We start from the raw sequence: 56,655 nt of genomic DNA, 5'->3' as shown, positions 1-56,655 counted from the left end.
CCTTCAGTGCTGGGCTGTTTGAGGGATATGCAAACTTCTTATAACAGCTTTCTGATAAGGTGCTAAGAGCAAAAATCCATCAGTTCTAGCAAATGCTAGATATGCTCTGGATCTGCTTGCTAGAAGACAGCTTTAGCCAGATGTAGTAGGGCACAGTTCCCCTTGTGCCCCCTGGGTGGGTCACTGTTCAGTGAGCGGTGGCTGCTGCCACCCCCTCACAAATGGCTGTGCTCGACTGGTCCTGGTGAGTATGACGCAGACAGTGACCACAGATCCTCTGGAAGGAAAGATATTTAATCTGGCCCTTCATGCTGCCAGTCATTGATCCAAATGTCCTCTGTTTGAAGTACTGCTGAAGGGGGAAGTTCTTTTTACTCCCATCTGGTTATAATTAATCTTCTCAGCCAAGCTCCCTTTGCCCAAGGAGGAGCCTAAGACAAGAACAGTCTCTCTCCCTCCTAATTATCCTGGTTTAACAGGGAAACACTGGTAATTAGAGCACAGAGATGCCAGTAGATATGGTGTCATTTCACAAGGTGATATGCTAAAGCTGATTCAAGCCTGTACACAATCTCTTTCTCATGCCAGAGGTGTAATTAATCACTTTGTCTCATTAACACACTCTTGGATTAAACAGTCATTTTAACCTTCCTCCCTATCTTGGAATCTACTCTCACACAACAGAAGCCAATTTCCTTTGGAAAATATGATCAAGCTTTTGTACCTGTGTGGACGTGGCTCTGTAGAATTAAGTTAATTGTAGCTTTTTTTTATTCATCTGATATTGGATGACATATTAAAGTCTGGAGACAGACTACCCCTAGTCCAGACATGTCATTGGCTAAACTGAGGAACTTGATTGGCCGAGTCCAAGCTGGGCTCTTTTACTGATAAAGGGCTTTGGTGAAGAGAGCGAAAGGTGAGACACTGCCCCTCCTCTCCCTTGGGAGCGAGCCCATTTTCAGCAGAGGTTTTATGTAGAATTACAAAAGCAACATTTCTCTGTGCAAAATCATGCTCCAGCAGACTTAAAAGGTTTATGAACCTTTGAGATTAATTTTGCTCCCTTTAATAAAGCTAGTATCTTGAGAAAGCCAAGGGGAGGTTTACAGACATGTTTAATAAATATAAAATTGCAAGGACTTTGCTAGGAAAAAGCTGGTGGTCTGGTTCTGTCTCCCTGTCTGCTGGTTTTTTCCCAGAGATAACGATTCACTAGGGCCGTGCAGGACTTTGCAGCTTGCCTTAACTTGAAGAGATGTCTGGAGAGACTCTTAACCGGGCAGAAGGGAGGCTGGCACTTCAGTGAATCCTTTTATGCCCTTGTCTTGGTTTGAAAGACAGGTGTTTGCCAATGAAGGCAGGGACCCCCCCTTGGAGTGGTGGATATGACCCCCCTTCCCTCTGAATTATTACAGCTTTGAAAATCACGGGCTTTCAGGCAAGAATAAGGGTAAAAGGGAATAACAGTTTTTACTAATATGTATAACAAGGTGAAACAAGTAACAATAACAATAGCAACAACCAGCCCAGTCCCCAACCCGGTGACAGCCTCACAGAGACACAGCCTCCCCTTTGGTGCAGTTACAGTCTCAGCCGGCAGGGGCGCTGTTGGCTCCCGGCCGGGCAGGGCGGGTGCGATGATCCCCCGGCGGCTGCAGGGGGCGCTGTGCTGCGGGTCCCGGCTGGCTCAGMTCTCCCGCGTCGACAATGATGGACACAGAACGGCAGGGATGGATGGAGAAAAGAGTTCCTCTGCAAACTCACAGCGGAAACGCCGATCTCGGTGCTCCTCTGGACAGCAAGAAACCCCAGGATGGCAAAGAGATGAGCAGAATYCCGCTGCTGCGAGTCAGGTTGGAGCAGAACTCACCCCTGAAGCTGAAATCACAGGGGGTCCCGGCAAAGCACAGGGGAGAAGATTACAGTGCAGCAAACTGGAATCCAGTGAGCAGAGATCTGGGCTCTGCAGAAAGGAGCAAGCAAGCTCTCCCCCTGCAGGCAGCAGGCCAATCTCCCCTCTGAGCCAAGCAGGGTGGGAAGTGAAGTTACCCCCCAGCACACACACACACACACACACATACATACAACCCCCTGAGCCCAAAAGTCCAGCGAGAACTTCCCTCTCTCCAAAGAGAAGGTTAAAAAAAAAAAACCGAAAAACCCTGCCAGGCAGGAGTGCTCAGGGAGATCCCAGGGTGGGTCGGGTGGGGCATAGGTTCTTTTTCCCCAATTGCCCAGCCATCAAAAGAATGACTTGGCAATCAGTGTATCGAAGCAACAAAATGGAAAGAAAAATTCCCCAAGAAAAGCAACAAAAGGAGAAACCTTAACCCACAACACCACTGCAGAGGCTCCTGGAGCTTAGCCGTAGCTACTCTGGCAGGGCATTGCATAGTTATCTGATTATACCAAAATATGGTCCCTAAAATATTTTTTCCTCTTTAATTGTGTATGCTGGGAAGACTGAAAGAGCTTTTGTTTTCTCAGCYTCTTAAAATACTCTTTTATCTGATGCATTTGAAATGTTTTGAAAATGTCTTGCAAACGTTGTGATTTCTGCCTCACACTGATGGACTCTTACATTAAAAATCAGTGTTCTGGCAGCAAGGAAAGGTCGCTCCAAGACCATCAGGCTTGTGCTGCAGGAGCACAAGGGCAGGTTTTCATGCTGTCCCAAGCCATTAGGCTCTGACATATCCAAATAATGGGAAGACCCAAACAAGGCTGATCAGAAAATCCCTAAATTATTTTCAAAATTATTTTCAATTCAGTGAGTGTATTGGCTGTTTCTTAACACCTGCTCAACGGGGCTGGCCCCTGCCCTCTTTCCATGTCTGCCACATCCACAAGCCAGATCCTCAGCTCTTGTGAGGCCAGATGATATTCCTGGGGGTTTGACCTTTCTCTGGATTGAGAGAAGTCAAAGACTGCTTTTTTCAGTGTCATGCAGTAGGTGATGGGTAGAATTAAGAAGTCCAGAACCAGGAGACTGACCCTCCTCCCCTTCAAACCAATGTAATCAAGGATGAGTTCACAGGAGCCACTGGCATTGTGTCACTATAAAGGCAGAGAAGAACACAAGTGTTCGAGTGTTTGCCACTTAGGCCTAGAGTGTCTGTAGAGAAATTTTTTACCAACATTTCCAAACATGCAAGTTTCAGTGCATTAAGGATGAAAACCCTAACATAGGTGAGGTGCCAGTGGATAATCTTGTCATTACTCGGGGCAAGCCTTAGAGCAGACTCCAGTCAACTCCTCCCTAACATCTTCTACTTATGTTGATTTAATTCCTGGTGCATTTCAGGTGCAGAACTAATTATTACCAGTTAATCAAGATTTTGAAGCGGTTTAGGATGATTAAATCACATGTTGGCTGGTTATCAGTGTGAAGCAGAGACTCCGAAGAGGCAAAGTATTTTTCTTTATTCTTAGCATTGAAGAATTGTCTGCCTGAATAAGATGTGTTTGCTTCTGGAATTTATTGTGAATTATGAAAWGTTTATATCTATTTATTGTGAAATGTTTATATCTACTTGTTATTTCCTAGGCTTTAAATTGTTTCCCTTTTCTTCCCAAAAGATTAAAGCTAGTCCAAATTGGTCAATTTCAGCTGCTGTTACAGGCATTTACCAAGATGCAGTATTTTACATCTATCGATGGTTTGTTTGGTCTCATTGCAGTGCATTTGCTATCACACCATGCTTTGGGGGTAGGAGTGTAAACTGCTGGTTCACAGCTGTCAGTTTTGAAACAAGAAAGCAGCTGTTGGAAAAAAACCCAAGTTTCATGTTCCCCTCCCACTCAGATTTGGAATATCTATGAAATTACAATGTTGTCACATCTAAGGTGAGAAATACCCAGCCAGAGGCAGGGGAAAGGTGTAAAATCTGGCATCCCAAGTTCAGGGCCAAAATGAGAATTTATTTATTTATTTGGAAAATGCAGTAAAATGGAGGAGCTTCAACTGAGGCAGAAGGTTTTGTCTCCTAGGTCCCATGATATCAGACTTGGAGGTCACAGCATTTTGCAAAGAGCCAATGCAGCCTTTTGCCACCCACGAAGTTACTGTGGCCTGCAAGGGGAATGGGGTAAGGCTTCATGCTCTCTGATCTTAAGCTGGTGCTGACCTACATCACTAGAATCCATTTCATTGCTCTAGTAGCCCTTGGAGAAAGTGTTGAAAAAATATCCTAAATTCTCATTGCAGCATTTCTGGTGCAATAAATGYATCTGGAAAGAATCTGGACAGTAATGCTTAATGCACACATGGACCTTCTCAGGCCGTCACAGTCAGCACAGCTTAAATTTGCCTCAGTTGTGTGCAAAGCCTTTCTTTTCACGATTTTACATTCCAAATTATTAAATTTTCAGTTATTAAGCAGGCCACGGAGCCTTGCTCAGGAACTCTGAGCCGGGAGGAAAAAGCATTGCCATGACCCAAGCACCTCTCAGGATACCCTCCTTGTTGGCAAGACAGCTGATGAACGCCTGCTTCTCTGGACATGGTGGGAGCAGGTTTCGCTTCCCTGGACATTGTGGGAGCAGGTTTTGCTTCGCTGCCCACTGGGGGATTCCCTTCTGCTTGCCTCTGGCTGGGTTTGCTGGCAGTGGAAGGTGACATTTATCTCCCTGTGGGCCCTGGGCTGCCCAGCCCAGGCTGGGAAGCATTAAGACATTSATCCACAGTGGTACTGCTTGTGAATTTCCCCTTTCATATATAGAGAACTGAATCAGATTCAGTGATCCCCCAACTACTTTTTGCTTCAAAAAAGGGAGTTTTAAGTGCACCAGTAAGGACAAGAACTGTTGGAAGCTACAGCCCTGCTCCTCAAGGAAACAATGGCCACGGTCCCATGGGTGGATCTGGAGCAGCATTAGGGCTTGTTAGTTCTCCTCACAGTATATTTAATCTTATTAAACCTCTTATTTTTCCTATATCAGTCAAAAGACAAAGGTATTATTGCTATGTCAGAGAAAGCACAAAAATAATACTGAGTGAGCTGCTGAGTTTTGAGGCTCTCCAACACTTACAACCCAGTTATTTTGCAGTGATTGTTAGTGACATGGGACATTAACTCACATCTTTTTAATCCCAGGAGGGGTAAGGTGGCAATACTGGACTTGCTGAAATCAATAATGACCTTGCTGCTGATTTTAATGGGAGCAAACTCAGGTTTGGGGTGAGCTGTGTCCCACGCATGCATGGGTAGGGAAGGGGAGGAGAAAGGGAAGCGGGYCTGTGGCTGTCCTCTCCACGTGTTCTGTCCAAGCACCGGGTGGTTGTAAAGACAAAGCAAACTCCAGCTCCTCGGGTAAATGTGGCTGGTGGTCAGGCAGGCATTGCTGCCATCCTGTGGAGAGCAGGACCAAGGGACGGCTGCAGGGACACGAGGGGTCCAGGGAGTGTCAGGACAGGCCCTGTGGCAGTGCTGGGATGGGCTCCCATGGTGAACAGCCAGGAATCACCTCACATGGCCTTAGGCCAGGGCCACCCAGTCTTGCCCTGGCCTGCTTCAAGATTTTAAGAGCCAGTTTACATTGCACTGGTGCTTGTGCCTGCAACAGCTGGTGGAAATCATGCCCATGCTGCAAGAAATAAGTGGATGTTTGGAGCCACTGGGGTGAGCTGGGGCATTTTCCCCTGCTAGTCCTGCAGTGCTCATCAAACAGGGACTGCATATCTGGACATGTGGTGCAGGAGTATTTCTTTTCAAGGGTGTTCTTGAAAGTYTGCCATGCTGAAATCACAGCCTCAGGTTTAATTTCATTTTTTATTCTGTAAAAGTTTAATATTTTGCTAAAAGATAGTATAAAAATATTCAACCCAACAGTGTGATTGGAGTAAAGCTATATGCAGACAAGTAAATAGATAGCTAGAGAGCAGGAAAAGCAGAACATCTAATCACTGAAGAACAGTTATAAACAGCAATAAAATTAATATCTATATTAAACTAGCAGTGCAAAAAAACAAACTGGAAGCAGCTTTACATTAAAAATACAGCTTTTTAAATACAGAAATAGCACCAATTTACAGAAGACAATCAGAAATGTAAACGTGGCAGACAGATTCAAGTATAAGTTATATGCTCAGCCTCCTCAACAAGTGTCTTGGGACAGAAAGGTTTCACAAACTCTGCAGAACTTCCTGGGTATGCACTTTGCCTCAGTGCAAATATAGATTCTGCTTTTCCAAAGCTACTTTGCTGATGAGTTGTTCCTTGTTTATTTAAATTCTTAGCTTTCAATGAAGGTAAAGATAGGAAAGGTAAACCCATTCCCCCTTGACAACCAACTGCTCCCTCTCACCAGTCTAGTTCAGCAGCTTGGGTACATAAAGTAGCTGCCCAACTGCTTCAGCAGTCCCACTCTATTTCAGTGAGAATTTTGCATTGACAAAAACAAGACAGTATATCAACACCCTTCTTCCCCAAGGCCCCAAAACTGCTTTCCCAACCATGACCCAGGGAAGAGGGAGTCAATCCTTATTTCYAGATCTGTTGTATTTACAGAAACTCAAAACTAGAAGCAGAAATTGGAAACTGAAAATCCATTTTCACTCCCTGCATTTTCAAGTATAGTTAAGTTAGTTATGGCACACAATAACATTACTGACAAAGAAAGGCAATTTTGGTGATGATGCTTCAACTGGAGCAAAGACCCAATATGAGCTCTAATCCTCCTCTCTGCTCACAGCTGCCATTTCACTAAAGGCTGCACTGTACTAGTGGGAGAGAGAAAAGACAAGGCTTGGAGAATCAGCACCGACCGTGTTCCCTGGAACCCCAGCAGCCTGTTTCTGCCCCAGCAGCAACATATGCATGCCAGCAGAAGTGCAGGGACAGCACTGTGCTGTGCTAGTTACACATTGCTTTTCAAAGCAAAATCAATCTAAGCAGGTATATAAGAAATCAGAAGGAAAAACTGTAAACTTTCATAACTGTAGTGTCATTAAAATATTAAAAAAATAGCAGTCTGCAGAAGTCTCTTTACCATCCCTGAAATTGCCTATGATAATTCTGCTACAGAATTTCTTTCAACGAGGGCTAACCAAGCCCTTCTCAAAAAATGTTATTGGTCTATTCTAAGAGAAGGCCACATTACTCAAACTCTCAGCTTCACTATAATTCTTCCTTAAATTCCATTTTCATAATACATTTCGTTATAAAAATAAAACCTCCACATCAAATCCCCAACCCTCAAAGTCCTAGCTTCCCTTGACCAACCAACCAGCATATCCAAGAGTGCATCTACCCTTGGAAAATCAATACCAGTACCAAAGAGAGAGCTGATCATGCCGGCCTTATATATCCTAAAAGTCCAGAGTAACGTGATGTCAACAGCAACAATTTCCTTTGAACAGGAGACTGCACAAATTTAACTGTAGCTTGCTACACGAGTGAAAACATACCCTAACATAAGAGCATTAGCCCTTAAAATTATGTCCTATATTGATAATAGCACCATCAATTACTTGAGGACTCTGAATGTTAACTGTTCAGACTTTTCTTCCTCATTATCTTCTCCTAGGGTATACTGATATTTTTTTATTAATGTTTTATTTATTTTAACATTCAAGGCTCCTGCTCTTTTTAATTCATTTTTTTCTGGTTTAGATAGATAAAATCTCCCTTGTCTTCCCAACATGCTCAAATGCACTATTAACTAGTTACAAAATTCCTGTAAGTGAAGAGTTAGGCACTTAAGTACATACCCCTTAAGTACACTACAGTAAACAGCTAAGTAGGCACTTAGTAGACTCAGGTTAGACTGAATCTAATAATGAGTGAGGTTAATGACCTATCAGTATTCCTTGGCCATAAAGTCTAGACTGGATATTTAAAATGGAGATGAAACTTCGCACAGTCCTCTCAGTGGCTTGTCACTCTCAAATCACTTTGTCAAACCTATTTACAGATTCAGTTTTTGTATTCTTTACACCTAACTTGCATATTTTGCTCAAAGTTAAAAAAAAAAACCCAAACCAACCAACCCAAGGACTAATACAGTTCATTAACACAACTATAGAAATGTTAACATTCACAGTTATTTTGGTCTTAATATTTTTCACATGTATACATTCAACCATACTGTGTTATTACTAGGTTTTTCTAACCACAAGTGCTGGGCAAATTGTACAACCAACTGACATTYAAGTAATCCTACCCTGAGAAAACCTGTTATTCTGAAACTGCAAAAATTCTTTTTTGCACTAATCCCACTCCAACATACAAAATAAAAAGCAAGAGGCTGCACTGCAGAGGCAGGATTTGACAGATTGGAACCAAGGAAGCAGTTGCTTTCACAACTGCAGAAGTTTATCATTTTCACCACAGATTTACTCAGGGTAAGTAGAGTACATGCAAATAAAATGCTTACCCCAGATAAGTGCTAGATATCTCACTTACAACCATGAATAAAGAACCCCTAGGGACTCCAAAAGAATCTGTTTGCATTTCCTCAAAGAAATAGATTTTTCCAAATTATAATCACAATTACAATTTGATGCCCACAAGGCTTTGTGAAGCACAGAATCTGAATTCAAATACTGAAGGAACAATTCAGTAAAAGGATTTCAGTACAAAGGATGATTTTGAAGAAGATGGCTAACAGAACTGGTGGGTGAAGGGATAGTGGGATAGCATGCCAAAAGGGGTGACATTTTAACGTGCTCCTCTTGCCAGGTAAGAGCTTGCTCTCTTGTAATCAATACAGGGTCCGAGGACAATCTGCCCACCCCTTGTTAAGAGCAGAATTAGTCAGGGCTGGTACTAGAGATTTCCAGTCTCCTCTGCACAGAGCTGGCAYTTCTGGTCTGGTTGCCTTCATTTTTCTTCCATGCCACGGGGTCTCCAAGACTTCCAGGAGTTTTGAAAAATGCCTCGTGATRTGCAGGACGAATATTCTTGGGAGTGAGGGGAGCTGACGAAGGCTATTTGTGAAACAAAAGCAAAGTGATTCAGCAGGCTTTTCTCAAAGCCCACACACAAGCATGCAAACAGAGGACAGCTGGGAGACATTAATCCCTGTACCCTGCTAGTAGAGGTCACAMATCCTTTCAGAAGCTCCATGTGAAAAGCTATGGGCTTTGCCCCTGCTTTTTTCTCTGGAACTCTATGCCAGTACATCATTGCTGGAAGATGAAAGCCTTTATCTCATTTCCAACTTAAATCTTCCCATGATTAGTTCATACTCATTTGTTCTTGTGCCAATCTTGTCCTTTAGCTTAAATGGCTCTTTCTCTTCCTTGATGTTTTACTCATTTTTGTTATTTGTAACCATAAAAAGGAATCAAAAATTAGTCTTCTAAACGCTGACCACTTCTCTTTTAAGTGCCACTCTACTGTAACCTCCAATGTTAGTATCTGTAATCAGATTGACTGCCAACCAGTCTCTTATTACAGCCTTTTTCTAAGCTTGAAGATAAACATGAAGTAATGCTTAACACTCCCAAATGTTTGATGTACTTGTCACTGCATTAGACAATAGGAAAATAAATTACAGATTTACAAATGTAAACTGAATTAGTGAAATGATGTCACTGCTAATAGTTGTAAAGACGCAGGTTACACAGTGTGACATATCTGTTTTATGTCACTCATTTTATTTCAGATGAGTCCTCCCTCATTTTTGAATTTCTGATGTTTTTACCCAAAAGGCTGTTTYTATGGTAGATTCTCTGATGCTGCTATTATGTTTCCAATATGTAGTGAATAGAGATCAGAACAGGGCTGAGCAGGCAACCCAGGACATTGCTACCTGAAAAAGTGCTGSAGCCACCTGACTCAGCTGACTCCTGAATTTTGACACACGATTCTCCTGTCCTCCTAATGTTTTTCTGTAGCCACTGCATAACACACACCTGACACTGTCAGATGGGGAAAGAATAATGACTTAGATTGCTGGGAGATTTTAGAATTCCTGTAAGAGTTATAAAACTAACCACTTCATTGTTCAGGGCTAAATGTGCTRTGCTGGACTGTTGTCTTCAACAGTGTCCCATGCCCTGTGCCACTGCTAAGACGGACACACAGGGGCTCAGTGGAAGACACCAGCTCTCAGCATGCCAACTCTGCACTGACACAGCAGCACCAGCCCGCAGCACACGCTGCCGTCAGGCACCTGGCACAGCTCTTTCATCACCACTCCTTTGCACCTTTCCCCCTTACCTGCTGCAGCTTCAGAAGGGTCACTGGGTGTCCCATACACACGGGGGAGTCCACTTTAACAGCACTGCAAGATCTTGTAAGCACAGGACTCAGGTGTAGAGTGGGGTGAGCTGGTTGCTGTGGATCCACGGATGGGGTGGGTGACACCTTGGGRGTGACAACGGCTGGGGTGCTTATGAAAACAGGGGTGGTTGATGCCAGGCTGGACATACTAAAATTTGTGGAGGCAGCAGCTGAGGCATCAGGAACTGGGGAGAGAGGATTGGTGAATGAAGGAGCACATACAAGAGGGAAGGAAGCCAATGCTGCTGACGGTACCATGACACAGGGTACATTTAGAGAGGGCAACTGGTTTGCAGCCAGGTTGATGGCACCAGGGGCTTGGTTTGTAGAGAACAGGAAATTAAAACTGCTTAATCCTAAACCAAAGACAGAAAAAACAAAGCATTAATAAACTTGAAAAAGGGAATTAAACTACTATAATTTCATTTAGAATAGGAAAAAGGTGTGACAATAAAGAAAAGTCTGACTAGGAAGTAAACTATGACAAAAATAAAGAAAACTGTCACAAACTCTGAGTATTCTGTCCAGCTCCCTTTCCTTACCTTTGTTCACTTTCCCCCCTACTGGTCTATTCACGKTACCCACATCCATTTACTTTGGTCATATGAAGTAACGATCACACCCCTTGCTATTTCCTGCTTCTAGCTTCAATTACAAGCAACATCCTGGCTAAACAAACTTTTCACTAACTGGAATCATCCTCTGCTGTATGAAAACATACATTGCTTTTAACGATGGAAAAAACCCCAGATAAACCAAATCCAATAAATGGGAGACACCCACAAAGATATAACACAAAGGCATTGATTATTCATACACTCAGAGGGATGCTGTTGTTCTATACTGGCCACCTTACTCCCAAATCTAGACTTCCATCTCCTTTGAGTTTTGAATGCTGGATAAGTGCACATAATTCAGGCATGCAAAGCCCACACTGTTCAATGCTAATAATGCTTGGGAACCTMAGAAAAATGCCTTTTTAGAGGAGCAACAGCTCACATTAAAGAAATTTCAGAGTTATCAGACTACTACAGAGAACTGCTGTCAGGTTTTTTTGTGCCAAATAGCCTTATTCACCTATATGTAGGAAGAAGTATTTGCTCAGAATTTGAACAGAAAAAGAGCTTTGGGTGCCTCTAGATCTCATGGCTGTCCTTACCAGCAGTAGGCTGAACATAAAGATACTGTGGTTGGAAAGGTTGATTGGCATTTTCTTTACAGATGTGTTCATTTACTGCAGGGGGCTCATCAATGTCTTTGTTCTGAGATTGTTTTTCTTGCTCCTGACAAACTAAAGGCTTAGTAGACTCCTTGTTTGCAGCCTCTGGAGCAGCAGGACTTGTGAGGTCAAGCTGATAAGTTTCTAGATGTACAGCAGATGAACAGCCACTTCCTGGGGAAGATTCTGTTTTAGGTGACTCAGAAGGCATCTAAGCAAAAACAAAAGTGGAAATGAAGAGTCCAAACTGAAATAAAACAGTGCAATACCGCTCATGCACATTCCTCACACATCTGTGCAAAGGAGCAGCACAAACCTGATTAGCAAATTACCAAGTTCAAAATTTTGTTTGAGAGTTTGAAGTATTAGTGATGCCTCAACCTCRTGCTCTTGGCTGTAGTTCACTTTCACTTGGAGACACTACATAAGAAATACCTGACCTCTGGGATTACTTTTCTGTTGATAAAGAAAAAMCACTTGTTTCAAATGGTTTATATTCAATATTCAAATGAATTCTATGATATGGCCTTGAGCCTGACCTCTATTTTCAGTATTTAAGAGACTTCTGAGATAGCTACACCTCACCTTCATTATCTTTCTCTCACCAGCCTGCTGTGGGCAACACTGGGTTTGCGAGAGGGACTCAGACTGGAATGCAGGGGGAAGGTACAAATCATATTTGCTATAGCTCAGTGGAGTAAGCAATGCTGCTGCTGGCTGGGAAAGAGCAAGCTAACAGGGGAAGATTAAGAGTAGTAATTACATTGACTTCTTCCCCTCTGACCCATTGTTTTGCTAAAGACARTGATCAGGACACTAATTCCAAAGAACAGCTGAGCATCACATCACTATGCAAAGCAATCAAAGTCCATTTTCCCCTGCTAATGAGAAAACATCTCCCAGTTAATGCTTATACTTCCTAACACAACCCACTGACAATTTTATTAACATGTGGGAGGCAGCATTTGTATCTCTCAAGAGCAATGTACTGAATTTTCACTTCTGAAAATACTATCTTAGGCAAAAGTCTTTCCTCACTATGCGAAAGCCTAAGTTATAATGAAAATCACTTTACCTTGGGTACTACAAGTGAGAGGGGCAGATCACTCTGCTCCAGTGATTGCTTTTTAGCAGCTGGCTCTTCATCATCTACAGGTGCAGAGGGCAATGAGCACTTGTGGGAGCTGCGTTTCTGGTAGGCAGCAGGAGGTACGGCAGCCTGAGCTTCTGCACTCCTGTTTGCCATRTCTCCTGCAGCAGGCGGGGTCTCGCTCAAGTTTTTTTCCTGAAGACCTCCGCACAACATAAAAAGGGATGAAGATGGAAAGCACAGGAAGGGTTGGCTGGGGACCAGGGTAGGTTTTCCATTTTCTGTTTTGGAGGATGCTGTTGTGGAAGGGTGTGAAGCTTGGCTGCTGATGCCAATTGGTAGTGAGAAGCCTGGCATATCTGCCTGAACCACAGGGAAAACTGCCTGAGGCAAAGGGTTAACACAAAAATCAGAGTCCCCAGGAACCGGAGCAAGGGAGAAAGGTGAAGTTGTGTTGGAGTTCTTTGCTGAATTTGGTATTGTTTCCATTTCACAAGCTTTATCCCTACAAAAAAAAAAAAAAAAAAAAAAAAAAAAAAAAAAAAAACCAATAATGAAAAGAGGACAAACATTTATTCAAATTTTTACCTCCATTTTATCCTTAGAAGCAAAGAGATACATTTTTGGACATAAATGAGGAAAGATTCTACCCTCAAATCACTATTTTTACACAGTTTACAAGCAGGGTCACTTTTTATTATTTGTAATTACACAGAAGGAGAGTTCTCAGGTTTTTGGTGGGACAGTAATGCTTTTGGCTCCACTTGACTAGTCAGTCATTCACAACTGAATTCAAATTGGGATAGGTGTAGAGAAGACAGATGAGACAGAGAGGACCTTCCATGAAATCATGATTTGCTCAGCCTACCCACAGAATAGGTCAAAGGATGCAGGAATTACCTATATAAACACACATGACAGAAAGAGCTACTGAAGCACAACTTGTACCCCTGGCACAAGTACAGGTGGGTGTAGGGAAGTGTTAACAATCTGCATGGGAGAAAAACACCTGCCTTGAGAAAAAGAGATTGGAATGTAGAATTGATAACACAGGTGGTYGAACTGAAAACATTGGTGATACTGTAGGTTTTGCAAACGTACCAATTATATGCTGATGATTAGAAAGTGATAGCTTCACTGACCAATATATGTTTGACACAAATGTATACACGTGTTGCAAAATGGATAAAGGGGACTTACCTTGTAATAAAGATTGTTATTAGTTCTGTGTATTTGTGTGTCTTTGTGTCTGTTATTTTGTGTCTGCTGTCTGGCCAACAGGGACACGTGGGCATAAAATAACCACGATAAAAAAGCCATGCTAGCATTATCACTATTAAAGTGGTAATAATGAGACTTTATGGCAGCTTTTYTATCTCAATCTCATCAATGGAATCTATCCTTAAACTAAACATGACAAGCACAAAGCTGAAACTGGACAAGAGTTAAGACCAACTTACCCAGTATCTTCCTCTATTTTCTGCCTGCAGACAGCTGCTAAATTTATCATTTTGGAACAATTTTCATCTGAATTCACAATACAGTCTGAAAGAACAGAGGCATTCAAATAATCACAGATAGGTTTACCAAGCATATTTGATACTGGCCATATGAAATAATTGCTATCATTTTTCAAGCCTGACACATTTTATAACATCCACGAATCACCTAGAGCCAGAACCTGCAAGACACTCAGAACTCTCAGTCCCCCTGGAGAGGTGTTCAAAATCATCATCTCCTATAAGAGGGAACTGTGAAAAGCCCTGTAATTACTTTATCTTTTTTAAYAACTATCCATTAGATTGTTACACTAAATTTCACTATATTAGGAACCAAAAATAAAGCAAGCATTTTGTGGCTAAAGAATCTTTCTTCATATAAAGTTTTCACAGAATAAACTGTAGTATAGTTGCAGTTAGTACAGAACAGAAACATTTAGAAACATTAGAAAACAAACTGCAGATTTGATTCAATTGCAGTATGGCCCAGATTCACCTCATGTAAATTTAAGCATTTGAATGGAGGTTCTAAACCAGAAGTTTCATTATCACATGGACAGTAGAAACACAGGCACCTCCCAAGAGTAATTCACATATTTCATTATGCTGATTCACCCCATCAAGTGCCTTCAACTGGTGCATGCCCTCATCTGGGCAGACCCAGTGGGGTACAAAAGAACACGGTTTATCAGTAGTTACCTTGTCTCTCTTGACGTGGGCTGTTAGGCTCAGAACTGACCTTCCTTCTGGCTGCTTCACAAGGCTGCGCACTGTTAAATGAAGCATGACGTGTAAACCTTTGCTTTCCAGTAGTACAGGTCTGGTACTGGGCACAGGCTCCTCTTTGTGTCCCTGGCAGAGGATCTGATGTTGGGCTATGCCCTCTCAGCTCATCTGTAGGGACATAATTTTGTACAGCAGTCCTTCAGGCAACACAGCTCATCATTTAGGCTTCTATATGGCATTAAAGGAAGAGATAGCCTCTATATTTTCTCAAACCCCACAACACTGAAACAAACCTAGAACTCAGAAAGCACCAGCAGACAGGATATGGGCTTCCCTCCTATCCATACCATAGCAGCTGCAGCAGCAGCTACATTCCAGTGTGCTAGCCCAGAGAAGAAAGATGGTATTAACATTACCCTTCACTTTTACTTGTTSCTGGCATTGTCCTGATGCAAATATCAAAGGCAAAGGGCTTCCCTTTGCTCTGGCTTCTAGCCAAGGAGCATCAGCTTACAGAGATGCTCTGTCCTACCAACTCGTTCTTCGCATACAAATCTTGTGTAAAAGAGGCAATGTGCAAGAAACAGCCCTGCTCTACTTTGGTAAGYCCCCTTATGCAGAAAAATAATTCACAGTATGATTACAGAATTATCAAGATTTTGCAGCCCAGAAAAGCTGTGGAGCCAGATCAGAAGATGTCAGTAGTATCTGCCATTGCTCTACAATTCATACAGTTATGCATATAGTTATCTAAGTCAGTGTAAAAAACCTGCAAGACACAATATCCTTCAACATCCCTCCACAGATCCAATGGAACAAGGGCAAATGTTGAGCTGGCAGCAGTAAATAATCACAGGGTACACAATGAATGCTGAGACATTCTTTATACAGAGAAAGCAATTTTTTACCACTTGGGAAAGAACTGTCAAAGCAAAAGGAAAATAAATATAAGCTAAGTCACCAGTCTTTCCAGGGAATTCCACAGGCCCAATCCACTTGAATGCTGGTTTGCGTCCTCGTTCCTCTGTGACATGAACTTTCTTGATCAAGCCTAGGCTGGTGAGAACGTTGGCAATATCATACAGTCTTCGTACCTTTGCTAACAAGAAAAGGCAGAAGTAGATAAGAGAATCAGGTTTACAATGCATACAGGACATATTTATGTGCTAATTTCATTCCAGAATATCACCATAGCTTTCATTGATGAGACGGGCAAAATCAAAGTGGGATGGACTTAAGCCATCTCCTATTGAAGCCTGCCAGACCAGCTCCCACCTGATTGTCACTGCTAGTTCATATCTTAGCTGCTCAGGTTTAAACTCATCTACCTCATTTTGATGGAAATAGATTAGGGAATGATTACAGCATCACCTTGCCCAGAAAAGGCAACTGGAGGTCCATGTGGGTAAAGACAAGCTGGGGCAAAAGGCACAAGAGTGCACAGCTGATCACAAGAGAACACATATTTATCATTTTTAAAAATGTAACACTCAGAAAAACCACTGTGACTGTAGCAAATAGCATCTTTGAGCTGACTATGATACTCACATACTGCCTAGCTAAATTCCTCCCATTCCTCCTGATATTTGGGGTAGAATTTTAAGACTTTTAGAAGTACTTTAAAGACTTAAAATTCTTTATCTTAGAAGACTTATGATGAGAAGACTAATGCAGAGTTTTCCAAGGGATTGAAGTACTAATCCTCACTAACTGAAAGCAAACTCTGCCATCCAGCTGTAAAAGATATTGGGGGTAAAAAGAAGTAAAATGTTTCTGCAGAGAAAATTATTTTCATTAAATAAACAACATGTTTCAGTTCTCATTCAGAGCAATACAGGAAACAGGTTTTAAGTATGAAAAAAAAAATTCAACAACAAAAAGTTTCCTTCTTTATTCTGAAGGTAATCTTGGGAGTTAACAAGTCTTTCCCACAACAGGCTCTGTTTTCAAATAGGCATTTGCAATTACAAAAACCCCAGACCATAGTTCAGGAAAGATTAATGAATTGCTTTTGCTGTTACCTACTGGTGTCTGTCTGGTTTCAGTCCAAACATGTCCCCCCATTTTCTTTACTCACTGACTGATTGATTTGCCTCTCATTAATCATCTTACTTTTAAATTTGCTGTGGTCCACTGTATCCTGGGTTTCTTCTATCAGTATCTTTGCTGCGATGTCCAGAGTGACTATCTTGGTCTTGGAGACAAGGAACAGCATGACAAACTTTTGGCTCATAATCCGCAATGACTTGTCCTTTCTGCTGTGTGCAGATGCTGTGTTACAAATAATACCCAAGTCTCTTAGCATATGTCATCCGTCACAGACAGAAAACTACTAAGTAGGTTTCTCACACACAAAAGGAGTTAAGTATTTCTTTGTCAGGGAGCAGAAATTTATTCAAAGGTGGCAAATAACTGAGAAATGCACAGGAGTCTCTCTTCAAAGGGCAATAAAAATTCAAACTTGTGGAAATAGCTTTTAGAAAGTGAAATTCCAAAACTGGCTCTGTGTTACATTACACAGTTTTGTGCCACTACAGTTTTGTGGCTCTAATGGACTTGGTAACTTTAAACCATTATGCGTTATAYGGGCAACATGCAAGCAGTGGACAAATGAAGATGGTGCCTTCTGTCAAGATACAGCATTTGCTGTCAGGTTAAGGTGGGGAAAGAACTGGATTGTGCAACAGAAGTTCCTGCCAGCCGGTAGGACAGAGGAAAAAATCTGTCTTGAGACTATGTTAAGGACAGAATAGAAGGAAGAATTCTGTCCCCTCCATGGTGAATTCAGCACCTTTTTGCAAAGGACTACATCTCATTACTTAATTTAAAAGCAAAGCAAGGGAAAAAGTGACATAGTAAACTGGAGAGAGACTTGTGTTTGTGTATCATCACACATTTAATGCCTATCTTACCAGAGATGCAATCTGGTTCTGAGAAGTCTAGCAATGGTCTGTCTTGAGATTGTGGAATAGTTTCCTTTTTCCGTTCTTCAAATTTGTACTCTAAGTCCTGCTCCCTGTGCTGAAAGGTCATTAGCTCTCCATATTGCAGCTCTCCTGCTTCCTGAAGCATTTTCAGAGTTTGGCTGAGGTTGTGCCGGCCATGCCAGGAGTACTGGTTCTTGGCCACACGGCTGACCAAGTGCAATGACTCCAGGACGTTCACGATATCGTAAATTCGTCTCCGCTCAACTCCTGTTTGGGAAGTGGGAGGGAACAGACAAAAAAGACATAGATGCTCATCTTAGTTCAGCAGAAATAAACAAAGAACTGGTTGTTCACTAATAGATATTTTTCACAACAGATATTGTTCTGTGGACATACTCCATTACATACGTCCATATCTGCACACTGAAGATCTGACTTATGTGTGGCCAGCTTCACGGTATGCTGCTCTTTGTCCATTTTCATAACTTCCAGCCCAGTCATGGCTTCAGCTTAATGCATCTACACAGTGTTTACAACTGATTGCAACCTGCCAGCCCCATTCATTCAGGCCTACTCAGACTGCCTCAGGGTTTTTGGAGCACTTTGGCCCTTCCTGATAGAGAGCTTTAAAACTCAGACACGTACCTGCACATAAGCCTGTGTGTAACAAGGAGCAGGAAAGGGTCTGCCACAGTTTGGAGATAAAAACCCCATATACAGGAACCAGTGCAGTCCTGCACTAGCATTTCCAGTGGCACAATTACTTTTACTTGCTAAGCAAGTACCAAGTCAAGGGGCATCAAAAGTTTCACAAGGTACAAAGAAGTGTAGAATGAGACCCATCATTCCCAAACACAACAGAAACAAATTGGCGGTGCTGGCTGGCTTACACCTACAGAAAATTTATGAAACATGTCCAACTTGAGTTCAGCCTTACTGAAGTGAGCAAGGTTGGAGACTGATGCTCTCTGTCCTGAGCACTTGTGTTCCAGTGATGTTTGAAGTATAGCTGCTACATATAACACATTCTACTACACGCTAGTGGCATCATCTGCACCAAAACCTTCTAACAGCTAAAATCATCTGAGCAGAACAAATGCTAGTAAGGGGGAAAGGTTTTGAAAGACTTCCCTATGTGAAGCAAGGCCTTAATGCACCTTTTTATCCATCTAAAGAATAGGTATAATACTTACCAGCCTTAAACACATATTAGGTGAAACAATTAATGAGCATTTCCAAATGTGTGAAGAATATGGAGTGAAACATACTTCAGAAAAACAAGAGTGTTACACATGTCCTGTTGTCTGTCAGGCACCAGCAGTACAGCAGCCCCCTTTGCGATCTTCTATAGGTCTTCCGTGAACAAAGCAATATACATTTGTAGCAAAAGCTATATCACAGACATAATTTGTTACATTGAAAGCAGCAACACCAGCAGGGGTAATGCTGTGGTCACTGAAGCAAATGGATACAGGCAAGCAAGGGAAAACCTAAGGCAGGACAACCCACAACCTTCCCCCTTATGGGAGGTAAAATTTCCAACAGCAAGTTTTAGAATAAAGTTCCTATTATTTAGGAAAGCAAGGTAATGCCACTCCCAACACAGAACAAAGGACTCTTTACGTTTGGCTGTATAAGGCTGGAGCATGAGCACCTCATGCAAACACATAAAGAAATAATTGCAAAATCTAAAAGAACAATAATTTTTAAAAAATTATCTCTTTATCTAATTTGTATTCTATACTATTTCCMATTCACATCACCAAGGCAAATAAATGGGTATTTCAAGGGCCCTTCTTAATAGTCACAGAAGACATCATTCTTCWGTTCCTTTTCTTCCCAAAACACACAAATTTCTTTCTTTTGCTACATCTTTTCTGTTAATACCCAAGTTCTAAATGTAGATACAAGATTTATTTAGTTTATGTCAAATTTTGTAAAGTCCTTCCTAGTCAAGAAACAACCTCTCCAAGGACCCAGATATTTTTGTTATTAGTGTGGCCAGCTGAGCCCTCTCYCCCCAGTTTTATTACTTCTGGCAAATATTTCATTAATCTTTTAACTAAAACCAAACTTAACACCAGAACCAGCAAATGGGCTACACAATACCTCCTTGCCACCTCAATACAAGACATTTTCTCATGGTACTCTTGTAGCTCTCCCAATACCTTCCCRTCACAAGATGATAAAGCTAAGATAACCTTGATGAACCATGAGATCTTGGAAGGCGTAATGTCAAACATGTTCAGAAGTCGAACAGTAAACACAACTGATCTTCTACACATACTAGTTTGCAATCGTTTCCCCAAATGTTTTGCAATCGTTTCCCCAAATGTTTCATTTTGACAAAATTTGTTGTTTATAAGTCCTCCTTCAGTGGGCTTGCAAACCCTAACTCCTTCAGTGTTCAACAAATTGAATATTAAAGAAAGCAACCAAGTCAGAAAACAGCTGGAGGCAATACCTGCCTAGCAAAAAAAAAAAAAAAGTGCAGTAAGTCAGAAAGCAGATTTGAAAATGATACTATTACCAAACAACGAAGACACTGAGAGACATTTCCAGCTCTTGATTAGTATGGTTAGAAGAGCATTCAGCCCCTGGGAAAGGTAGGATCTTGACTGTAGTCTGTTAGAATATGATCTTTGGAAGGCCCACCTGCTATGTTAACCCAGGTGATCAGTTGCTCCAGTTTTTGCAGATATACATACCAAGAATTGAAGCCACTTCATCCAAAGAAATAGTAGTTTTCTCCGTTGATAATGGATAATTTGGATAGCGAGCTAGAAACTTTTGGCACAAGAGTCCTAAGCTTTTCTGTTTTCTGCTGGGTCTCTGCTTTTCAAAGTCATCAACCGTGATGTCATCTACTATATCATACTGTTAAAAAAAACAAGTTAACCCTTTAGTGCAGAGCTTTTAAAAGCAAGATATAGTCAAGTGAGGCATATKTCAGCTATTACCAATATTTAAGATCAGGTCTTCTAATTAAGAAATAAACCACGGACTCTTGGCAAGCACAGAGTACTTTGATAACACAACTGCAAACTCTTCTTATTTCATCACACAAGATATCTATWGAAAAACTCTTATCTGCACGATCATGAAATAATGGTCATAAGGAATAAACAGTAAGACTGAACATGCAAGACTAGCAAATGAAAAGACTGTACTTGGAAAAAGTAATCCTTTTGGAAAGAAGGAATATACCCTCAAACACTTCTGGATCTAATAAACCAGGACATGCAGAAGCCATAAAAAAGTTCCTGCAATACCTTTTTCCAAACATTTTGAAGATTTTTACAGTGGCTCTATCTATCACTTTAAAAAACCAGTGGTTGGAGAAGGGGTGGGGGCACAATGTTCAGAGGCTATAAAGGTCCTACTCAGTCTTTGCACCTTAAACTCAGTCAAGATGCTAGCTTAAGTAATTCTGTAGGGTTGCCTGAATGTGGTCTTTCTGTCCCTGCAGTGGGAAAAAAAGAGAAAGCAGCAAAACTGTGATGGCAAGAATGTATAAAGAGGTATGTTTCTTTATCACAAAATGAGAATTATGAGTATTTTTTTGCACTGGTAACTCTGGGTTTTCTTCTGTGTTAGAAAAAGGAAAATAAATCTTGCCCTCTGGCAAAGAAAAGCTGAAGATGGCTGCAGCTGTTGAAACCCAAGTTTCTTTGCTTATGGGATCTTAAACTGTCCTTTGCTAGTTGCAATTAAATGACCTTGTGGCAAGCTGGCGCTCTGATAGAATTCTTTAAGTTTTATATGGTATGGAAATAGCAGTATTCTTACTCTAGCACTTCTTTTGTAAGTTACCTTACTAAGTGGAGAAAATTATTAAATGTAAGTTTTATTAACCAGAAAATAGCTGAACCCTTTGTAGTGGCCACCCTGAAAATGCTGTGTGATCTTAGCAGGTTTGGAGTGGTAATGAACTAATGTTTAACAGCAACTATTTTTTACGTACTGGATATTATGTTAGAGTGATCTTTAAAGAACTGTTTCCTTCATTATGACTATGAAAACTGCAGAATTTTCTACACTACTGTTGCTACTGCACTTGCTGTAAAACCTACACATCTAGAGTGATCTGTATCTATCAAGTGATGCTTCTCAGTAGAACCCAGAACTATTTTTCTGTTGCTGAAATCACCAGGGAAGGGTATCCTACAAGAAATAATCCAGGAGAGGAAAAGCAGGGATTGGAACACACAAAAAAAAAAAAGCCTGCAGAAAGAAAACTGTAATGATGCTTACTGCAATCTGATGTAACTCTCTCCAGGGACAAACTTTTTAAAAGTGAGGACAGGGTCAACCCCCCTGTATTGCCTGAGTCCTGTGAAATAAAAATCTTAATGCTTGACCTTTGCTTTCTGACCAGTAAATTGGGGCTGGGGTGGAAAGTGGAAGAAAAGGTTTCAGCTGACCACTTYGCAGGACCGTTGCATAGGAAGTATAAGATTTGAAAAAGTATGTTCTTTCACTGTCAAATTTACTTTTGAGAATACTGCTTGTTTAAAACCAATCTGGCAATTTTCTTTCTAATGTGGTTCAGAAGTACTTCAGTTGGGAAAAATCAAACATTTAAGCACTACTTCCTTCACTTTTAAGTCCTCTTAAGTAATATTCAGTCTCTTRATGGGATCTCAGGTCTGTTACTAGTAAGACAGTTACCTTCAGTCTTTTGRAGTTCTACTGCTCAGCCAGTGCTGTGTAAGCAACAGTCCTTGGGAATGTCTTACTATTCTGCAGSTTTCCATAGGAAGCAAAGGACCAGTTGGAAGAAAACTAAGGAGCAACTAAAGGAAGGTCTGAGTCCTAACTAAACATGAGGCAACTGTGTTCTGAGTCTCACCTGTAATGAATCAGGTGTGTCACTCTGCTCACTGTTTTCTATGGGTCTGAAGAGTTCTTTCTTCTTTTCCCTGTCCCTCATGTCAGGACTAGCAGCACTAACAAGCATCTTCAGGTTAGCAGTAGGAGTCCAGGGATCAGGCTGAGGTCTGTCAATGATCTTAACAGGTGTAATTGGATTTCTTTCCGGTGTGCAGCCTTTTTGCTTCGATAAATCAATTGGTTCATTCTTAATGGGAGTCTTTGGGGCCATCCTGGATCGATCAAATATGTTTTCCTATTAAAAACAAAGTTCTTTATACACAAGAGGAATAAAATACATTCCATCAATCAATTTCATGGCTCTTATGAAGGTAATTTTACTGACTTGTGCCTTGGCACTCATAGCTATATTTAGCACAGTTCTGCCTTTATTGGGAGTACTAAAATATTCTACATGCTGTTGTACTGAGGAACTATGAGATACTTCCTTGAAATATACAACCTGAGGTCAACCAGTTCGACTTGTTGCCTATTAGGCTTTTAAATTCTGACTATTATTACAAGACAGCATTGCMCACAAACATAAATCACCAAATTGCAGTGAAACTGAAATCATGCATTGGTCACATTACAGTTAGCAAGAAAGCACAGTTCTATTACAAATATCCCAGGTTAAAAGCCATGCTGAGGATGCCCCTAGAACTCACAAAATGTCAAACTAAAGTGGACGTAACCCCATGTGCAAAAAAGGCAGTTTTGCATCTGCACTGTCTGCTGCTCAAAACAACAAAGAAAATCTCCATAAGTGTTTCTTGACTACAGCTAAGAGTCACTAGAAGGAAAAGTCTAATTCATCAGCTGATTTCTATCATTTCCTGAATGAASCTCAACTCCTTCCACTCACTAGCTGCTATCAAACTTTTTTCATATTGCATCTTTGGATCCAATTGTATCCCTTTCTCTTACTGCAAGAATTATCACTGCAGATGAACTCTAAGGGACTGACTGAAGGAAGAATTAGTGCTATCCTCAATACTATGTATTTTATTCTGTGCTGCAAGAAATCCAATTCAGAAACGGAATAAAGGCCTGAAACACAATATTAATTTATACTGGTTTACCGCAAGAACTTCTTTAAGTTTTGCCTCTTGGAGTAATTTAACTGTTCTGTAGCTGAAATAGATATTTAAATAGGTGATTCCAAAGGTCATTCTAATGGATACAGAAAAAAGAAAAGAAAGCAGAAAAAAGTTCTAGTAACAACAAAAACTGACTTTTACTAGGAGCAGTTTCATAGCATTCAKACTGGAAACAAATTTGGCACATAAAAAGCATTGTGCTCTGAGCACTCATGAAGAACACTTCTACATACATCCATCTATGAATTACCCAAAAAGAATGTAATAAGTACATCTCTTTTTTTACAACTAACCATCGGCCAGTAGTAACTTACTACACTGTGATAAACGCGGGTCAATTCAGAGGCTATGGTACTCCTTGGAACATATATTCATATAGTGCTGGCACTCTATTTTCTTGCAATTTCATGTTTGGCAGTGAATCAAGCCTTAATTAACGGAGAACGCCTCTCTTTCCCTCAAGTTCCTGCATTATGGCTGGTGGTAATGGAACTGCAGTGAGGGCAGCTGAAGCAACTTTCTGTTTCAGTAGCTCAAATTTTCATGTTTGTGCAAATACCTCAATGAAAAAAGTAGTGGCACTACATAAGAATCACATGATGCTGCCCTTTCAGATCTTTATTTCCTACTATCAGATCTTTTATTTTCTACTACCAAAATTACCTGCTAAGGTAAGAAACACTTTTACCCTCTCTCCCCTTTTCCAGTAGCTGCAATACGCTGAGAAGTCCTACCCATATTGCACAAAACTACAAGGGCAGTTGGTAGAAGCATGAGACAGAGGACAGGAAAGGCCAGCTTGATGAACTTAGTATGTAAGCAGCAATGGAAACAAATCTCTGAGGTAACAGGAGTGGAATCTGATAAGAACGATATGATTTTTAGAGGACTCAGATTGACCGCGGGCGAGAGGTCATGAATTGCATTTAGCTCAGGAGTCATTACTGAGCAAGGTTATGCCCAAGCCTATATATGCTTTCTTCTGGCTGGTGAAACAGTAGGAAAACAATGAGCTTGCTCCTTGYTGAGTGGCTCTACTTAGCTTCTTGACTCAAGAACACCATTTCATTAATGCAGACCAGAAGGCAAGCAGAGTGGACGTTATCCATCAGCATGCTCAAACTGCTGCTAAGTATCAGGATTATACTATTTCCCTGCCAAGGTAGGCCTGGTGGTTCTTACCTTTACAACACTGACTCTCTACAATAGCCCTCTCCACCTTACCACATAGTAGCCATTGGGGTAGTTGAGATCACTGAGTTTTACTCAGGTAAGAGCTGAGAAGCGTCTCCCTGAATGTAATGCCAGAGTGCAATCACTTCACTTACGTACAAGAGTGGCATGACTCAGGCTTCTTTCACTGGATTATCTCCTTATCTTAGGGTAGCACTGGACACCCCAGTGCTCCAAGCGCTCACAGGTAAGATGCTGCTGTACAGACCACCAGGACAGAGCAGATCCGATGGGCAGCACCTCAAACGCTGCCYAGGGGAGCCACAGACGCAGGATCCAGGGCCCGATGACCGCCCAAGCCCCCCGGGTGGCGGCCCTGCACTCGCGGAGCTGGGGCTCCACAGCACCTACAGCTCTTACCGCCCTCCCTCCCTCCCTCCCTCCTTTTTTCCTCTCCTCCCCGCACTGGCCCGGGCTGGCGCGGGGCTCCGGACAACGCGTGCAGGGAACGCGCTGTGCCGAACTGGCCCGGCCTCCCCCCGCCGCGCCATCCCGCTCACCTTCTGGGCTGTCTCGGCGCGGCCCCGCCGCCCCGGCCGGGCGCTCGCCAGGTCCCGCAGCGCCAGGACGCTCACCTCCATCTGCAAAGCGAGAAGGCTCTTTTAGCCCGGCTCTTAAGCGGAGCCGCTCCCGTCCCCGGAGGGACGCGAGCGGAGCGCGGCTGCTCGGGGCTGCGCTGCCAGGGAGGGAGAGAAGGAAGGGTGGAGGGAAGTGGAGGGAAGTGGAGGGAAGGGAAGGGAAGGGGCGGGAGGCTCGGCGGGCTCCGCGCCCTCACCTCGGCCAGGGCCGGGGCGCGCGGGGGGCGCGCGGCTCTGCCGCTCCCGCCAGGCGCCCTCAGACATCGCTTTACAATCCGGCCAATCAGGGCTGGCCGCCGGGGAGTCCCGGCCGCGCCGCCGACCAATCAGCGCGCGGCAGGCGGTGCGCGGCATCGGGCGCGCGGGACGGGGCTCCCGCCCGCGCGGAGCCGTTTCGCTCCTTTTCTTGGCGCTCCCCGCCCTCCCCCTCCCGCGCCCTTCCCGCCGCCGCCGCCCGCGCCAGGCGGGAAAGGGCCAGCGGTGCCTGCGCCGGGAGAGCCGGCTGCCTCTTCCCTGCAGCCTCTGCAGCCGTCCTTAAACCTGCGCGCGGGGAGGGAAGGGCTGATTCTGCGGGAAGCGGGTGCCGCCCGGGTCGCCCGAGGCTCGTAGGAAAAGCCGCCGCGGTGTCCACGCCGGGGTAGCACCGCCCGGGCCGTGGGTCGAGCGGTASAGCTGCCCCGGGTAGCTCGGACAGCGTTGTGGTCCTCCGCCTCATCGCCTGAAACGAGTCTGCTGCCGGGAAGGTAGAGCGAGCAGACGCCATTGGGAGCAGTCTGGACACAAGAGACTTTTCGCTTTTCCCTGAGGTTCTGCTCTGTGTTTTCCCTCCTTTGGTACCTCACAACATACCAAGATAAAGAAAGGACTGGAAGGGAGGCTTGTCGAAAGTTAGCGCATCAAATCCCGGCAGCCTGGGGAGCTGTGCAGTGATGACATTTATGTTGTACCTGTTCTGACAATGGAGAGACAAGCTTGCAAAAAAAAAAAAAAAATTGTCAAAATCATTACTTTCTGCAACGTCGAACTCCTTCAGTCTTGAAAGAGATTGTTCTAAACTTGAGACCCTTTCAGGAGAAATTTGCTCTGTGCAGTGCAGGTTTTGCATTTTGATATGTGTTTAAGTTTTTTTCCCTTGTATTTAAGATTTTAAGGTTTTTTTGGTTGATGTTGTGATAATGGCAGATATGCTGCTGCATGATTCCTGTCTTGTTTTGTTCTGGGAGGACTTCCCTTTGAAATAGCTCATGAGCTAGTAATGAGTTGTCACAGAAGAAAAACATCCAAGGCACAGTTCCGATAATTTATAAAAATATTCACTCGGTAATTTTTGAGGAATAGAAACATTTTCTTTTCAGTAGGAATGTWGAAAACAGGTAGATACTGTCTCTTGCATAAATTGTAATTTATTCGTTTTTAAGATACTCTGATTTTTTTCTTTTCAGCAAGTTCCAGTACATCACAGTTTGCTGAAGAGAATGAAATATAAACTCTCAGAGACTTTTTATTAAAGAAAAAAAAAAGGCCTATACAAAAAAGCTYCTCATGCTTTTTAAACCTTTAAATTCTCCTATTTTTAAATGAAACATTGATTCCATAAATGCAAACTGTGTTCTCTCAGTACATATTGCAGACGTAGAAGGAAACATTGCTAAGGAGTAAACTATTACTGCTGCTCTCACTCACAGGAGCTCTGAAAACAAACCCATGAGAATCGTAAGAGAGGCAAAGTCATGGAAAATCTAAACAGAATCTTGCATCATGGACTGACATGCCCAGGCATGATTTCTAGGCCAAAGGAAAGAAKTTGAGAAGAGAGTGTGAGAAGAGAACCTGCTTGTATGCTGCAACCCCAGTGACAGGAAACTGCCATCTGGCCCCTTTAGTCATCTCCTTAAAGTGACACAGAAATGTACATCCTCAGACCTTTGTCTTACATCTGTCACAGGCATTTTTGTATCTGCTGCCAATTAACAACATCTATTGTCAGGTATTACATATTGTGTTAGYTTAATAGGACTAGCTGCATTTGCAGCTCTAGCACAGAAACTTTCTGGTTAAGACCTTAATGGTGCTTAGGACCTTAATGTTTGAGTCACTTGCTGAAATACTAYGGCATGTGAAAGATCATTTGATTATTACAGTGATTGAATCTGGCCTTAGAAATGCTGGCAATTGCAAGCCATTAATTGGAATATCTGTAGGCTGGCTGTAGACTTGCGAGACCTAAGTCCAAATACCTGTCAATATCATTACAAGTTATGTAGGCAATGGGGCACTTTCTACTTGGGATGTTACTGGCTTATAACACCATAATTTTGCTATTGGGATGGACCTGGGGCCTTATTTTATCTTCAGGACTTGTGACTTCTTAGAAGGTTAAGGATGCCTCTGAATATTAATTGAGGTCTGTCCAAGACCTCAAGGGAGAACTAATTTGAATCAAGTTTGACGCCTTCATTTAATGTTGCTGTCGTTTATGTGTAGAGTATTCCAGGCAGCAGAGCTTGAAGGGCCCTGGCTGAAATCTGCTGGGTTAAATTCAGCCCCAGGAGATGTGGAGCTCAGCATGAGGATGAGAAGCAAGAAAGGAGTGTTGGAGGGAGGGAAGTGTCACTCCTGTGCTTAAGGGAGGTGCGGAGCCCACTTTGGTGCTGAGTGCAGCATGGGGTGTGAGTCACATATATAGACTGAGGTGRGAGAAGTGAGACATAGCACCAGATGGGAGCCACGGTGGGTGTGAAGGGACACTGGGTGCTGGTTCAGTCTGAGGAAATGATTTTTATTTAGACTGGAGAAGGGCTTTTCCGGGGAGATATTGACATTGATTTGGATTCCTCAGTACAATGACTCTACTGTAATATGAAAAAAAGAATGTTCAGGATAAATGTATTAATATTAAACTGTTAAACAATGTGATGAAGATATACAACATAAAAATAGACTTCACTATTTGTTATATATTTTTGTATGGAAACATATTTGTTAAGCCATGCTAATCTTTTCCATAAGATGAATACATAGTATTGCAATGCATTTAATAAGCCATTTTCTTTGTTTAAGGAAAGAAACAAAAACCCCAAATATCCGATAGTGAAATGCAAACCTTAACTGGTAAGCAAGTTATGAGCTAATCAGAACAAAGCTATGACACTGGATTTCCTTGCCTGGCTGTAGCTGCTGAAAGAAGGTTGCTGATTATCAGATAAGATTAATTGTTGCATCCATCATATATCATAACATGTTCGAAGATGATTTTTATGTCTATTTTGATACCCACAGGTAATTTACTACAACTGGCAGGAATAAGTTAGCAAACGGACTAATAAATTTAAACACGAGTGTCTGTTCTTGAATGATTTTGCTATATAATTTTTTATATCATCTGGTTGCTGTAGCAGAGAGAAACTGATTACCTTTAGTGAAAAGTGCTTGAGTACCTCTGCATAACTTGTTTTGACTCATCCTAAGATGAATCAGGAACTCACAGCATAGGATGCTATTCAGACATGAGACCACACATCTCTGCAGCTGCAATCTCATTTATTCAAATTAAAGTCTAGAGTTCTTTGTTTCTTTTGTGGACTGTCAAGAAAACACCAATACAGAACCATTCCTGCCTAAAATTCACAGGAAAAGATTTGTTGTTCCATAAAACTGTCAGTAGTTTAACTCAAAGAGAAATGTATTCTGTGCTGTAAATATTCAGAACTGCTCTCTAGTGATTATTTGCTGTTATTTCATTGTGGAGAATGATTCAGCAGTGCTAGTTTCCACCACGGACCTGCCACCTGAAAGTTTAATTATTGAACTGGCAGTGAAATGGAATGCCAAGTATCTTCTCACAGATGAATGGTTTTCCTTCCTGATTTCCTGTCTGAAAACAGGACAACTGCTGCCCTTATTAATTTAAAAATTTCTCTTGAGAGAAAACACAGAATACAAAAATTTGAAAAACAGGCTCTTACCTAGAAATTACTATAATAACTGTTTTAACGGAAGTTTCAATGTGACCCTAGAGATGTGCTACCCAGGGAATTCTGTAAAACCATTTAAGGTCAGTGATACAACCTATTAATGAAATATCCTCCAGTGGAGGAACAAAACCAACAGATGCACAGGCATGACAGAAAAAAGAAAGTCCCACATTCCTTAATTTTTTAGCACTGCAGTCCTGGCAAAGACTGCCATACACGTTCCCGACTTATTTCACTTCTCTGCCCTGTACTTTTTGATCTGATGTGATTGTTCCTCTATGATAAAGCCACAGGGACCATTAGWTCTGGTTTGACCTCACGTGCATTGCAGGCCATTAAAATTGTATTCATTACCCCTGTATTGATCCTAAGGACTTCTGCTTGGCCAAAGCTTGTGTTCCAGAGAAGCATGTGGTATCGATCTGAAGACAAAAAAAGATTGTGAATCCATCATTTCCACTATTATTAGTTTAAATATTATCCCATTGCCCCTACTATTTTTTTTCCTTATTTCTAATTGGATTTTGTCTGACTTAAGTTTCAAGCCATTAATTCCTGTTATACTTTTCTGCCTTAAACTGCCAGGCCTTTCAAGTATTGCTTTTTCCTGTGGCAATAATAAGCAGGTCACCTCTTGCTCATTTTAACAGACTTCACTTCTCACTAAAAGCTATTTTTTATCTTTATAGAGCAGATCATCTGGAGTGCCATCATACAGCATGTGCAGGACAGCCCGGGGGTGGGTCAGACCCAGCCATCATGGGTGTGTGGAAGGCAGGTCCTGCTTGACCAACCTGATCTTATTCTCTGACAAACTAACCCACATGGTAGATGAGAGAAAGGCTGTTGATTTTATGTACCTAGAGTTTACTAAAGTCTTTGACACCATTTCCCACAGCATTCTCCTGGAGAATATGATTTCCTGTAGCTTGGGCAAGTGCACTGTTTGCTGGGTAAAAAATTTGGCTGGATGGCCATGCTCAGGGAGTGGTAGTGAATGGGGATACATACAGCTGGTGACCAGTCACTGGTGACACTCCCCAGAACTCAGTTTTGGGGTCAGTCCTGTTTAATATTTTTATTGAATCAAAGTGAGGGAATCAAGTGCACTCTCAGTGGGCTGGCAGAGAACAYTTAGCTGGGCAARAGTGTTGATCTGCTGGAGGGTGGGAAGGCTTTGCAGACAGATCTGGACAGGCTGGATCCAGGGGCTGAGGCCAGTTGTATGAAGCTCAACAAGATGAAGTGCCCGGTCCTACCCTTGGGTCACACCAACCCCATGCAGTGCTACWGGCTGGGGGCAGAGTGGCTGGAAATGGCCTGGTGGAAAAGGACCTGGGGGTGCTGGTGACAGCAGCTGAACACGAGCCATCTGTGCTCAGGTGGCCAAGAAGGGCAATGGCACCCTGGCCTGCATCAGCAATAGTGTGGCAGCAGGAGCAGGGCAGGGATCATTCCCCTGTACTCGGCACTGGTGAGGCCACACCTCAAATCCTGTGTCCAGTTCTGGGTCGTTCACTACAAGAAAGACACTGAGGGGCTGGAGTGTCCAGAGAAGGGCAATTAAGGTGAAGAGTCTAGAGCACAAATCCTGTGAGGAGTGGCCTAGGGAGCTGGGGTTGTTTATCCTGGAGAGCGGAGGCTCAGGGGAGATCTTCATGTTTCTTGTCATAAAGCAGTCCTTATCTTCTCTGTGACAACCGTCCTCACCTGCAGATTTTATCAGTTTTTGTTTAAAAGTTGCACCTGCTGAGAAGATGCTGCCACAACTGTCCTTTCGCAGAATATGGACTCACTGCCCATCAACTCACTATGGAAAGGAGAGCAGCTCTCACTGGTCCCTCATTTTATATATGTGCTATGCTTAAACAAAACTGCCTGGCTAGTACCAACTCCTATAAAACAGGGCTACCAAAACAGAAAAAAACACATAACAAATAAAAAAAAAAAAAAAAAAAAAAAAAAAAAAAAAAAAAACAAAAAAAAAAAAACAAAAAAAACCCAAACAAACAAAAAAAACAAAACAAAAACAAAACAAAACAAAACAAAAAGGCAAATCTCTTCTGCCAGTAGGACTGAAGAAGCTCTCAGACATTGACAAGGAACTGATAAGATCCAAAGTTGAAGTTAAAGAGCACCTTAGGCAGACTTCAGCCTCTGAAGTAAAAAGTTGTTACCAGGACAGCCTCTGATCACCAAACATCACCAAACCTCAGAAGTCAGCTCATCTGCAGAAGGAGACATGGGATTTCCATCTTAGCAATTTCTGCTGCCTGGGAAGATACTGGGCAGCAGCCAGGGCTGAATCTGGGCTACCTACCCCATCACCATCAGCTGTAGTTACTGTCAATGGCTAGTTCTAAACTTGATACAAACAGATTTGCATGGCCATTACAGCACAATGCACTTGCTCTGTGTAATGGGAGTGATAATAGACCATTTAGGCATTTGGGGATGTCAATGCCAATTTACAGGTCCTTGATTCTCACGGTGGAATCTGAAAGCCAGTGCTAGTCACATTTAGCATTTGCAGAGGTAGATGCCACACTGAAATGCAAACCCACAGGCACAGTGGAAAGTCCTTTTCACCCAGACAGCAGGGATTAATAAGGACAAGACTGAGCCCTGAAGCGTAGCTTTATGCAAGCCTCTGTCCCTCTGTCCTGTGTGATGGAGCCTGGTTCAGTTGGCTTCAGAGCATCTGAACTTTGGGGTGAAGTCTTGAACTCAACGTGTACATTGCACAAACCCTCTGGTGACTATGTGTCACAYCATCTGGACGTTTTGGTTTCAGAAGGGTATTGTCTGGATGTTGAACCTGAGCTGGTGCCACCTGACCCTGCACTCACACTAATAAGCTCTCAGGCTAATAAACCCTCTTTGCTTCAATCACGGGTGAAGTAGTATTTAGAACTGCTATTGCTTATGTCACTTTGCTTTTTTCCATGCCCCTGCTCTTCCCTTTTACCCCAAGGCCATTAGCCAGTTTGCTTTGAGATGGCCTAGATCCGTTGTTTTATTTGCAGTGATATCTCTACTGTTTTTCCATATTTTATTTCTGAGAATTCTGAGAAAAGAGAGCTCCAATGGTTCTTCTGGGGACTAATTGCAATCTGGCAGAGGGGCCGTGTTTACTGGCTGGGCTGCTTCCACACAAAAGCATAGTTTCCAGGCTATAGAGTGGAGCAATACAGATGCACTCGTGCATGGCTGTCCCTAGGGTAATGAAATAGCGCTAAGCTGCTTCTGCACAGAGCCATCTGATGTGACTCCAGCTGTGGTGAGGTCAGTCTGGAAGCCAGATAAATTGCCAATAAGAAATAGAGCAGAGCTGACTATATATCAGAAGCCCAGTACAACTATGTTCTTTAAAATAATGACAGTTAAAGAAAGCAATGGTCCAGCGTTACATTTGATAGATAGTAGGAGCTTATTTGACCTGCAAAGGAATGAAGACATTTACCACCTTCCAGAAGCAGATCCTAAATCTCTTGGTATTTTTAAGGATTTAGTATTATACTTACAATGCACTTCAAGAAAAATAGAAGGCTTATGGTTGGCACACGAAAGCTGCGATTTRTCAAATTTCTTCCTTGATATGAAAGGAAGCTCTTGGAAGTGTAATAAATCAAAACACCTATTTGTAGTGATCTTGTCAGGGCTAGAGAACAGGATAGAATTGCCATCTTATGTGTTTTGTGGCATATATTACAAAAGGTGTCTTAGATTTCTCTAAATACATTTCCATTTCTCCAATGTTTGTAAGCCAAGAATAATATTTTCCCCCTTCTTTGATGTATGAATGTGGCTGTTTTGGCAGGGGTCAACCAATGCCATGAAATGAACGATAGAACCTCAGCCTAATAGGGTTTAAAATGTCAATACAGAATGGAGCTATGGGTCTTTGCTAAAAACCAAGTATTGTTGCTCAAGAGTAAGCCCCACAAATCAGCTGGGGAACTGCTAGGAATTTGGTGCATTTTAGTAGCTGACTTAGTACAACAGTTTAGCAGTTGCAGTGGGAGGGACTGGATGCAAAGTAGTTTACAAGCCCAGAAAGCCCATCTACCCTCTAGACAGTTACTCTTTTTGTTTCCCTTTTTACATTTCTTGCTTCAGTACACTATCGAAAAGTCACAGGAATATACCCTTTCTCATCAACCAGTAAAATTTCCAAGTGAACTGTTGTCTGTTTTTTTTAAACTTAATAATCATGTGCTTAAGCTTGATATATTAATAAAAAACAAATGGGAAATAAGATATTCTCCTGGAGACTTTGGAGTGTGTTTTGAGCAGTGGTTTACTACAAAGATCGTCAAAATCAGTTATTTATATTCTTTTAGAAAAATACAAACAATAACAATACCTGTTTTTGAAGCAGAGGTAACATTACCTTCTCCAAAATATAACTCTGCCATATGCCCTGTGATGATAGTAAGAAATCAGAGGAAGGACAGAGAAGGAAATCACTTAGATGGAGTCTGGTCAGGTCTACTGGCTGCAATTAGCTTGTTGTAAACACACTTAGTATCCATTTTATTAAAGACTCCCATGTACATACAATCCATCCATCACAGGAAGGACAGCAGGTTCAGGGAGGTTACCTTGAGCAAAATTGTACAACATCCATGTTGCTCAGTAATTATACCTAGTGCTGGTGAATATAGGGAAATGCAGGCATGACCATGTCAGACTAAGCCAGAAGTCTGCCCTGAGCAGCCGTGTGTCACAACCAGCAGGAGCAAACATTAAGGGAAGTAGATCAAATCACAATATACAGAAAGTGATCTTTTCCCTGATCTTTCTTCCCAAGTCCAGCACTTCAAGGAACTTTCTGAGACAGCACTTGCATCTAGGCAGTCATGTTGAGCAGCCGCCTCTGAACTTCACCTGCACAAAGTCGCTTTTGAACTCAGCTGCACTCTTGGCCACCTCAGTGCTCTGAAGTGGCAAGTTCCACATTGGAATTACACAGTGGAATTTCATAGTGTGGAAAGTACTTTGCTTTGAAATGTGCTGTCTGACTGACTACAAAGGCTCTCTTTACATTAAGCTGTATGTTGAAACAGTGAAAATGAACAAATGAAATGTCTGCTGTGATATACCACTATAGGATTTATCTCCAAGGGTGTTAATGCTGCTAGTTGACTTGCAGATGTAAATAACATATCTAAGTGACAGTGATGTTCTTATTCTCAAAAACCTTCCAGAGTATATGAATGAGATGCTATATCTGAGCTGCAGTGTGTGCAACCAGAGGCTTCTGGTTCCTTTAGGAATTTAGTTATGGCAAGAAATTAATCTCTTTCAGCTACTCTGGTTCAGCAGGTGAAAAGTGAAAATAATTATCAAGGCTCTGTGGCCCCTAGTAAATGTGTGAAACCTCTGCATATGCCTGCACTGCAGCTTGCTAACATAGTTAGCAGTTGTCTGAAATGAGACAGTGCTTAAAATAACAAATAGCACTGCTTTCTTCTTAAGTGGCTAGAAAGCTGCAAAAACCAGGTAGTCTATCCCATGCCTTTAAAAAGTTACTCATTTTCAGTGCAAGCACTGGGTGAATTGCTTATTCAACATATCCAGTGTCCTCCTGACATATAGCTGCGAAGGCCCGTAATTAGGCTCAGTGCAGTGACTTGTCTCTTTAGATGAAATTCCAAAAACTTATTTTACTTGTATTGCCTACACTAAAAAGAAAGATTTCTGTATCTAACCCAGAGAATTGGCACCAAACATTAAATGGAAGCTACTCATACAATTTTTTTGGCTGAATACCAAGGATGACTAAATAAAAGCTCAGGCTTACTTTCATTGCTTGGTGAAAGTTGTTAATAACCTAGTGCTTAATCCTTCTCACTCATTAAGGAATCAAAATAATTTCCAGAAAAGTCATGAACTGATTTTGCTCTTATTTTCAGTTAGTCCCTTTTTTTCCCTTTTCTATTTAAAATGATCAGTACAAATGGGAAACTTCAAGATGCTCAGGAGGGAGGAGTGCTGTTAAAGAACCACCTGTTCTTACTCAACAAATAACTAAGAAAGTAATGAAAAAATGTTAGCATATATATTCTGGCCTTGAGCTTTACAAGGTTTGAAGTCTGCAATAAGCTTTGTTCCAAAAAAAGCTTGATTATTCTTTTGTTGCTGCATCAGCAACAACAAAAAGAAATTACTCCTTATGGCAGTAAGGAGCCACTGGGTATACCCACCTGGATGGACTCTGGAGATCACAGTTAGGGGCTCACACTCCTGCCTGGAGAGTGGTTTGTCGTGGAACAAAGGCAAGACAAATCTGCCCCTGAAACCTGAACTCCTTGGCTTCCGTGAAGGTGTGATTAACAGCCACTAGGGCAGCTTGGTATCCAAAATCCAGGAGATGTTTTCAGTCTTGCATTTCTAACCAGGTTACAGCCATGGTGGGATGCTTGAAGCCCTCGTTTCAGGCCCAGAGGAGAGACAGGAGTTCAAATCATCCTACAGTCAGCTGGATTAGGCTTGACTCAGTCTCTGCACATCTTGTGCTGAATACCTAATTTTGCACTTGCTGCAGCAAGACCTTGGCTTTAGGAATTCTGCACAGAGCTTGGCAATACCCTAACTGAATGTGAAATTGAGATCCAGATGGTGTTCATGCATAGATGCTGAGTGTTCCAAATTATGTTGAATATTGACACTCCTACATGTTTTAGAAGAGTCACACAGAAAGGTGTGTAGCAAATTGAAGTTCCTAGGACACTGCAGGGAAAAGCTGGACACTGGAGGGAAATACTGAGTGATTTGGAAGATGAAGTTTCATCCCACTGCCATCTCCAGCGAGGGTTCTTGGTTGCATTTAGTCCAAGAGCAGCAGACATTCTCAAGCATTCAGGTCATACAATAATGTGTCTTTTTGCACAAAATCACAGAGCAAATGGGTATGCTGCCACTGGCTGATAACTGATGACATTAATTCAAGGTCAGAATCTTGTTCTCATCGCTAGAGATAAGCACGAAGTATTTACAGGCATGAAATRTCCTTGCTCTGATTGAGACTTGATATCTTCTCTAGCTGAGAATGGAGAAATACCTCTTTTCTTGTGAAGAGGCTGGTATTATCAGTCTGGCAAACAGGTAGATGGATTGGTTAAAGTTGCTGCATTCCCCTGGAAATTGGGAAGTATGTTAAGTACCAATTATTCAGCAAGTATATTTGTATGTACAGTGAGCTTAGCAACATCAATCATAGATATTCCTAATTGAAGGTCTCAGGGTTTTGTTTTCCTTATGTTGTCTGTGTAGGTGCAATGTGATATGAAGTAGATTTGATTCATGGGGATGCTGATCCTTAGAAGGACTGGCTGTCAGTCAATATTGATTCTGGAAATCTACTGTTGTTGGAATGAATTTGACAGAATAAAAGTTCTAAGTGTATACCTGTCACTACTTGCTTGTCCTTCCTGAATATTTTTATAGGTGTGATACTGGCATCTGAAATTTAAAAAAAAAAAAAAGCATGTTAATAGCTCAGAGGTGAAAACAACAGTTGATGTAGAGGATGTGGTAAAAAAAATGCATGGGGCAGCCTTCTGTTTTCCAAGTAGTTTCAATGAAAGTACATTGACATACCATCTGTTCACTGAACAAGGTCACTCAAAATGGAGTGTGAAAAACCCTATGAAATGGGGGGAAGGACAGAAATTCATCCTTCAGCTACTGTATTTAAACCAGATTGARACTATTTTATTCTTACAGAAAGATCCATGACTTGTACCACTTGTCATGTAGGCAGAGGATAAATGCAGTGTGCTGTGGACAAGACCTGTAAGGACTTCAGTGTACATTTACATGTGCCCAGAACATCTTTGTCATGCACTTGGTTTGTACTGTCATCAKATATGAGTTTAGAGAGGATGTTGGGGATTTTGTCTCTTACTTCAGCATGGGATCTTGTTCTCCCAACGATTTTTCCAGACATTTCCTTCTCAGTAATTTTTCTTGCTCTTGTGGATTCCAATGTTCTGTGCTTGTAGCATGCCCATGACAGATCTTTTGAAATAATTAATAATTGAAACTTTTGCCTTTTATTGAGCAGATGAGATATTCTGTCATTTCAGAGTAGACCTTCTTGGCTTTTGTTCTGTGAGACTGAAAAACACGAGGGATTTGATGCACTGCACAGCATAAGTATTTGAGAACTTTTTATGTCATTCCTGTATTTTCACCCAATGTATTATTATTGATGTGAGGAACCATTTTAATCTTGGTTTGCCTCAACACTGCCTGTCAGAGGCATGTGGGGGAAGGGGTGCGCCCGTGCAGCCTGCAGGAGGCAAACAGGAGATGGGGGAAGCCTTGTCTCTGGGGGGATTTCGCCTGGCAACACCTCCATGGGCACCTGGAGACACTGCTCTCCCCAGAGACATCTCTCCAATCGGATGGTGGAAGGGCTCCACCAATGGAAGAAGGTTGAACTGGACCAATGGTACCCTGGTCAGCAGGCAGACTTTGGGAGGAGCCAGGGGGTATAAAGATCAACTGCACCCTGAGTCTTGGGGGCGAGTTGAATTGGGTGCAGCTGAATTTGGGGGAGCTGGACTTTAGACTGTGGAACTTCACGGAGTTTTGTGGGGGACTTTGCTGAGCWGGAGTTGGGGGTGGATTTTRYCCTCGCTAGCTCTTGCTTGCCCACCACATATCCGCCTTCCCTCCTGGGTGCTCAGCAGGACGCCATCTGCCCTCCAAGCCTGCCGTGCAGCATCTGCCTAGCCTCGCCCCTTCGCTGCCCCAGCCTCCACTGTCCTCCCTGTGCCACCTGCCTGCCTCCGACCTCGCCCGCTGCTGAGATCCTTGCATCAGCTCCACCCAGGGTCCCGGTCCTGTCCGAGTGTCCACTCACCRTGTGTCCAGCAGCCCATCGCCACGGGAACCACACCTCTCCCTGAGCCGCTCTCCCTCCGGCATCAGCACTCACGTCCATCACATGGACACCGATGGCACCCTCCCGGTCCTACTGGTGGTAACGCCCGCTCTCTCCCTCGGTCTCCTTTACCCATTCCTTTTCCATTTTCCTTTCTCTTTGCTGTCTTTTCCAGCCCCCTTTAGTGGGCAACTACTTCTTCTCCGTTTTCGGGTTACCAATAAATGGTTCTGAGATACAAAGTTTGTCTCGTTTGACTTCATTTCGTTCTTGACCATCCATTTTAAAAGAACTCCTCGCAATTCCCTACGGTTGGAACGCGACAACTGAGAACAATAATATTGACACAACACTTTTAAGCAAAGACATCTTTTTCTTATGAAAGTATTACRTATGTTTCTACAAAGTATTTAAAGAGATGTTCTCAGAAAGGAGTGTGTTACTGTGTTTTTCAGGAAACCACCTTTTATGAGCAACTGGACTTCTCTGTTCAGTCACTCAATTTATCTAGCCTTGGGTCCAGATTCTGTGATCTGATTTTGATCAACTGAATGACAGTAGCATAATTACATAAAGGGATAGGACCAACTTGATTCAGCCTGAACTTTAGTCCTGAAATATTCTTGCTATTTCTTGACAACTTGACAAAGACATGACACAAAAAGAAAACGGAGCTGAAAAGGAAGTTAGATTATTTATTAAATATTTAGTGTGACTGTGCTTGAGGCATAGTAATTCTTCTTGCTGTTCATTCTGGTCTGTCTGCCCCTTGCCTTTCCGGGGATCGCTCTGAGCTGAGCTGTTTGCCTGACAGCTCTTTAGATATCTGGAATGATTTGCTTAACAAAACACACACACTCTCAAGTCCAGATTACAGTAATTTCACACTTTCTTTGGCAGACACACTGGTTTAGGAGTTGCTGTCTCTGGGTACAAAAGGATCACTTGTAACCCAGAGGAGTTGCCTGGCCCAATTTCCAGCCCAGCCCCGGAAGTGCTTGGCACTTTGGTGAGGGACCAAGTGTCTGAAGATCAGAAGAGAGGAGCAGGACGTTCCTCCCTTCCTTCCTTTCAGAAGGACACAGGCAGCCCAAGGACAGGCCTGGCATCCATGGGTGTGGTTTCTACCTGCCAAGGGGGTGATGACCTTTCCATAGTCCTCCCTCTCCTTCCCATCTCCATTCTGCAGTTCATCAGCGCTCTTTTAATGTGCTAGTACAGCTTTTTCTATGGATGCTGTGCATGCCAGACCATAAGATTTACCAGGCATTGAAAAGGTCTATTTGTGGCATGTTTTTAATTGGGATCAGTTTTTAATCGGGAACATTCTACTGATGTGGTTCAGAGCATGACATGTTAAGGAGTTACCTCAGCATTGGAAAGAGTGAAGGAAATAATTCCTATAGTCCAGAAAGGAGGGGCAAAGAGAGGAAAACTCTTCTAAATTGTCTTTACAGCAGAGGGGAAAAACTATAATGTTTCAACTGTCTCCTACAGAAAAAGCAGCAGGGCTTTGTTTCAAAAAGAACTACCTTAGAGAGGCTTCTGTCTTCAAGTGGCACAGCTGAGTGAGCGGCACGGGACATGGGGATGAGGGTCCAGCTGGGTTTGGAAGATGTGACTTCAAAACCCCTTTAAAGACACAGCCACCACAGCAAACCCAACTTTTCTCTGCAGCAGACTAGATCTATCGTGTCTTCACTAGTCTGATGTAGCTGATATTGGTATATGCAAAACTTTTATAAACCTGAAGTAGTTTTGGCCTTTTCATGCAGTTTCTTGTCTTGCTCAGACGAGCACAGAGCTGTTTAAAAGGATCTGCAGATATTATTGTGTTAGAGAGGAGACCTAAAGTAGCAAGAGCTGTAACACAGCACCCTTCTCTGCATGGTGGGCCAAAACCAGAGCTGAATGTGTAGGAAGAAGCAGCAGTGTTGGTTTTACAAGCCTGTTAGAGACAATATCTTCCAAGAAAAAAAGCTTCTCTGCATTTTAGCTGTTGTAAAATGCAGACTTGGCAGAATTTTTTATCTTGGCTCTAGTATGTCAAATTTATGGGTTTGATTCAGCAACATCTTGAAAGTTTATGGCCTGGGGGTTTTGTTGCTGTTATTTTTTTTTTTTTTTTCAAACAGAGGAGGTCAAACTAAATGAGTAGAATGGTTCTTTCTGGTGCTGGGGTTGGAGTATATGAAAGATTCATTCACTCTTATTCATGTTCTCCTTTATAGTTATAAGGCATAAACTAGCTACCATAGCAAACCTTATTAAAAGAGGAAGGGCTCTCAGAACTGGTCTTACTTTCCTGTTAACTGTCTGTTGTTCTACAACTTTCAGTTATCAATCAAATGCAGCATTAAAACCATCCAACATTAACATAAATACATTTTGGACAAAGGAGATAATGTTATACCGTGTACCAGATCAAAAATACAGTAAGCTTTGAAGCCAAAAGCATCTCTCGGGTGTTGGAAATTTTAGTGGCCTTAAAAGTTTCTGCTTAAATTCCAGACAGTCTTAGGTTCTTCAGGCTGCAAAGGCAGTCATTTGAAACCAAAATGATCTGGTCATAGTTTTAGTCAGGTGTGTCAAAACAGCCCTTAGCAATGGAGGGTGCATGGAAATTCCTATCCAGTAGATGGATTTCAGGTCTTGACTTTGACCCTTCATATTTCTAAAGTTCTGAAGTTTTCGAACCACTCAAGAATAACAATTTGCAGTAAATTCTTTTTTTGGGCCTTTCGGAAAAAGAGTAGCTGTCATGTGAGTCTATGAAAGGGTGATTGTTTAGACTATTTAACGATGTCTGGTTAGCTAACATAGTATTTGAAGGGTGTCTGCTCCTTTCCAAAGCAGGGAGGAGGATGTTGATCTTGGTAAAGCTATTTATGAAAATAGGAAGATAATAATACTTATTTATGCAATGTCCTATTTATGCAATCTGGTGCAGGTCAAATTTGGACATCTTGGAACAAAATGTTTGGTCTGTCAAGGGGAAATATACCTGCAATAGTTGCTGCAGAAGAGCTACCAGACCAGAACAACAGGCTGAGTCAAAAGCCTCATGCTGCATATAGGCTCCTATTAGCTGTTCAGGTCCTGGTAGAATGATACTTTTCTGCCTGAAAATGACTTGATTTTTGTCTCTCAATTTTTTGGCACTTCTGTGGCAGTCACTTTGGAAGGGGCAGCTGTCATTTCCTCCAGCAGTCTACCAGCCAGAGCTTATTTTCGCAGTCGTCTGGTGGATGCTCCCAGCATGAACAGAGTATCACCTTCTGTCAAAGAGGAGGCAGGAAGGAAAGGCAAGAGAGACAAAGAAGGAATAATCAACGAGGCAAAAGGCTAAAGGCAGAGAAAAATCAAGCAGGAAAGGGGAAGAGAACAAGGGGTTCCGTGAAAAAGAAACAGGTGAAGAAAARAGTGAGATTAGTGGAGGGAGGACAGTGATTCCTGTCATGCAATTAAAAGAGCAAAGCATGCAGCTCACTCTGCTCAGGAAGTCCCATCATCTCAGATCTGTTACACAGTGGTGTAAATGGGGAAGAAATGTGGTCCAGCCTAGTCTGGAGCAGGGATAGGGATCAATCTGCCAAGACAACTGAGGACCTTTCAAGGAGATAAAAGAGCAGATTTCTCTGAACAAGTACAGGCCATTCTTCAAGCTGACTAATAGAATTACATTTCAGCTCAGCTCCCAAAAGCATGATTTAGCTGTTTCTGATTTTTACCAGGTGTAAACCTTGTGTGAGTTGCTGACTGTCAAAACTCTGGCTAGAAGCAGGGTAAAGTCTATCAGATTACTGCTTTAGGAAAGAGCAGGCAGCTGAATGTAATTTCTCTCCTGAGCTTTTTAAAAATGMCTCATGTGCATTTAGTCATAGCCATTCTAAGAAATATAACCCACAGTCCTGAAAGTGCCTTCATCTTTGTAAACGGAATAATGCTAATTTTCCCAGTGGGTTGTTTTGAGACATTTTCCAAAAGGCTATCTAAATTAAACATATTCACATTTAGTTATAATTCCTTAAAAGACACAGAAAGTTGTGTTACAACAAAGATTGTGGACTTTGTATGCTCTTCCACATACAGATCTTTGCTGTACTGTAGTATTATAAAAGCTACTAATTTCATGTAAGGCGTTGTAGTAGAGGAAGGTGGGTGTCTGGAAGTGGGGAAGGATCCTGATTATCCAGCCAGGAAGCAAACATGTATATTTGGTTTTGTTTTTCAGGAATCATAACATCGCTAAACCCCTTGTGCCTGTGAGCACAACCCAGCCCAGCAGCCGCCACTGGAGATGTAAAGGAGTGAGTGTGAGACAAGGCCAGCATATTGAAGTCGGACAAAAAAAGCAGGAGAGGTTATAATAATCATTTGACTGCATAAATCATGAAGTTCAGTTGGTTTTTTTTTTTTTTTTTTTTTTTTTTTTTTTTTTTTTTTTTGTTTGTGTGGGTCTAATCCTCTGGAGGGACAGTGTTAGCCTATGTGTCTACCAGACCATCTTTTTCCTCTTATTCACTACATGCCATACTACTCTATTCCCCTTTCTAGACAGCAGGTCGAGTTCCATGAGGAAATGGATGCTGCGTACAGGAACCATTTAGCCTGAGGAGAGGGGCTCAGAGCCACAGGCAGCATGGGGAGGGCACYGCCTGGTCCCTGTGGGAAGAGGATGCTCATTTCCTGTGAGCTCCTGGCTGCTGCTGCTGGAAGGCTGTTGTAGTATCGGGAAAGGGCCTGAGGAGGGTGAGAGTGAGCTCAAAATACTTTGTTACGGATCCGACTGGGCTGATTAGTTAACGTCTGGCAAAAAAAAAATTTATAATGAGATATTAGACTTGAACGGATAGGAAGCTTTTTTTTTTCTTGGAGGATCTTGAAGAGCTGTGTAGCTGACAGCCTGCTCGTCCTGGCAGCTGTCTGGGTCCCAGCAGGGTTCCTTCTGCCACTACGAGGAAATTTCAAGGGTACTGTGTAGCCTCCTGCTATTTTGTGCTGAGAAGTAGCCTCTGGAGGAGCCACTCTAGAAGTTATAACTCTGAAGAATAAAGGACAGAATATTAATGTCTCCTTCCTAGCTTTGGGCAGGGATTCTATCAGGCAAGTTCAACACGGACAAGGATTCCCAAGGACTGTTCCAGCTGGGTGCCTAAACAGTCTGTGAAGGTAAAGTCACGCAGGAGGAACTGAGGGTGGCTCAAGGTCCTGCTTGTCACGCTGGGGCAGTCATCTGCAGCTCAGGATAGACTGTACACAGCTGAAGCCGTACAGGACGTGTTAAGTCCAGAAAGACACTGTCCTTGGGAGGAAGGTGTTGGCAAAAGAAGTGGCAGGGAGGAAAATCACAGACAACTGGTCCATCAGGCTCCCTCAGGCAAGAGGGGCCCTCCAAAAAGCGATGCACTTCTGACATCTCCTTGGGATTTTATATTAAATCCTATAATACCTGGTCTTTGTTATAAAACTTCATGTGACAGCSTGTGCTTAAAGAAATCTTTTATCTTCATCATCCCTAAAAATAGTCTCCATCTTTCAGACTGCAACTGACAGTGCAAAAATGCAAAATAAAAACAGACCTTGTGAAATACTTGGTCACTGTTTTCTTATGTCAATGTTGTGGCTATCAACCTATTCCTTATGTGAGCTTTTCATTCAGCACAGGGGTTTCAAAATTGCCTTCTCCCCTGTTGCCATTGAGGAAAAGAGACCTTTGCAAATCCTATCTGTAGTTATGAACTGCAAACTGAGCATGTTTGAATTAATGACTTACTGTGCAACATTTGTGCTTGTTCATCATGTCACTTGATGAATGTGTTTTACATAGATTTTACATAAAATAGCAGGAGACATAAAGAGGCCTTGGGCAGCACCTTCTCCACTCATCCATGGATGAGAGGGGYTGCTTCTGCTCTAAGATCTGTAACAGTGGACTGCAATGTACTTAAAAGCTCCCATTTAGCTCTCTTTCTGGTAAAGCCATGAAGGAAGCCCGCGGTTCAAGTGCAGACTGTATCCTAGCAAGCTAATGCAATGTCCGGCATTTTCAGGGCAGGCAATCATTTGTAACTGCTGTCCAGATCTCAGAATGGCAACTCCTGGACTGTGACTGTCCTCTGCTGGCTTGTAAGTAGTGGTGGTCTCCTGTTCTACTGTGTATGGTCTCCTCCAGCCCTTCTTCCCACAAAACAGGCATTTCTTGTGCCCCATATCATGTTTTTCCTGAGTATTTCCAAAAACTAGGCTTTTCCTTGTTACCAGGGAAAAAATCATCCACCAACACCTATATATTAAAAAACCTGACAAAGACAGATGGTTCATTTTATGATATGTCATTTTATTATTTATTACTTAAGTGCTTCTTAATCTGTTTTTTCCATTTCATATTTTTTCTGCACTGTAAAGTCTGGGAATCATTCTTTAGGTTTTTTTTTTTTTTTTTTTTTTTTTCTCTTTAAATAGAATTAAACACCTGCCAAAGTGGCACAAGTCTATCAAATAGGTACTAGCATCAAGGTATTTACGGGGCACAGGAATTCTTAAGCCATACATAAAAACATGAAATGGCTGCTCTGGTAAAGTATATGCTGACTTAAGGGGAAACATTATAAAACTCTTTAGAGCCTTGAGAATGGCCAGCATGAATTACACTGATATATGTCCACATTACCCTTTTATTGAGAAAGATAAGGATAAAACAGGAAAATCAATCATATTTAAGCAATCCAGAACTACCAAATACATCTTCAACTGCATTAGGCAAGTATTTTTATCCATTTATGTAGACAAATACTTTGTCTTGGTCATAAACAAAATAAAACGTGTGTTTTTATCACTGGTCAGTTTAAGCTTTCCTGCAGACTTAATGGAACTAAATGACACAATAGCCTGAGGCTGCACATTTTTTCTGAGGAGCCAATACTTTCTTTTCTTTGTGCCTGAGTGAATATTTATCTTGGGAGGAAAATGTTCTTTTACCTGGAAATAAAATATTTCTCAATGTTTTGGCTTTGATTTTAATGCTGAACATGTTTTTTAGGAAGAATGCAGTTAAAGAACTGTTCTGGAAACAAAACTAAAGTCTAACCTTAGAAAGCTCAGTAATGTGAAATGCAAAAATCTAAATCTGTAGTATGTCTCTGTGGTAGGTGAGGTGTTTTCTACCAGAAAACATTAACAAAAACAACCCTGAATCTGGCCACTTAAAGAACATATCATGCAACCCTACTGTAGTTATGGAATTTAATCTGTTTCTAGAGGGACCTGTGCTATATAATTCCACAGTTCACTAGGATTCTGTTTCTTATTCAAGAGCACTTGCTGAACCAAAGAAATCTAGGTTTCACTCAAACTAATTAAGCTTGTGAGGATTTACAAACATCAGTCAAAATCTTGCCAGCAAAATATTCAATGGGATACAGTGTAGGAGCTCAAACCACTCCCTGCAAATTGAACAGCTTTCCTTGGATCTCCAGCTAGGAGTATGAGGCTTAGGGGATGTCTTTGATTTAAATAGGAATTTTCAGAGCACAAAATGGAAACAAAATGCTTAGGGACCAAGATGTTCTACAAACGTTTTTGTTGTAGGCTGTGCTGACTGTCTGAAAGTACTAGCAGCTGAACAGATGATCAGTTTATAGATGGAAAGCTGAATTGCCTTAACCTGGCCTGTTTATGCACTCCTGACTTGGTACCATGGTAAAGCAAAACACATTAAGCTAAGCTAAATACATAAGGTTTATTCCTTAGTTGCAATGAGTCAGAAGCATGCAGATGGTTGGTTAAAACCTTTCTGATGATGAGCCAGCTTCTCAGACCCCAGTAACTCAGTTGTTTGCAGTTAACTCTAATGTCTGTTCTGGTCTGACTGTACCCTTGCTGAACAATAAAACCCCAACAGTCTTATTTTTCTATTCCCTGAACAATAATATTGCACCTGGCACCACTCATCACACCTGGGTGTAACACAGCCCAAGAATGCTCTTCAGAGCCTACATGTCATACCAGGATTTCCATTCCCATGCTTTATTTTGCGTCTTGAGTGAGGTGGGAGGGTTTCAGTCTGGCAAATTTGTGTATTTTTATATCGACCTTTTGTCAGCCTGAAAAGCTGTGAACACGATTAAGGATTAGTGACCTGCTGAGCATCGAATGTGCTTGCATTTGTGGAACTGGCTCCTCTCTCTAAGTCTGCATGGCGTTCACCAGCAGATGTCTTGTGCTGCTGAATGTCATGCAGGCTCGGAGAGGAGAGCCAGTTCCATGAACGCAAGCAAGGCCAGCCCATCTGCTACAGGATTCAGGCTCTCTGGGTTAAATCTGCTTCCTTCATGTAACTCGTGCTTCTGCTGGGTACAATCCTCATTAATGGATTCCTAACTTGATAAATCAGACTGTCTCTGTTAGGAAGAAAATATATACTGAGCTGCAATATTTAAAAACCAGATTATTGCTGATACTGGCGTTGAACTGTTTCTGCTCCACCTCTCACATGGTGTGCTGAGGGGTAAGAGATGCTCAGAGTATGATGGAGAGCAGGTCCCAGAGGGTGAACCAATATGTGTGTTTGCATGATTTTCTTCAGCATTTTCCTTGACTTGAGCTAGAGGCCATGCAATGCAGAACTCAGCCTTCCACCAAACCCAATATCTTTTAGTAAAGCCACTGCAATTGCTGGCTGTCCAGCCTCTGTTAGTCACCATGGAGGGATGAAGGATGTCACTGTTGTGATGCTGCTGAAGATGTCTGCTCTGAGGAGCAGTGCTACATTCCCACCATAACTAAACGTATTTGTGATGAACTACAAGACTCTAGAGTAAATATTTGCAAGCAATTTGGCTTTCCCCTTAGCAATTCTTCTTCCAGACATATATGCTGCTGCATTTGCACCTATTCTATCTTTAGTTATACCTACACTTGAGCAGACAGTGAGCTGTAGATTTTGGGTTTAAAAGGACAGATGCTCTCATTCTGACAATAGTTATCACCAGCTTCTTCCTCCATCAGGAATCACAGAATGGGTCGGGTTGGAAGGTACCGCATGGAGTCATCTTGTCCAACCTCCCTGCCTGAGCAGGGTCATTCTAGAGCACATGGCACAGAATTATGTCCAGATACTTTTGAATATCTCCATCAAGAGAGACTGCACAACCTCTCTGAGAAATCTCTTCCACTACACAGTCACCTGCACAGTAAAGAAGTTCTTCCTCATATTCAGACAGGACTTCCCGGGCTTCAGTTTCTGCTCATAGAGAAGGATGAAGAGCAAGAGTTGGGAGTCACTTTTTATTTCTGGAGGTACTCTGTGAATAGCAGAGGAGAAATACGAAGAAGAAATTTTATTTTATAATATAATTTCAAATGATGCGGAGGGATACCATCTCTTGGAAAATGGAGATATTTAAAGAATTTTATAAAACAGGCTGGTCCAAAACTGATGGGAAGAATATTAAACAATTAATTACATTTCATTAAATGCCTTTCTTCCATCTACTGCCTTTTTCCTTCACCAAACCATGTATCTAACTGCTTCTCTTGCACTTTACATATAGGTCATCTCTGTTAGCTATTGATTGTGCTCAGCACCAATTACTTTCCCAGTCAATAGTTGTTACAAGCAATATAGTAACAGCTCTACACCTGCTTAAGTGCTTCCTGCACAAAGGTTGTCCAACCTAGTTCCTACTAAAATCATTGTTATAGCTTTTTATTGGAATTTTATCAAACCTTTAATTTTATAGGCTTTTTTGAACATTGAGGCTTTTCTGTATCAGCCAAAAGGAACACAGGGACGTCACAAAACTGTGTTGTTATTGATGAATAAAACTGAAAGATTGCTTGCTAATTGCCATTATTTATTCAGGTAGATCAGCAGTGAATGGCATATTATTAATCCTACTTTAAAACTAAGGATGATTCTATTCAAAGTCTCCTCTTTCATTTTACTGTGAGGTCTATTTGCCATATTTTAAATGAGCTATTTTTTATCCTGTCTGAAATATTGAAAAAAATTACCAGCTTAGTAATTACTTCCAAATAGCAAATTTCCAGTAAGTCCCAACATTTTATCTTCTAAAAATAAAATTGCAACATGTCTAACCTTTGTTAGGACACAGTGGTTTATTCTTTCAATTGGTTTTCATTCTATTTTTTTTTTTTTTTTGAGGGAGAGGGAGTTAAGTTTGTGTTTGTTTGGTCTCAAAAATAGACAGGAAGATGAGCAACATATGACAATGATCTCAGCAGATAAATAACTGAATTTGTGTATGCATAGATATGAACAAAAAGGACAAAATAGATGTCTGCAAAGAAAGTTGAAGTTGATTTAGTAAGGAGTCCCTTGGGATGCTTGCAACTGCTTTACTTTAAACATTAATTATTTTCCCAAGGTCAGTATCATGAATAATGCTGTGTAATTAGCAGCAGAGAGAATTGTGAGCAGAGCAGTTCACTCACTACTGGCTGATGGCAATTGACAAGCTCCAAGGAAAGGCAAGGTTCTGAGAGGTCTTTAAATGAACAGCCAGCATCTTCTGGAGAAATGTTAAGAGTTTCTATCCAGATTTCCTCGTCCCAGTCAATACTTTACTCACAGCTTGTTTAATTTTTCTGGTTTTGAGCATGACATAACCATGCTGAAATCTCTTTAGCACATTAGTGAGGTCTGTGGGTTGGATCTTTGGGAATTAAATCACTCTCCTGTTCTGTTTACTCTGGAATTTCATTTATGAGGCATATTTATAAAATCTGCTGGCATAAGCTTCTTTTTTTCTTTTGACCTTGTGCATCAGACACATATTCTGTAATATAAATTCACATAGAGTACCCTTGCAGGAAACTGTAGAGAGCAATTCAGAGATCTAGTCCTCTGCTAAATGTTGATCTGTGTGTAAGTGTCCTTGCTGCATGACCTAATCTCACAGAGGAACAGAATATAGGACATGATCAGACTGCCAGGGGTTTGAAATAGACTTATGTGCTATTGACTATTCCACACCTCTGTCTCTGTGGCAGATCTGCAAGAAAGGAAACGTTGCTGCCTGTTCAGAATCCTTTAGGTTGGAAAAGACCTTTCAGATCCTCAAGTCCAGTTGTTAACCCAGCTCTGCCAAGTCTCACTAGATTGTGTCCCAAAGTGCCACATCTTCACATTGTTTAAATACCTCCAGAGATGGTGACTCAACCACTTTACTGGGCAGTCTGTTCCAATGCTTGAGAATATTTTCCATGAAGAAAATTATAATATCCAATCTAAACCTTTCCTGGCATGCATCAGCAGAACACAAGAATCCAAACTGAAATGCTAATGGCTACTCAGTGCACCAGATAGAAGCTGGGAGAGCTACATTATGGGATGAGATATTAGAGTAGTTAATTTTAATTGACAACAGCCATGGTTGGTCCTATAATTCAAAATCTGTCCTTCAAGAAATTAGTTTATACACCAAATCTTTCCCTCAGCCTAAACTTGAAGACACTTAGAAGGCACAGGACTCTCATGTGATAACCTGTCAAGTTTATTTGTCTCTCCAGACATATTGCTAGCCTATTTTCTTTGTGTTCACACTCTGAAGGCAATATAATAGAARTATGTGAAGCATGATGTGGAACAGTGAAGTACATGAAGTCTAGGCCTCCTGGGCAAATATGATGGGGTAGGTTTTTAACGGTTAGTTGATAAAGAGTTTCCATTGCCCCTTTTTCACAGCCTACACCTAGGCTCAAAAATCAAGAGTTTTGAATGTTTTGTTATCACTGCACCTGCTTCATCTGCCCCTCATATATGAGGTGCATCGCAAATGGATGGAGCTCAGGTTTCAAAAAGTTGAAAACCTCCTTGCAATTATTAAATAAAATTACATGAAAACTGTGGGCAGAGGGGAGTCTCTTGCTGATGCCCCATTATCCTGTGCAGGCTATACAAAAGCATTCATGAAAACCATCCTCTGGCATTAGCCACAGGACACGCTACTTAGAAAAAAATTAAGTTATTAAAATACTACAAAACAGGTAGTATTTTAATACTCTCTGCTTTCAGGACCCAAATCTGCACATAAAAGTAGTACCAAACTGAATAAGGAAGGAGGGAAGGAGGAAAGCTCTTTTGTTGTAAGAAAATAATGGAGGCATTGCATCAGTAGGCTACCAGTAGTAAAATATCCATTCCAATGAGATCACAGCTCTTTGCTCACCTCTTTTCTTCCTCTCTAACCTATTGCTATTTACAGGGACTAACTCAAAGATGTTCCTGTCATTCTTCTTACCAGGGTTAACTAGGTTCAGATCATGAGTAAAGATTCCCTTTTAAAACTTGCTTCTTTCACTACAATCCTGTGTAATAATTTTTCTAGTCTCTGTTCACAGACTGAAACCTTCCCATCCCTTTGCTGCCTAACACTGCAGAAACTCAAATAAATCTCCTTGGTGTGCTCTGTGCTTGCAAAGGTTCAGTGGGTCCCCACCATTTACACTCACCCCAGAGGTTACTGGCCATCTGAGGACCAACCATACTTAAACCCATCTTAAAGGCTGTTTTTGCTTCTTTCTTTTTCTACCCCTGTGAATTTTGCAGCATGAGTTGGTGAGTGTGACCCTTTGGTGCTCTCCCAGTGTACACCACGAGTGTACAGGAGGACTGGTTTGTCTGGGTAGGTCACCTCAAGGGTGCTGAGCTGCTTGGGACCAAACCATCCAGTACCAGGCTCAACAGACCTTTATTCCTCTCTTTGGCTTGTCTGTGGTGAACTCTTGGTTTGAGCTATGTTAAATAATTCTGCTGCTCGAGTCACCCAGTAAGGATTTCTCTCAGAGACCCAGATCTCTGACCTACAGGATTTCTAAACCAAGCACAGAAAATGTTCACGGAAGCCCCTGAGTGGGCACTTGCTGGTCCAGCGCCTTCCTGCAGTGCATCAATAGATGGCAGCAGGCAATTCCTCCAGGCGCAGTCTCCAAAGCAGCCGCGGCAGCAGCCGCCGATGACCTTCCCTCGCCAGGGCTTAAGATTTAAATCTGCCTGCAGATGCTTTTTAGAATGCTGTCCCCATGAAAAGCAAAATGTGCTGGTTCTTAGGTAGGGTGTATGTTGTTACTGTAGTATGAAAGCAGTAAATAAGTATTGGCCTCTAACTCTATAGTATTGTAAGAAGATTAAATATTTGGAACCTGAGAGATTTTGTGCTGCATTCAGCTGGTTTCTTGGCAGTCTTGAGTGCTCACAAATCCCACTTCTTTCATTCCTTCTTGAGTTGGATAACGTCGTAAAAGTCTGGCAAGGGGATATACTGTTCTGAGAAGAGAAAATCACAGGTAGATTCCATGTATTTAAGAAGATAGAGAAAAAAAAAGCATGCCTTAAAGAAGACTCGTGGCTTCATGGGCTTACATGCTCCCTTTCATTCTGAACATTTCAATTGTGAGTTTTACACAGAGGTTGTTTGTTAAACCATGCCAGTCTGTCTCAAGCCATGAGCAATAGCTGCAGTTTGTGTTAAAAATGAAGCTCAAATTCCACATGGAAGAATATAAACTTAGATCAAGTGTTTGGCCAAGTCAATCCCCTACTCACTTAAACAAATATTAGGGGAACTTTTGGCATGTCCGAACTCACAATGACACAGCACAGAGCTGATACTGCTCAGTGACTTGGACATGCAGTAGTTGGTATTTTACTGTGGGCCCAAGCCAGAGCTGGAAAAAAGTTCTTTTGCTTGTGGGAGCTCTTGTGCTGCAAGAAAGTATGCCCATAGTCTGAAGGTATAGCTTTGTTTATTTCTTTTTAATGAATAGTTGCATCGCACATCAGAATGATTGTGTTGAAAATTACCTGTGGGGACCAGAGTGATGGAAGACAGTTTCAATGTTCCATCTAGTGAAAAGAATTGACCCCCTCTTGTGTTTTTATCCTGATGTGAGACTAAAAGGCTATGTAAGCTATCAAGCTTATGGTTAATGACCAAGCTTTTGCCTTGCAAACTGTATTAGCAGACCCTTTATCAAGAGGACGTGATGTCTCTGTGAACTGGCTTCACAGTCACAGGCACAAATTCATCATAGTCATTTACTGTGAAAACAGCAAATTTCAGTCTACAGTGCAATAAAATGCCTTGCTTCCCAGACTTGTGCAGTCTCCGGGGAGGAAAAAAAGAAATTTAAAGTCAAGTTTTCATGTGAAATGATGTAAACATAAAATTCAATTAAAGTCAAGGTGAGCTGAATAACAAATTTCTGATCTCAACCTTCAAAAAAGACCTTAGGATGACGTTTTTGATATGAGCACATAGGTTTCTGGGTCAGGAAGCACCAAGTGCTGAAGGAATACATTTGAAACCTGTGGGAGCCCCCTGCACGGAGAGYGCTATTCCTTTTGGAGACATGAAGGTTCTTGGCCTTCTCTTACATCGTTGCCTTCACAGCGTAAGACATTTTTATTTTGACATGTAAGCTATATTGCAAGGTCTGGGGAAAGGACCACTGTTCCTTGTTGATATTTCAGGGCTGCCGTGGGCCCAGATGACTTTCAGACTTGGTCTCACTRTGAATATTTGTGCATGTAATTGTACAGTGTAGAGAGAGAGGAAAAACGAGTGAACAGAGACAAAATGTATTAGACAGATTTACAAAGATGTAGAAATCTGGGTGTTTATTTAAGAACTCAAGGAAGGCATTAAGGAAAGATTGCAACTTTTCTAATATCCTCTTAAAAACTACAATTGGAAGAGATAMATTTTTGAGTTTTTATCACTTTTTTATTATTTTCTAGGTTGATAAAATCAGGATAAAATCCAGTGTCACTGAAGCTACTGAACATGAACATGCTGCCTTGCCATCTCTTTCCTGTAGGACATTTTCAGAAGCACAATAATTGAGGCAGAATTGCTCTGTATGCCTATAGTCCCAAGTCTTGATATGCGAATACTGTCAGTGTAAGCATTAACATATTATTCTAATTTTTTTTTCAATTTGAAACAGGACCTAAATAGCAGAACAAACCCAGCTGCAGATACCAGCCATCAATATATTTTCATTTTACGTTTCACAAACATGGCAGAGCTGCTGTGTTTGTAGTTTTCCACACAGCTGAAAAAGTCAGCACTGAATTACTCACCAGCCTTTGGAAATCTTTCGTATGTGCTGGCTTCTGTGAGCTGTAGAGCACCAGCATTCACACTCCAGAGGACTAAATCCCTTCCTTCCTCTATCCTGATATATATCAGAATGCATGTGTCTCCATGGTGCCTGGGTGATAAGCTATCAGCTTTGCATCCTCTGCTGATTGTTCTGGAATGCCCTCACAAGTAAGTTGAAGAAGCTAAAAAGATGTGTAAACAGGGAGTGAGAAATGCCTATGATAAATAACCAATATCCTCTTGCACAAACAAGTGCTCTTCAGCTGCATCACACTTGAAACCTGCTGTTTATTCTGCCTGTGGCACCAGCAGTCTGGACCCTTCATCCAGCTACTGGGATAGGAAGAAGATGAAACACTTCACCAGGGCTTTTGGTTATAGGAAAAGGCCTGAGGCTGTTTCCAGTGGTGCAATTTGCAGATTACTTAGTTTAATAGCTAATTATCCTGGAGAATGGCATTCCCGTGKCTCTTCCAGCACTCACACCACTTCCCTGGTGCTGGCGCTCCCCTGTCTGCCCAGAGATTGCTGAATCAAGAGCTACTGCCAAGAAGAAAGTGTAAGAAAGAAGGGGAAAGYGGGCTCAAGCCTCCTAGCAATAGCTAGCTCTCATGTTTGCTTAGCTGTACTATTAATAGCATTCTTGGGGCCTGGAAGAACCTGCTGACCCTTGTAAATCCAGCAGTTTGCATGGCAAGAGCTTCTGGCCATTGCTGAATACAAGGAGGATAGATTTTGCTCTGCGATTCCAGGCTTACATTGGCAACATTTTCATCATATTGTGGAACTCCCAGAATTTGATACTCTGTGTGGACAGAGTAGGTAAAGATTGCATGTTCAGAAATGCTGGTTTTGATGATAGGTTCCCACCAGCCCAGCTAGCATTRCTGCTTTACACATTGTGCATGTGCAGGAAGCAAGGGCAGAGTGGAAATTACTGTTGTTTGCTCTGACCTTGCTTGGAGTCGGTGCTGGCAGCTGTATAATTAGCGTAAACCTAACTGAAGGAAGGTTCATTTATTGTGATATCAGCTCAAAATGCATGTCCCAATCTCCAGAGAGATTAAATCCATCCTCAGCATAGGTCAGCAGCTCTCCACTCAGCACTGAAGGGCAGGATGCCCTGCTGGATGTCTGGCTCTCCCTGTGTGTGGTGTACAGAATCATGCAGCAGTGATTTTCAGGAACTAAGCTCCTTAGAGTTTGACTCACCCACAAGCTTCTTCCACTTTAGTTGTCTCAGGGTCCTTGGCATAGGATCTTCTGTAAATTTGCATCCAGAACTCAGTCAGCTATCTCCGAGCTGGAAGCTGGTAGACAGGATCCTGTGGCACAGCTGAGATAAATGTGAATGCAACCCAGAAGGACCTGAAATCTGACCTTGGACAGGCAGGTGAAGTGGCAGCTAGAGGAGGAAGAAATCTAGTCAAAGGGACCTCCCTTGGGTCACAGAAATGAGGGAGCAGCCCAGAGGGATCTCTGTCATGGTGCACACTGGCTCTGCTGCCTGCAGAGGATGTCTAGCTCCTGATACAAGCTCCTGATATCAGTGTTTTGCCCCAGGAATGGAAAGTGCAGTTTGGTATTTCTGTATCTGGTAGATATGTGTCTTGGTTGGAGAACAGAAATATCCCTTTCTCTGTGTGTGTGTGCTGTTTTTCCATGTGGAAATGGATTCAATCTCTCCCAGAGATCTCAAAATAGCATATGGAAATGTGTTCTTGCTTTCATGTTCATTTTGTTCTGCCTTACACCTGTTAGACTTCACATTTTCCACAAAAAGAAACAGCCATTACCTTTTTTTCAGAAATTTTTTTTTTTTTTTTGCCAGAGCCAGCTGAACACCTTGTTCTCCTGATCAGTTTTAAAAAAGCTGTTCACCTAAACCCACAGATAAGTGAATCATATTAAACGAGGTCACTTCTTCCCAACTAAACAAATGAATTTTCTTCCAGGGTAATACAATCTTTTGTTTCACAGAGATTAAATTACTGGGTCTGAAAAAATAGAAGTCTTAACCTTTTAAAATATCTAAAGTTGGCAACGTTTTTGTTCAACAGTCTAACCAACAGAGTGGCTTACTAAGGCAAAACAAGAAATGCTTCTTCTTAAACATCTTCAGAAAACATTTGAAGCGTTCCAACATTCACTTAGATAAAGATTGGTGCTGGAGAATTTTTTCTCTACCGTCCCCAAACTGATTTATTTACTGCCATTACTGTTATAGCTACAAATGGCTTAAGACTTCAAAAAGCCAGTTAGGAGACTGGCTTTGAATCTCTCTTCTACCTAACTCCTGTCTGTGGCTGGTGTGTTGCCAAGGGAGCTGCATTGTTTCCTGGTGCAGCAAATGAATAAAGTTAAATTTATATCTCGCTATGTGCTAGAGAAATAGAGATGTAGCTATGTATGCATTACCTTGAATATAAATCATATAGAGATCCCCACCTCCTCTGTCTGCTACAAGGCATGCATAAAAATGTCCCCCTGGAATAGAAATAAAACCATAAAACACCATGTCTGTAGCTAGAGATGAGTCAGATGCAGATTTTAGAAGTGGATCCAGATTTCAAATGCCACCCAAATCTGTGTATGTGATCAAAGGTTTTGATTTTGACCCAACTTTAAATAACCGTAACAGCCTGGAAAAGCCATAAATTTACCTTTTAAAACATCCATGTAACCATATGGGGTTTCTTTCTCAAACTGGAGCCATGTGAAAGTGGGGGATGCCTTGCTGGGCATCGCAAGATGTAGGTATGACTGCCAGGTCAGATGCAAAGCTATCTTGTGGCCTTGGGTACACAGTTTAATCCTGGCTGGCATTTCACAAGGCATGGGCCCCAAAGGGGAGCAACAGGGCTGCCACAGTCAGGCACTTGGGAAGGCATTGCCACCCTGTGGCACCTTGGGCATGGGGACACAAGATTGAGCCCTCAAACTGGAGGTGCCCTACAGTGAGGGGCTCTGCAGCCTGCTAGCAGGCTCTGCAGCCAGCCACAATCTGCACAGGTGGGAGAAGGGGAATAGCTGGTCTCAATTCTCCTCTTTTAGCACAGCTTCTTGTCCTGTTCCAAGTCAAAGCTGCCTTCATGCTCTTAAGAAATCCACTGTCTCGATAATCTTTCTGTCAGTTGGATAAATACTTCTTCCACTTCACAAAGTTGGTACAGGGTGG

General features: G+C 42.0%; 1 protein-coding gene across 2 annotated transcripts; it reads right to left on the bottom strand.

Moving 5' to 3' along the window:
• Nucleotides 1-5,761: 5,761 nt before the first annotated feature.
• E2F7 (E2F transcription factor 7) lies at nt 5,762-25,756 on the bottom strand. 2 transcript variants are annotated; one of them, XM_057383689.1, is made up of 13 exons: nt 25,674-25,756; nt 25,399-25,479; nt 22,546-22,821; nt 20,402-20,570; nt 17,679-17,960; nt 16,879-17,037; nt 15,728-15,865; nt 14,740-14,934; nt 14,002-14,086; nt 12,527-13,046; nt 11,392-11,662; nt 10,170-10,588; nt 5,762-8,932 (listed from the first exon to the last, which is right to left on the bottom strand). In XM_057383689.1, exons 2-13 carry the CDS (start codon nt 25,477-25,479, stop codon nt 8,756-8,758), a joined length of 2,772 nt encoding a protein of 923 aa, XP_057239672.1. In that variant the 5' UTR covers nt 25,674-25,756; the 3' UTR covers nt 5,762-8,755. The 2 variants fall into 2 exon arrangements, with proteins under 2 accessions (XP_057239672.1, XP_057239673.1); XM_057383690.1 differs by lacking the exon at nt 25,674-25,756 and having other exon boundaries at nt 22,546-22,798; nt 25,399-25,452.
• Between the last annotated feature and the right edge of the window lie 30,899 nt (nt 25,757-56,655).

This window comes from Malurus melanocephalus, unplaced genomic scaffold (assembly GCF_030028575.1).
Source record: "Malurus melanocephalus ecotype Western Australia unplaced genomic scaffold, MMel_1.1 scaffold_653, whole genome shotgun sequence".
NCBI lineage: Eukaryota > Metazoa > Chordata > Aves > Passeriformes > Maluridae > Malurus > Malurus melanocephalus.
The sequence above is the reverse complement of the archived record's forward strand: the minus strand, read 5'-3'. Positions and strand labels throughout refer to the sequence as shown.